At 41.2% G+C, this 72,089-nt stretch overlaps 1 protein-coding gene across 1 annotated transcript; it reads left to right on the forward strand.

The window, feature by feature from the left end:
• Positions 1-3,011: 3,011 nt before the first annotated feature.
• Positions 3,012-42,458, forward strand: TXNDC8 (thioredoxin domain containing 8). Its single transcript, XM_032636431.1, has 5 exons — positions 3,012-3,101; positions 5,892-5,996; positions 11,783-11,842; positions 14,367-14,432; positions 42,355-42,458. Exons 1-5 carry the CDS (start codon positions 3,078-3,080, stop codon positions 42,415-42,417), a joined length of 318 nt encoding a protein of 105 aa, XP_032492322.1. The 5' UTR covers positions 3,012-3,077; the 3' UTR covers positions 42,418-42,458.
• The last annotated feature ends 29,631 nt before the right edge of the window (positions 42,459-72,089 follow it).

The following is a 72,089-nucleotide window of genomic DNA, read 5'->3' on the forward strand; positions in this document are numbered from 1 at the left end:
GATGATGGATAGCTTCTGATGCAAAGGAAAAAAAGGAATGCACTGCATTCGGTTCATCCAGTACTAAGTAGCTTTCTAAGGGACCTGCAGATTCCAGCTGACCCTGTGTTCCTCCCTATCTGACAGGTGACCCAGACTTGAATTCTAAATTGATTCCGGCTAGGTTAAGTTATCTAAGCTGGCTGCACCTCGATTATCTCATCTGTAGAGTGAACACAATCACCTTAACTAACAGGGTATTTGCAAAATAACATAAATGACATTGATGCCAAGAATGGAGCCCACACTTCAAAACAATGGTTCTCAACCTAGGGCTTGGAAGATGTTCAATATGCATCAACATCTACCTTTCCTTCTTGAATGAAAAAGACAGAAAAGAAGAAGGAGAGGCAATGATAGGATCTTCAGTGGATAACCATGAATAAAATTCCTGGCTGTGATGGTAGAAGCATCAAAATGAGCAGTCTCAAACTCAAATGCCAGTAGAAGCTGGGCAAGTAATATTAATAAGCAAAGCACCCCAGGGACAAAGAAAAAAGAATACAGCAGACAGTGGCAAGACAATAGCAATGCTTCAAATAGCTGTTATCGTGGTAGAAGACAAATAGCTGCACACCCACAGGAAAAAGGGCTTCTTGCCACTCCACCTTGGGTTCTTGAAGCAATGGAAGATGATGGGGACGGGACTCAGCTGGAAAGGGCAATGCCCCCTCCAGAGGGGCAGCCACTGCTCTCCACCTGACAGTTATCATGTGACACAAAATGAAAGGCCCAGCATTGCCAGATCTTAGGACTCTTTGCAAGATAAGTAAGAGGCTCTGTTGATTCCTAAAATATTCCATTTGACCAGTGTTGGCCAACCTTATGGTATGATCAACATAGTGGGCCCTCAGAGGCTTGTGGACATTAGGTTACAACCTATGTTGCTTCTCCTTTTTAGAGCTCTGTCAGCTCAGAAGGGAGCACATTGGGTTGCGGTTTGCTTTCCGTTCGCTAAGAGGTAAGAAAACCCTTTCAGAAGTAGAAACTTGGAAAGCCAGAATGGTGCATGCCTTTACTGGCTTCAGCTAGGAGCTGTACACACTTCACTAGACTTCTTTATATCTGCTAATTATCATCATATCCCTAAGAGGTGAGCGCTATCTCCATTTCACAGATGAGGAAATAGAAGATTAGATAAGCAGTAATTTGCTCAAGAGCTCACAGTAGCAGCGCTCAGGTCTGACACCAAGTTGTTTTATCCAAGTTTAGTGCCTCTCATATACCGTAAAGTGGAATAATAACATTTGTCTGAGTCTAAAGCTCATTTTCCTTCCACCTTCTCCCTTGATAAATATTAAGCAGTTAGGGAGGCTCAGAAAGGAACTTAAATGACTGGAATGCCAGTTGGTAAATAGTTATTTCAGAGCATTAATGACTATTTTGAGTCTGGACACATTGCAGGCCAGAAATTAGATTCCTCAATCCTGAAGTTAGATTTTGCTCTACTATTGGCGTGCCTTGTTTGAGAGATTTTTAAACACCAGTGACAATGTTGAGTCATAGTTCTTGCGGTTTGACCCAAGTGGAGAAATTTCTGTAATACTGTATCTGAGTGTTTACCAGGTAAGTATTAGAAATTCCAGCTTAATTCAGTTTCAACTGTAAAGGAATTTGCTGTCTGTGGAAACAAACATCAGGCTTAGATAGCACTTCCAGCAACATTTCATCCAGTGGACCAAACCAAAAACCCAGGTTTCCTCTCTGTCACCTCACTGCTTTCTGAAACATTGGTCTTAAAAACTGGGTTCCTGTGTGTTTTATAACAGCTGCCAGCCAGCATCTTGTTTACATCCAGATGAAGAAAGAGGAAATTTCAGTAACTGTCACAAGGGCTAGGAATTGCTTTCTTGTTCTCTCGTGATTAACCCTTGGCCTAAAGATAGAATTGTTGGTTGGATTAAGATCATCAGGGTGGAACCCTGGACTTAGATGAATCCCATACAAACCACATAGCTGCTGTAAAATGGAGGAGGGATAAATTCACCCACAGAAAAATCCGTGTATTTTTGGTAGAAAGTGGAAGAAATGGGTGCTGGGAAACAACAAAAAACAACTTGGCCGAGGCTGTATGAGAAATATTCATAGCTCTTCATCTAACACACACTAAAAAGAAAGGCAGCTAATTCGTTCCTGAGAGACCTGAATGGAGGAGTGGAAAAAACCGAAAGAATGATTTTGCTGGTTTTGTTTTATTGTAGAATTCTGCAGTTTCTTACTTTGTGGTGATGGCTGGTGTTGTTGCTCTGAGGAAGGTCTGAGGAACATTGGTTCTGGCCATGTTTGGGTTTTCTTCTGACATTAAATTCTGAAAAATAACAAATCCTCATGTGCAGAGTTTGGCAAGCTGCTGCTATCTTTGTAAGGCCCAGCAGCTAAAAATGTTTACTTTTTTAAAAGATTTAAAAACAAAGAATATGAACCAAAGACTGCATGTGGTCCATAAAGCCCCCAAATATTATCTGGTTCTTGACAGAAAAAGTTGGCCAAACCCTGGTCCAGTCCATGAAAGTGAAGTTTCATTACTTCCTAAATAATTAGAGCAAAAATAACAAAGTTTAGGGAATCTGTGACTCATAAAACCAAATGTACAAGAAACATTATTATAGGATTAGGCTTTAGTATCTTTCTCAACTGCAAACTAATCCCTTCAAAATCCTAAATGAAAATAACTTTCATCTATTTAATATTACTTTGCTTATTTCTCATTTGGTGGTTGCCAGGGCTGGGGAAGGGAGGGGGTGCATGGAAATAGGTAGTAGAAGATTAACAAGAGACAGACACGTTTTTGACTCTGCCCACAAGGCCAGCAGTTGGCTGATTTTTGGCTGACCACACACTGACTAACTAGTCATAGCATCAAAATGAAATTAGCTCCATGTCTGCCAAAGTTCCAGATTCTAAGATGTCATGTTCAATGATGTCATAGAGAAGGTACCCTTATATTCCGGCTAGGATCCTGTAGTTGATAGGAGACAGCTACAGTCAGCCAACTGAACCAACAGGAGAGTTTTGTCAGCAATTCCCAGGTGTAAATCATGGTGCAGAATATTAGAGACATGGCAAGTATTTATTTGGCTTCAAGGAGTATTTCAAAAGAGACATCTTGAGAGCAGATTTGATAAACTTTAAGGAATATTTCCTCCATCCAGTACTCCTTCATTGCTCTGTAGCAAGAGGAGATTTTTATTTTTTAATGCTTGTTCTTCATGTTGTTTCTTGAGGGATGGCACTCTCTAGAGAGTAGCCAAGAGAAAAATTGATCAAAAAGAGTTTTATCCCTTCCTCCATCTCATTTCTTGCTCTGACTCTAGCTGGATCCAGGCCAGCTCCTAACATAGCCCATCCTGTACCTGATCCCACCAATTTTACCTTAGTTGTACCTGGAAAATTTTATGGAAGTAAAATAGTCCACATATTTCTCTTATCCCAGGAAAGAGAACAGAACCCCTAGACATGCCTATAGAATGGACCAGGGGCATTAACAATTGTTTAGGTGGTATTTCATAAAATCACTTTCCATCCATTGTCCAATGGTACTGCCACAACAAATCTCAATGCATATATGGGCCAGGGATAATTCTTTATGTAAAGAAAATTGCCTCTAAAAGAGTGGTTAACAGCCTACGTCATTTAGGGGTAGAGCAGGCATTTAGCATCCAGACATTCTGATGTGACCACATTACAGGAGGACCAGGAGCTGGAGGGAAGGGGGACATGTAGGGACGGGGTCTTCCCTCCACTAGCACCCTCAGAATTAGACTTTTGACACTTTTGCCAAATGTGCCTGTATGTAAGATCACAAATATGAGAGCGACCAGATTGAAAGAAGGCATTGCCATGTACCTTTGACATAAAAAAATGTTTTAAAAATAGCACACACTTGCTAATGATTTTGGTAATTATTCTTTTTTTGGTTTTTCTGGGACTCTCATAGAGTAGCTTGGAGTCTCACTCATCCTCTGAGAAGCCCTCTCCATCTCCTCCTCAGAGACCTATTCTGAGGGCCTACTGTCTCCTTTATGTCTTTATTCAAATGTCACATCGAGGTGGACCTTGGCCACCCCGACTGTGATTGTAATCCAGCACGCATCCTTCCCTCCTGTTTTTTTATTCTCCTTTTTTCTTTATTAGCACTGATCACAAATTTACCATATATTTTACTTATTAATCTTACCATTGGCTTCCCCACCAAATGTAAGCTCCATGAAGGCAGTGGGTAGAATGTTTTGGTTTTTGTCCGATGCTGTATCCTAGCAGCGTGTCCAGTAGCTGGCATAGAGTGGGCCTCAATAGGTACATGTGGGATCACTATGCATACCATGGGAGTATTACCTTCAGAGAACTTAGCCAAGTCAGATTCATTGGACCAGGTAATCCATTTTACAGCCTAACAACTACTGAGAAGTGAAGACGTGTATGCTTTTGAGGATGGCATCTACCTTATAACTTCAGAAGCAAGTGAGAAGTGGAGGCTTGGCATGGCTTTTTGAAAAGTTAGTCACCCCTCTCTTGGAGGAATATTGGTAAAGGAAGAGCATGTCTTCTTTGAGTCATCCGTTTCACTTCTTGAAAGTAAATCAAATGGCAATGTAATTGTCAAGACTCCCCTATTATAAAGTATATGCCATCTGTATGGAATAAACCCCATCCCTATTTCCAGTGCTAGGCCCTGATGGATTTAACTCAATTAGTGATCCCATCCCTCCATATTAATTAGTGGTCCAGGTATAAGCACATGATGGCATTTGGGCCAGAGAGAGGAAGAGTGAGCCCCGTTACTATAAAAAACTCAGGAGACGATTTTGTATAGTGGTTAAGGAAATGGACTCTGGGGTCAAGCTTACTAGGTTAGCAATCCCAACTACACCACTCACCAGCTGGTTGACCATGAGAAAGTTAATCAATGTTAGTTTTTCCATCTGTGAAATTGGGATAATAATAATATCCACTGCATAGGGTGGTTGTAGAGATTAAGGAAGAGAATACCAAGCACAGAGTAAATTAGATACTCTTGGTAGAATTCCAGTGAGAAAAGGAAAAATAAATCTTGAACAGAACGCTGTGTATTAGCAGATCATTCATTAATCAACTAAATGCTCTATGAGCACTTACCATGTGCCAGTTAGGGGCCATGGAGGCACAGAAGTGAGTCAGGATTGAGTTCTGTAGGGACTTGTTGGAAAGACAAGCCGTGCATGAAATAACTAGTGTAGGACATTGTTCACAAAGCAATAAAGCATAGATACCATGATCTGAGGTCCCAGGAGGGAAAATCTTACTTTACTTAGATGATACAGACAGTTGGTAGAAAAAATTCACTTAAGACATTCAGCAAGAAGCATGTCTAATCCTTAAATGTATGGTTTTAACTATATCTTTAATAATGATCAGCCCACCCCCCACAAAACCAAACCAAACAAAAACAAGAAATGATTCAAGTTATTAGATTAGCTCTCCTTTAGATTTCTCTGTTAATGCATGTTTACATCCTTGTTTAAAAAATCAAATATAGGTGTCCACCTTGAACACCCATTCATCCCCACCTTCCACCCCTCATCTCTCACTATCTAATCTCAGTCTCTCCCCAGAGGTATCCAACCATTACCAACCACCATTACCAACTCATCTGGTAAATAGAATCCTAACCTTTTTGTGTGGGTTTATCATCACTTATGTATACTTAGAAAGATAAATATATATATATATGCCCTCAGGGACATTTAGGAAAGGTTGGATCCCCTGGAGAACAATGGGGTGGGGCCCCATAACTAAGCTGTCATTTTATTCCCTGAGAGACATTATGAGATGTAGTGATTGTGCACATTTCCTCATTTATGCTCTGGTCTCAGGATGAATTAAAAGCACTTTTGAAATCTGCCGAAAACAAACTTGTAGTAATTGAATTTTCAGCAAAATGGTGTGGTCCTTGCAAAAGAATGTATCCTCTTTTTCATGTAAGTATCATCAGTGTCTATTTCACAATTTTAGAAGGAATTTAAAGTTCTCAAATAGCTTTCCCAATAAATCTTAAAAGTTTTGCCTTTACGAGCCATTATGGAATCATAGCTTCCCCCCCACTTGGTGCCTACTTCTTTTTTTATTATTATTTAAAATTTTTTTCAATTTTATTTAAGTATAGTTGATTTACAGTGTTGTGTTAGTTTCAGGCACACAGCACAATGATTTGGACAGATAGATAGATAGATAGATTGGTAGGGATAGAGATATTCTTTTTCAGATTCTTTTCCCTTACAAGTTACAAAATATTGAGTATAGATCCCTGTGCTACACAGTAGGTCCTTGTTTGTTAACTATTTTATGTATAGCAGTGTGTATGTGTTAATAGCAACCTCCTAATTTATCCCTACCCCCCTTTCCCCTTTAGTAACCATAAGTTTGTTTTAAAATGACTGTACTACCCAAGGCAATCTATAGATTCAGTGCAATCCTCATCAAATTACTAATGGCTTTTTTCACAGAACCAGAACAAAATTTTTTTTTTAATTTCTATGGAAACACAACTAGCCAATAGCAATCTTGAGAAAGAAAAACAGAGTTGGAGGAATCAGGCTCCCTGACTTCAGACTTCACTAACAAAGCCATAGTAATCAAAGCAGTATGGTACTGGCAGAAAAACAGACATATGTAGATCAATCGAATAAGATAGAAAGCCCAGAAATAAATCTACGCCCCTATGGTCAGTTAATCTATGACAAAGGAGGCAAGAATATACAACGGACAAAAGACCGTCCTGTTAGTAAATGGTGCTGGGAAAACTGGACAGCCACATGTAAAAGAATGAAATTAGAACAGTCATTAGCACCATATACAAAAATAAACTCAAAATGGATTAAAGACCTAAATGTAAGACCAGATACTATAAAACTTCTAGAGGAAAACGTAGGCAGAACACTCTTTGACATAAATCACAGCAGTATCTTTTTAGATCCGTCTCCTAAAGTGATGGAAATAAAAACAAAAAGAAACAAATGGGACCTAATTAAACTTAAAATCTTTTGCACAGAATCGTAGTTTTTTGAAGCATCCTGATTAACCTGAATATAATACAGTGAGATCTAATTAGATCATTAGTATACACACCAGAAAATTAATATTACTTGTCTATGGATAATTCTGCAAGGATCATCAAAAGGTGCGAAAGAGTACAATTGTACAAAGGAATGGATTATTCATAATAATGACATCTTACCTAAGTTCCAGAATTCAGAACTTCCAAATATTGGAATAGATTACAGATGAACATGATACTTGTTTTTAACTATAATATAAAAGAATAAACTGCTCCCAATCCTTCAACCCTATTATCAGAACAAATCCTATGTCTCACATATTCCTTTCATATCTGATCTCCTTTATAAAATATCTTAGTAAAATATTCCACTTAGTTGTAATCGTATACTTATATTCAGATCTTTTTCCATATACACATTTGTTCATGTTTTTATCAAGTTTTTAGATTATAATTTTCATGTCTATACAATGTTTCATCTAGTTAATTTTCCTATTACCCCATTTAAGAGTTTTCACCATTGAGGGATGGGGAGGGAGGTGTGTAACATGCAGCGGAAAGAAACTCAGGGCATTTTCTTTTCATTTCTCCTTATTGCACAGATGTTTCACATTTATGGTCCATCTTATGAAATCTATTCCTTCAAATATAAAATTTGGACTTCTCTACACAACTGAAAATACTCTGGTTTATTTTCAGCAAGATTTCTAACATTTCAACTTTTTTGACTTAAACTCTTCAATCTACCTGAATTCATTCTAACCACAATCACAACCTTTGATATTTAATTTAAAAGAAACATATTCAAATAGAGAAATTGGCTACATGACATCTCAACATCTATTCTCTGCCGAAAATTCTTAGGATATTTTCATATCTGGCAGGCCCCTCTATTCAGACACTTAAACTTAGAGTCTCCAAAGTTTAGCTTCAGGAGTATAACTACCTCACCTGCCACAAAGTCAAAGCTGATCAAATTTCAATGGCCAATGAGGCATTTTAATCTCGGGCTTGGTAGCCCCTTTCTCCCTTCATACTTTCGGGCCCTGAAGGTGGTAAGGGCTCTGCCACTGTTGTGTCCAGACTCTCACAGCTCCTCAACACCCATCTCTGACTTTACAGTTATTTATAGTTGGCCCTTTGGTGATAAATGTCCCCAAGTTATCCTAATTTGAATGTGCCATCTGTTTTCTGTTGGGATCCAGACTAATGCACACACAGTTTTTAAATTTGGGTGTATCCACACTGTGAAATACTATTCAGATGATAAAAACAATCAAGTAGACCCACACATAATGAAGGAATTACCTCCAAGACAACAATAGAATTAAGTAAAAAGAGAACAATATAGGAAAATTTATACAGTATGGTCCCATTTATGTAAAACAGATACATATACATATGTGTGTATGTATATATCAACATATATACATATATATTATATGTAGACAAAGGGGAGCAGAAGATGCATATCAAACAAGTTTTTTTTTTTTTTCTGTGAGAGGGAGGGAGTGAAAACTGGGGGAGGATTGAAAATGGGAAAAGTTCATGCTTTGCTTTATTTTTCTTGTAATGTTTGAACTTTTTCAAGAGAAGGTATTCATCATGTGTCATTTATTAAAAACTCATTGTACATAATGGAGTTGGAGGAAATGCTTTTCTTACTCTAGGGCACTTTATCGGAGATCAGAGTAGAAACAGAAACCAAATTAGACTGAAAAGGATTTTAATACGAGGAGTTAAATGCTCATAAAATCATTACAAGACTGGATGAATGGGCTCCAGAGTGGAACCCCATGAATGACTCAAAAGCACAACAGACCCACCTGAGGGGATCCTAACTTTACCAATATCAGATGTGAGAAGAGATGGGAAGCCACTACTGGGAGAAAACAAACAAACAAAAAACAAACAGAAAAACAGCAGTCGGGGAGTCAGAATCAGAATCTGGAAGCTGATGTCGGGGCACTGGATCCCTCAGCATAGCTGCCACCTCCAGCACGATTACCCTCCCACACCCCAGTCGTGCTTTCCAGCAGCACATCCAAAGATGAAAAGAAAGTAGCTCTGTCTCACTTCTGCCTTCCAAGTCTTGCCTTCATGCATCTCACTGGTGAAACCAATTTGCGTCCAGAACTCTAGCTGCGAGGGAATCCAAGGAAACTTTACCTTTTCCCTTTTCCAGGCTCTGCAGGAAGGTGGAATGGAAGTGAGCTGGCTATACCATTACTCTAGGTGGGGAAGAGTTCAAGACATTTTCAGGGGCTTCCCTGGTGGCACAGTGGTTAAGAATCCACCTGCCAATGCAGGGGACAGGGGTTCGAGCCCTGGTCTGGGAAGATCCCACATGCTGCAGAGCAACTAAGCCAGTGCACCACAACTACTGAGCCTGTGCTCTAGAGCCCGTGAGCCACAACTACTGAGCCTGTGCCACAACTACTGAAGCCTGTGTGCCTAGAGCCTGTGCTCTGCAACAAGAGAAGCCACCGCAATGAGAAGCCAGCGCACCGCAACGAAGACCCAACACAGCCATAAATAAATAAAATTTAGTTAATTAATTTTTTTTAAAAAGACCTTTTCAGACACACAAAAACTAAAAGTTGACAACCCAGAGTCTCTGCTAAAGGATGTATGGCAAGAAGAAAAAAAGTAAATCATAAGCAAATGTGGATTTTAAGAAGTGATTTAAAACTTTAAGTCTTGAGTAAATTCCACAGTCCCATTTGATCTGGGCCTTGATGATTAAGAGCAGGGGTCAGGAACCTTTTCTGTAAAGGTTAAAGACAGTATTTTCAGGTTTGCAGGTTATATGGTCTATGTCATATATACTCAGCTTTGATCTTGTAGCACAAAAGCAGGCAATGGCAATACACGAATGGGCAAACATGTTCCAATAAAACTTTATTTATGAGACCATGTGGAGATCTGGATTTGGTCTATAGGGCAAAGTTTGATGACTCTGGGCTAAGAGGATCACCTGGCATAGAACCCCAAAAAGGACATTTCTGGAAAAGGGGAGGTTATAAATTTGTTGAGAAATTGCATGGTGTGATCGTGGGAAGGCAAGTACTCTGTGAGGCTAACTTACAGTGTTTGCAGCGGAAGTAGCAACACACGAGCCTTGAAAAGGAAGCTGAGCCCAGATGGAGAAGGCCCTTGTGTTATAACTTAATGAGTTGCTGTAGAGTCAAAATAGAAGAACGTTTAAAAAGGTTTTGCCATGATCAGATGTGGGTTTTTGGAAAATACTTTTGGCAATGTTGTATAAGAATGGGTTGGAAAGACTGAGGCAGGTAACCCAAGGTGAACAACAATGTTAATGATGAGTTTACCAAAACTAGGGCAGTGGTTTGGGGAGAAAAAAGGAAAGGTCAAATTCAGGAGACAGTTTAGAGTTAAGAGCAAACAGAACAGGTGACCAGATGGTAACATTATATGGGAGGAAGAACAGAGCAGAAGGAAGAATTTTTGTTGAGGGCAGAGGAGGGTCCTAGGTAGGTGGAGTGGGATAGTGAGGGAAGGCAGTGTTCACAAGGGAACCCCAGTCTAGCAAGGAACCTGTACGATGTCTTCCGACTACTACTCAATACAAAACTACTATAACCCTGTCCATTTCCTGTCAGACTTGGGAGACTCTGAAAACTTCCTAAATAGAACCTGACCCTGAAATCAGATGTCCACGTAAGTCAAACCCATTGCCCCGCCTGACTGCTATTGGAGAACACCCATGTATCTTGAAACTTGAAAAGTGCAAGTCAATTTCCCCAGAATTCTTGGGCAACACCATCTTCCTGCCAGGCGTGGAGATGCTGCCAGTCAAAATCAGCATCTTTTTTTATCTGCAAAGTACTCCAAGATACCAAAGACCTTCGTGTTTATTATCCAAGAGTTTTCCCCCAATTTCATCATCTTGATGAGCCACTGAAGAAAGAACTCCCACTTGGGGCACATTTCATGGACAAACAACCGGAGAGAATCCCTACAACAGAACTCTGCACCTAATGTCCACCTAATCAGTCCATGTCATGCTGCTTCCTGCTTGTCCACGGGAGCAGCCACCAGTGACAGCTCCATCCGTTGTTGTCTCCACTTGGCCAAACTCTGGACACTTCACACCACCATTGAAGAGAGGTTTCATTTGAAACAGGTCAATGGAAATGCTTGAGATATTATGTTAATGCAAACAAATCAGTATGCTATTAAGTGCCCTTAAAGAATGAACATAGCTGTTGGGAAAAAAGAAAATCCCAGGAGCTGACATTTACAGGCTGCTTCTGCATCCACTACCCCATACCCATTACCAACACCACTGTCACCACCGCTGTCAAAGATGCTTCTGGAACATCTGGAACAGAAGCAGGAGAGTTGTTTTTCCCTCCTCCCATTTTCCATTTTCTTGCAAATGCTTCCCACTGGCAGAACCTAACAGGAAGACAGCTGGCAGAGGATTCTGCAAAATCTAGTTTTGATACATAGCAGAACACAGACTTTAGACTCTGGTTCTGCTGTTGATCTTTGCTTGACCTTGGCAGCATCCAACTTTGACTTTGGTGCTTGAGGTTCTAGGCAGTAGTGCAATGCCAGAATGATGCTTAGCTCTCTTGATCAACCTTTTTGTTCGGTTTTGTTTTTGCTAAAAGACATTGCTAGTGTGTGATTTAATATTAACATTAAGCTAATGAGGAATTTTTTTACTCTTTTACTTCGAAGGAAATGTCTGTGCAATACCGAAACGTCATGTTTGCTAGTGTGGATGTGGACAATGCTCGGGTAAGAATCTTAAATCCTTCCTTGTAGATATGTAAAATCCAACGCGATGTCATTGAGAGTGCTGTCTCAGTGATTATATAAGCAATTTAAAGTGTGATGAGTGGGCTTCCCTGGTGGCGCAGTGGTTGAGAGTCCGCCTGCCGATGCAGGGGACACGGGTTCGTGCCCGGGAACGGGAAGATCCCACATGCCACGGAGCGGCTGGGCCCGTGAGCCATGGCCGCTGAGCCTGCGCGTCCGGAGCCTGTGCTCCGCAACGGGAGAGGCCACAGCAGTGAGAGGCCCGCGTACCGCAAAAACAAACAAACAAACAAATATATATATAAGTGTGATGAACTGTAGTAAACTCCCCCATAACGTTCTTGTATATTTCGTATTTTTTTTTAAAAGACAATAAACATGTGGCTCTCCTGCTGCCCCCCGCCTTCCCATACTATGGCAGAATTCACTAATCAAGCCTAATATTCTTCACCGCTTGCTCTGGACTCTGCCCCACAATCCTGCTCAGTAGAGTTGCTCTAGACAGACAATACCAGTTGGTTGAAGTTGAGCTCAAAGTGAAAACTGATTTTCACCCCTATAATAGATTATTATTCAATTTCTAAAACCTAACTCAATGCATTGCAGACATTTTAACATAACTTGCTTTCCCCTTGCTATACCGTATGCTTTTTGTGGGTTTTTTTAAACACCACAAGGAATTCCAGGAAATCCTTCCCTTACCTCCCTAGAGCCTTTCTTCCTCACCCCCCCCCCCACAAATATAATGTCCTCAATCAAAATGTGCTTACTGATACACACAATTACAAAATTATTCTTCCTAACATTTGTTCACTTATAATGAGGAAAAGTACCAATAACAAGTGGCCTGTGCATACATTGGATTGAATTTGAGCTTTAGAATTTAAAAAATCTACTATTCACCCATCCTGCCCTTTAATAGTTTTGTGACCTCTTACCAGTTAACCTCTATAAACTTCACTTTCTCTGTATGTAAAACAAGGTAATAATTAACAGAATATGATAAGATAGAAGGCACAAAATATATGACATACTACCCAGAACATAATAAATGTTCCATTTTTCCATTTCCTTCAACTTTCATTAAAGTGTGACAGTGTGTGATTCTCCTTTAAGATGAATCATGTACTATGCATTCAGAATACACAGCTAGGGTTATTATCTCTTTGTCTTCTTCATATTCAGAGTTGTGCACTTATCACTACAGTCAATTTTAGAAAGTGTTCACAACTCCAGAAAGAAACACTGCTCCCTTTAGCAATCACCTCCCTGCCCCGATCCCTCCATCCACCACCTCAACCCTAAGCAACCATAAGTCTGCATTGTCTCTAGATTTGCTTATTCTAGCCATTTCATATAAATGGAATTATAGAATATGTGTTCTTTTGTGATGGGCTTCTTTCACTTAACATAAGCTTGCAGGATTCATCCATGATGTAGCATGTATCCGTACAATATATTACCTTTTCTTTAATCCATTCATCCTACGATAGACATTCGGGTTGTTTGCAACTTTTCGCTATTATGTCTAATACTGGCATAAACACTTATGTATACATTTTCATTTCTTTTGGCTATATATCTAGAAGTGGAATTGTTGGGTCATATGGTAACTCTTTATTTAACTTATTGAAGAACTGACAAATTGTCTTTGAAACAGCTGCACTATTTTACATTCCCACCAGCAATGTATGAGGGTTCTGATCTCTCCATACCCTCAGCAACATGTGTTATTATTTTCTTTTTTGATTACAGCTGTTTGTCTCTTAAGGTGAAACAAAATGCACAGTTTTCTTTTCTAATAGTAATGTGTTCATTGTTGTCATTGCTGTGGTCATGAAAATGATAATGTAGTGGGGGTGGCAGGGGAGAGGTTTTGATCCTGTGGGTGGCTAATTTTCTTTTGACTCAAACAAAATAAACAGAAAGTGGTATTTGAAATCAGATTGTAATGGATTAGAGCAATTGGAATGCTAACGTATTTTCTTGTCTCTTGGCTCCAAATCTTTCACAAAGATGGGCAGTGAAGAGGCATAAGGCTTAAAAGAAAGAAATATGCAAGCCTTACTTAAAATGCAAGACATTATATCACCCCATGTCTCAAGTGTGAGTTATAAAGAGACCTTTACCCGTTCTTATTTTTTACAATATGCTCTTTCCATATTGGATTCCACTGGCTCCCTTCTGCCGTCTTTCACAAGCTCTTTTAAATAGAGCTCATTTTGTCCTTCAGTCCATTCTGTTTTGGCCCCCATCTCTCACCCATCTCCTAGAGCTCTTGAATGAGAAAGCTCAGGAAGGCTGGAAACAGTCATTTTTTTCTACTGTAACATTCCTGGAAGCTTTGAGGATATATTAGAAAAGTTCTTGGCAAGAGAATCTGTAATGTATCAGCTGTCCCTGGGCTCTCAGACATGCCTCCTGAGACGTCACTAAGTACCACTGTTGGTCCAGAGAGAGGATACCAAAACTGTGACTTCATGCTACTTCTTTCATTTTCCAGGAGTTGGCCCAAATTTATCACATCAAAGCAATACCCACATTTCAGATGTTCAAGCAAGCCCAGAAGGTATGTTTCTATGGTAACTGGCAGATTGAAATAGATTATACAGCCATCAGAGTCTTAAAAAAAAAAGGCCTGGGGTGTCCTGGATGGACGAAACAACTGTATTTATTTTCAATCTTAGCAATGTAATTCTTAGTTTCTGCACTTTACATATTGGCAAGGGGTAAAAAAAAAAAAAGCATGAATCGTGATAAATCTCCCCATTCAGACCATTTGAGGTGTCCCAATACATATGAAATACCCCACTATTATCCCTCTCTGGGGCCGAACCATCAAAAAAGAACCTTATAACAAGGGGCATGATGAAATTCTCTCACAAATATATACACGTTTTTCACACTTGGGCAAACATCAATCAAAAGCTATTACAAGGTTAAATAGCCTAGTGGTTGACCAGGCAGGTTCTGGGCTCCGATTTCTTTGGTTCAAAAACCAGTTCTTCCACTTCCCAACAGTTTACTTAATAACCTCTTGGTATCTTAGTTTGCCTATCTGTAAAAACATGGATGGTAAAAAGTTTCCCCCTCCGTAGTGAAAATGAAATGAATTAACATGACTAAACTTTTTAGACCCATCCTGACACACGAGTATGTTGTGTTAATTACCTCGAAGATATTAATGGAATGGAATGCCTCAAATACTTGGTGTGTGATGAAACTAGTAATTACATACATGGCTGGGAGGACGGACACTTGTGTGTACCTTTTGAAAGGTGATTTTGCAACACACTTAAGACGAACACACTGTTCATTCCCTTTCACACATTATCCCATTCTTGGGAATTTTTGCTAATGAAATACCTCATGGAAAAATAAATGGCTAAGTGCATAGTAATTGTAGCATTATTTCTAACAAAATATGGAAGCAAGGTAAATGGTTTTTTTTAGTAGAATGGCTAAGTGATTTATGATACATCTAGTCTATGAAACAGTATGCAATTAAAAAGGGTTATGGACAGAAAAGAAGCAGATTCACAGATAAAGAAAACAAACTACTGGTGGCGGGGGAAGCAGTATAGGGGTGGGGGAGTGGGAGGTACAAACTATTGGTTGTGACAGGCTCAAGGATGTATTGTACAACATGGGGAATATAGCCAATATTGTGTAATAATTATAAATGGAAAGTAACCTTTCAAAATTGTAAAAAATGTTTTTAATTGTTTTAAATGATTGAGCTAAAAGATTACATAAATAAATAAAAAGAGTTATGAAGAATATATGTAAAGTAAAAAAAATTCATACTTAAACTTTGTAAAGATTACGTCTGCAGTACAGAGAATGAGAGCATTTGATATGCTAGCTGTAGAATTTTATCTTCGTTTTCTATTTGTGTGTATTTGCTGTAACATAATTGAAGCAATAGATTTTTTTTTTTTTGGCTGCGTTGGGTCTTTGTTGCTGCACGCGGGCTTTCTCTAGTTGCCGTGAGCAGGGGCTACTCTGTTGCGTTGTGTGGCCTCTCATCGCGGTGGTTTCTCTTGTTGCAGAGCACGGGCTCTAGGCACGCGGACTTCAGTAGTTGTGGCATGTGGGCTCAGTGGTTGTGGCTCGTGGGCTCTAGAGCGCAGTCTCAGTAGTTGTGGCGCATGGGCTTAATTGCTCCGTGGCATGTGGCATCTTCCCGGACCAGGAATCAAACCCGTGTCCCCTGCGTTGGCAGGTGGATTCTTAACCACTGTGCCACCAGGGAAGTCCCAAAGCAATAGATTTAAATAATTTTTCCCCCAAAAAATGACACTACCTATTTCCTCTCTTGAGGTTTTACTTGAAAATTGAAACCGTTTCATGTGTGCATTCCTTTTTTTTTTTTTAACAACTTTATTGCAGTATAATTGCTTTACAATGTTGTGTTATTTTCTGCTTTATAACAAAGTGAATCAGCTATACATATACATATATCCCCATATCTCCACCCTCTTACATCTCCCTCCCACCCTCCCTATCCCACCCCTCTAGGTGGTCACAAAGCACCCAGCTGATCCCCCTGTGCTATGCAGCTGCTTCCCACTAGCGATCTATTTTACATTTGGTAGTATATATAAGTCCACACCACTCTCTCACTTTGTCCCAGCATACCCTTTCTCGTCCCCGTGTCCTCAAGTCCATTCTCTCTCTTTTTTTTTTTTTTTTTAGATTCCATGTATATGTGTTAGCATACGGTATTTGTTATTCTCTTTCTGACTTACTTCACTCTGTATGACAGACTCTAGGTCCATCCACCTCACTACAAATAACTCAATTTCGTTTCTTTTTATGGCTGAGTAATATTCCATTGTATATATGTGCCACATCTTCTTTAGCCATTCATCTGTCGACGGACACTTAGGCTGTTTCCATGTGCTGGTTATTGTAAATAGAGCTGCAGAGAACATTGTGGTACATGACTCTTTTTGAATTATGGTTTTCTCAGGGTATATGCCCAGTAGTGGGATTGCTGGGTCGTATGGTAGTTCTATTTGTAGTTTTTTAAGGAACCTCCATACTGTTCTCCATAGTGGCTCTATCAGTTTGCTTTCCCACCAACAGTGCAAGAGGCTTCCCTTTTCTCCATACCCTCTCCAGCATTTATTGTTTGTAGATTTTTTGATGATGGCCATTCTGACTGGTGTGAGGTGATACCTCATTTTTGTTTTGACTTGCATTTCTCTAATGATTAGTGATGTTGAGCATTCTTTCATGTGTTTGTTGGCAATCTGTATATCTTCTTTGGAGAAATGTCTGTTTAGATCTTCTGCCCATTTTTGGATTGGGTTGTTTGTTTTTTGAATATCGAGCTGCATGAGCTGCTTATAAATTTTGGAGATTAATCCTTTGTCAGTTGCTTCATTTGCAAATATTTTCTCCCATTCTGAGATTGTCCTTTCATCTTGTGTATGGTTTCCTTTGCTGTGCACAAGCTTTTAAGTTTCATTAGGTCCCATTTGTTTATTTTTGTTTTTATTTCCATTTCTCTAGGAGGTGGATCAAAAAGGATCATGCTGTGTTTTATGTCATAGAGTGTTCTGCATATGTTTTCCTCTAAGAATTTTATAGTGTCTGGCCCTACATTTAGGTCTTTAATCTATTTTGAGTTTACTTTTGTGTATGGTGTTAGGGAGTGTTCTAATTTCATTCTTTTACATGTAGCTGTCCAGTTTTCCCAGCACCACTTATCGAAGAGGCTGTCATATTTCCGTTGTATATTCTTGCCTCCTTTATCAAAGATAAGGTGACGATATGTGCGTGGGTTATCTCTGTGCTATCTATCCTGTTCCATTGATCTATATTTCTGTTTTTGTGCCAGTACCATACTGTCTTGATTACTGTAGCTTTGTAGTACAGTCTGAAGTCAGGAGCCTGTTTCCTCCAGCTCCATTTTTCTTGCTCAAGATTACTTTGGCTGTTTGGGGTCTTTTGTGTTTCCATACAAATTGTGAAATTTTTTGTTCTTGTTCTTTGAAAAATGCCATTGGTAGTTTGATAGGGATTGCATTGAATCTGTAGATTGCTTTGGGTAGTATAGTCATTTTCACAATGTTGATTCTTCCAATCCAAGAACATGGTATATCTCTCCATCTGTTGGTATCATCTTTAATTTCTTTCATCAGTGTCTTATCGATTTTTGCATAGAGGTCTTTTGTCTCCTTAAGTAGGTTTATTCCTAGGTCTTTTATTCTTTTTGTTGCAATGGTAAATGGGAGTGTTTCCTTAATTTCTCTTTCAGATTTTTTATCATTAATGTATAGGAATGTAAGAGATTTCTGTGCATTCATTTTGTATCCTGCTACTTTACCAAATTCATTGATTAGGTCTAGTAGTTTTCTGGTAACGTCTTTAGGATTCCCTATGTATAGTATCATGTCATCTGCAAACAGTGACAGCTTTACTTCTTTTCCGATTTGGATTCCTTTTATTTCTTTTTCTTCTCTGATTGCTGTGGCTAAAACTTCCAAAACTATGTTGAATAAGAGTGGTGAGAGTGGGCAACCTTGTCTTGTTGCTGATCTTAGTGGAAGTGGTTTCAGTTTTTCACCATTGAGAATGATGTTGGCTGTGGGTTTGTCATATATGGCCTTTATTATGTTGAGGTAATTTCCCTCTATGCCTACTTTCTGGAGGGTTTTATCATAAATGGGTGTTGAATTCTGTCAAAAGCTTTTTCTGCATCTATTGAGATGATCATATGGCTTTTATCCTTCAGTTTCTTAATATGGTGTATCACATTGATTGATATGCATTTATTGAAGAATCTTTGCATTCCTGGGACAAACCCCACTTGATCATGGTGTATGATCCTTTTAATGTGCTGTTGGATTCTGTTGGCTAGTATTTTGTTGAGGATTTTTGCATCTATGTTCATCAGTGATATTGGCCTATAGTTTTCTTCCTTTGTGACATGTTTGTCTGGTTTTGGTATCAGGGTGATGGTGGCCTCATAGAACGAGTTTGGGAGTGTTCCTCCTTCTGCTATAGTTTGGAAGAGTTTGAGAAGTATAGGTGTTAGCTCCTCTCTGAATGTTTGTTAGAAATCTCCAATGAAGACATCTGGCCCTGGGCTTTTGTTTGTTGGAAGATTTTTAATCACAGTCTCAATTTCAGTGCGTGTGCTTGGTTTGTTTATATTTTCTATTTCTTCCTGGTTCAGTCTCGGAAGGTTGTGCTTTGCAGAGAATTTGTCCATTTCTTCCAGGTTGTGCATTTTATTGGCATGTAGTTGCTTCTAGTAATCACTCATGATCCTTTGTATTTCTGCAGTGTCAGTTGTTACTTCTCCTTTTCCATTTCTAATTCTGTTGATTTGAGTCTTTTCCCTTTTTTTCTTGATGAGTCTGGCTAATCGTTTATTAATTTTGTTTATCTTCTCAAAGAACCAGATTTTACTTTTATTGATCTTTGTTATCATTTCCTTCATTTCATTTTCATTTGTTTCTGATCTGATCTTTATGATTTCTTTCCTTCTGCTAACTTTGGGGTTTTTTTGTTCTTTCTCTAATTGTTAGGTGTAAGGTTAGGTTGTTTATTAGAGATGTTTCTTGTTTCTTAAGGTAGGATTGTATTGCTGTAAACTTCCCCCTTAGAACTGCTTTTGCTGCAACCCATAGGTTTTGGGTCGTTGTGTTTTCGTTGTCATTTGTTTCTAGGAACTTTTTGATTTCTTCAGTGATCTCTTGGTTATTCAGTAGCATATTGTTTAGCCTCCATGTGCTTGTAATTTTTTTCCTGTAATTTATATCTAGTCTCATAGCATTGTGGTCAGAAAAGATACTTGATATGATTTCAATTCTTGTAAACTTCCCAAGGCTTGATTTGTGACCCAAGATACGATCTATCCTGGAGAATGTACCATGAGCACTTGAGAAGAAAGTGTATTCTGTTGTTTTTAGGTGGAATGTCCTATAAATATCAATTAAGTCTATCTTATTGTCATTTAAAGCTTGTGTTTCCTTATTTATTTTCATTATGGATGATCTGTCCATTGGTGAAAGTGGGGTGTTAAAGTCCCCTACTATGATTGTGTCACTGTCGATTTCCCCCTTTATGGCTGTTAGCATTTGCCTTATGTATTGAGGTGCTCCTTTTTTGGGTGCATAAATGTTTACCATTGTTATATTTTCTTCTTGGATTGATCCCTTGATTATTATGTAGTGTCCTTTACCTCTTGTAATAGTCTTTATTTAAAATCTATTTTCTCTGGTATGAGAATTGCTACTCCAGCTTTCTTTCGATTTCCATTTGCATGGAATATCTTTTTCCATCCCCTCAGTTTCTGTCTGTATGTGTCCCTAGGTCTGAGATGGGTCTCTTATAGACAGCATATATACGGGTCTTGTTTTTGCATCCATTCAGCCAGTCTGTGTCTCTTGGTTGGAGCATTTAAGCCATTTACATTTAAGGTAGTTATCGATATGTATGTTCCTATTACCATTTTCTTAATTGTTTGGGGTTTGTTATTGTAGGTCTTTTCCTTCTCTTGTGTTTCCTGCCTAGTAAAGTTCCTTTAGCATTTGTCGTAAAGCTGGTTTGCTGGTGCTGAATTCTCTTAGCTTTTGCTTGTCTGTAAAGGTTTTAATTTCTCTGTCAAATCTGAATGAGATGCTTGCTGAGTAGAGTAATCTTGGTTGTAGGCTTTTCCCTTTCATCACTTTAAATATGTCCTGCCACTCCCTTGTGGCTTGCAGAGTTTCTGCTGAAAGATCAGCTGTTAACCTTATGGGGATTCCCTTGTGTGTTATTTGTTGTTTTTCCCTTGCTGCTTTTAATATTTTCTCTTTGTATTTAATTTTTGATAGTTTGATTAATACGTGTCTTGGAGTGCTTCTCCTTGGGTTTATCCTGTATCGGACTCTCTGCACTTCCTGGACTTGATTAACTATTTCCTTTCCCATATTAGGGAAGTTTTGAACTGAAATCTCTTCAAATATTTTCTCAGTCCCTTTTTTTTCTCTTCTTCTTCTGGGACCCCTATAATTTGCATGTTGATGCATTTAATGTTGTCCCAGAGGTCTCTGAGAGTGTCCTCAATTCTTTTCATTCTTTTTTCTTTATTCTCCTCTGCAGTAGTTATTTCCACTATTTTATCTTCCGGGTCACTTGTCTGTTCTCTGCCTCAGTTATTCCACTATCGATTCCTTCTAGAGAACTTTTAATTTCATTTATTGTGTTGTTCATCATTGTTTGTTTGCTCGTTAGTTCTTCTAGGTCCTTGTTAAACGTTTCTTGTATTTTTTCCATTCTATTTCCAAGATTATGGATCATCTTTACTGTCATTCCTCTGAATTCTTTTTCAGGTAGACTGCCTATTTCCTCTTCATTTGTTAGGTCTGGTGGGTTTTTACCTTGCTCCTTCATCTGCTGTGTGTTTCTCTGTCTTCTCATTTTGCTTACCTTACTGTGTTTGGGGTCTCCTTTTCGTAGGCTGCAGGTTCATATTTCCTTTGTTTTTGGTGTCTGCCCCCAGTGGCTAAGGTTGTTTCAGTGGGTTGTGTAGGCTTCCTGGTAGAGGGGACTAGTGCCTATGTTCTGGTGGATGAGGCTGGATCTTGTCTTTCTGGTTGGCAGGTCCATGTCTGGTGGTGTGTTTTGGGGTGCCTGTGACCTTATCATGATTTTAGGCAGTCTCTCTGCTAATGGGTGGGGTTGTGTTCCTGTCTTGCTAGTTGTTTGGCATGGGTGTCCAACACTGTAGCTTGCTGGTCGTTGAGTGGAGCTGGGTCTTAGCATTGTGATAGAGATCTCTGGGAGAGCTTTCGCCACTTGATATTACATGGAACTGGGAGGTCTCTGGTGCATCAGTGTCCTGAACTCAGCTCTCCCACCTCAGAGGCACAGGCCTGACACCCGGCTGGAGCACCAAGACCCTGTCGGCCACAGGGTTCAGAAGAAAGGGGAAAAAAAGAAAGAAAGAAAATAATAAAATAAAATAAAGTTGTTAAAATAAAAAATAATTATTAAAATAAATAGTTAAAAAGTAATAAAAAAAAGAAGAAGAAAAAAAAGGAAAGAGAGAGCAACCAAACCAAAAACAAATCCACCAATGATAACAAGCGCTAAAAACTATACTAAAGAAAAACAAAAAACTGACAGACAGAACCCTAGGACAAATGGTAAAAGCAAAGCTATACAGGCAAAATCACACAAAGAAGCATACACATACACCCTCACAAAAAGAGAAAAAGGAAAAATATATCTATATCGTTGCTCCCAAAGTCCACTGCATCAATTTGGGATGATTCGTTTTCTATTCAGATATTCCAGAGATGCAGGGTACATCACGTTGATTGTGGAGATTTAATCCGCTGCTCCTGAGGCTGCTGGGAGAGATTTCCCTTTCTCCTCTGTTTGCACAGCTCCTGGGGTCCAGCACTGGATTTGACCCCGCCTCTGCATATAGGTCCCCTGAGTGCGTCTGTTCTTTGCTCAGACAGGACGGGGTTAAAGGAGCAGCTGATTCGGGGGCTCTGGCTCACTCAGGCCGGGGTGGAGGGAGGGGTACGGAGTGTGGGGCAAGCCTGTGGCGGCAGAGGCCGGCGTGACGTTGCACCAGCCTGAGGCGCCGTGTGTTCTCCCGGGGAAGTTGTCCCTGGATCCCGGGACCCTGGCAGTGGTGGGCTGCACAGGCTCCCGGGAGCGGAGGTGTGGATAGTGACTTGTACTGCACACAGGCTTCTTGGTGGCTGCTGCAGCAGCCTTAGTGTCTCATGCCCGTCTCTGGGGTCTGTGCTGATAGCCATGGCTCACACCCGTCTCTGGAGCTCCTTTAAGCGGTGCTCTGAATCCCCTCTCCTCAGGCACACTGAAACAATGGTCTCTTGCCTCTTAGGCAGCTCCGGACTTTTTCCTGGACTCCCTCCCGGCTAGCCATTGTGCACTAGCCCTTTCAGGCAGTGTTCACACAGCCAACCCCAGTCCTCTCCCCGCGGTCTGACCTCCGAAGCCGGAGCCTCAGCTCCCAGCCCCCGCCCACCCCGGCAGGTGAGCAGACAAGCCCCTCGGGCTGGTGAGTGCTGGTCGGCACTGATCCTCTGTGCGGGAATCTCTCCACTTTGCCCTCTGTACCCCGGTTGCTGCGCTCTCCTCCGTGGCTCCGAAGCTTCCCCCCTGCCACCCCCATCTCCTCCAGTGAAGGGGCTTCCTAGTGTGTGGAAACTTTTCCTCCTTCACAGCTCCCTCCCCGAGGTGCAGGTCCCGTCCCTATTCTTTTGTCTCTGTTTTTTCTTTTTTCTTTTGCCCTACCCATGTATGTGGGGAGTTTCTTGCATTTTGGGAAGTCTGAGGTCTTCTGCCAGCCTTCAGTAGGTGTTCTGTAGGAGTTGTTCCACATGTAGATGTATTTCTGATGTATTTGTGGGGAGGAAGGTGCTCTCCACATCTTACTCTTCCGCCATCTTGAAGGTCTCCAACATATGTATTTTTAACTACCTCCACCTACATGGTCAAATGGTTTGTGTGTCATCTTTTATTATCTTCTCCTTCTCTTCCATCAGAGAAATGAAGACGCTTCCTCGTTTGAAGTCAATTCCATCCATCTCTTGATTGCATCCCTCCCTTCTGTGCCAGGCCTATATTCCTCATTGATCCTTTTTCAAACCTGGTGTTTGGACCCTTGTTGTTTTTGCCACCCAGCTACCATTCCCTATTAGTAGTTCTCTGATTTTCCTCCAGGGAACCAAGCCCTTTCTAGTTCTTAGTCCACGTACTTCCTAGGGCTCTATCTCTAGGTCTAGACAAATCAGTGAACTCCATCCCCATCAAGAATGGACCCTTCATTCCATTCAAGCCAATCCAAGCCCAACCAGAGCTAATTCCAGAGCTTTGCTTAAGCAGCTAGGTAAAAGCCTCTTCTTTTGATTGTACTAAACTTGAACTTGGAAAGATATGATGCTGAAGCTATTACATAGCTGGCTTGCCACCATAGGGAACCTAAAAATGAAAGCTCCATATAGAGGAAAGCAGAGTCAGGCCAACAGGTGCCCATGGCATTGATTGAACCCTGAATCTATCCATGCCTGAAACCTGAACTACCCCCCATAAATTCTGCAGTTATGTAAACCTTGGGTTGCTTTTTCTGTCTTTTGCAACCAAAACATTTCTTTTTTTTTTCTTAAAATCAGAAAGATGATTTTAATCTTAGTTCTCAATAAAATAATAACATACATTTGTAAAGCAAACAATTTTAAGAATATTTCTCTAAAAGCTTTCTGGAATTCCTAAAGGAAATTCATCTATTTTAGAAAGAAAATTCCAAGGAATTATGGAAAACAACATAAAATTATCAAGTAGCCTCCTCCCCCTACAACACACAGTAATCATTCTGGTACAAAGCACTTTTTTTTTTTTTTTATACAGCAGTTTCTTATTAGTCATCAATTTTATACACATCAATGTATACATGTCAACCCCAATCGCCCAATTCATCACACCACCACCACGACCCCCCCGCAGCTTCCCCCCCCTTGGTGTCCACACATTTGTTCTCTACATCTGTGTCTCAATTTCTACCCTGAAATCCAGTTCATTTGTACCATTTCTCTAGGTTCCACATATATGCATTAATATACGATATTTGTTTTTCTCTTTCTGACTTACTTCACTCTGTATGACAGTCTCTAGACCCATCTACGTCTCTACAAATGACCAACTTTCATTCCTTTTTATGGCTGAGTAATATTCCATTGTAATATGAGCCACATCTTCTTTATCCATTCATCTGTCGATGGGCATTTAGGTTGCTTCCATGACATGCCTACTGCAAATAGAGCTGCAGTGAACACTGGAGTGTATGTGTCTTTTTGAATTGTGGTTTTCTCTGGGTATATGCCCAGTAGTGGGATTGCTGGATCATATGGTAATTCTATTTTTAGTTTTTTAAGGAACCTCCATACTGTTCTCCATAGTGGCTGTATCAGTTTACATTCCCACCAACGGTGCAAGAGGGTTCCCTTTTCTCCACACCCTCTCCAGCATTTGTTGTTTGTAGATTTTCTGATGAAGCACATTCTAACCGGTGTGAGGTGATACCTTATTGTAGTTTTGATTTGCATTTCTCTAATAATTAGTGATGTTGAGCAGCTTTTCATGTGCTTCTTGGCCATCTGTATATCTTCTTTGGAGAAATGTCTACTTAGGTCTTCTGCCCGTTTTTGGATTGGGTTGTTTGTTCTTTGAATATCGAGCTGCATGAGCTGTTTATAAATTTTGGAGATTAATCCTTTGTCTGTTGATTCGTTTGCAAATTTTTCGCCCATTCTGAGGGTTGTCTTTTCGTCTTGTTTATGGTTTCCTTTGCTGTGCAAAAGCTTTTAAGTTTCATTAGGTCCCCTTTGTTGATTTTTGTTTTTATTTCCATTTCTCTAGGAGGTGGATCAAAAAAGATTTTGCTGTGATTTATGTCAAACAGTGTTCTTCCTATGTTTTCTGCTAAGAGTTTTATAGTGCCCAGTCTTACATTTACTTCTCAAATCCATTTCGATTTTATTTTAGTGTATGGTGTTAGGGAGTGTTCTAATTTCATTCTTTTATATGTAGCTGTCCAGTTTTCCCAGCACCACTTATTGAAGAGGCTGTCTTTTCTCCATTGTATATCCTTGCCTTCTTTGTCAAGATTAGTTTACCGTAGGTGCGTGAGTTTACCTCTGGGCTTTCTATCTTGTTCCATTGACCTATGTTTCTCTTTTTGTGCCAGTACCATATTATCTTGATTACTGTAGCTTTGTAGTATAGTCTGAAGTCAGGGAGTCTGATTCCTCCAGCTCCGGTTTTTTCCCTCAATACTGCTTTGGCTATCCGGGGTCTTCTGTGTCTCCATATAAATTTTTAGATTTTTTGTCCTAGTTCCATAAAAAATACCATTGGTAATTTGATAGAGATTGCATTCAATCTGTAGATTGCTTTGGGTAGTATAGTCATTTTCACAGTATTGATTCTTCCAATCCAAGAACATGGTATATCTCTCCATCTGTTGGTATCATCTTTAATTTCTTTCATCAGTGTCTTATAGTTTTCTGCATACAGGTCTTTTGTCTCCCTAGGTAGGTTTATTCCTAGGTCTTTTATTCTTTTTGTTGCAATGGTAATTGGGAGTGTTTCCTTAATTTTTCTTTCAGATATTTCATCATTAGTGTATAGGAATGCAAGAGATTTCTGCGCATTAATTTTGTATCCTGCTCCTTTACCAAATTCATTGATTAGCTCTAGTAGTTTTCTGGTAGCATCTTTAGGATTCTCTGTGTATAGTATCATGTCATCTGCAAACAGTGACAGCTTTACTTCTTCCCTTCTGATTTGGATTCCTTTTACTTCTTTTCCTTCTCTGATTGCTGTGGCTAAAACTTCCAAAACTATGTTGAATAATAGTGGTGAGAGTGGACATCCTTGTGTTGTTCCTGATCTTAGAGGAAATGTTTTCAGTTTTTCACCATTGAGAATGATGTTTGCTGTGGGTTTGTCATATATGGCCTTTATTATGTTGAGGTAGGTTCCCTCTATGCCCACTTTCTGGAGAGTTTTTATCATAAATGGGTGTTGAATTCTGTCAAAAGCTTTTTCTGCATCTATTGAGATGATCATATGGTTTTTCTTCTTGACTTTGTTAATATAGTGTATCAAATTGATTGATTTACATATATTGAAGAATCCTTGCATCCCTGGGATAAATTCCACTTGATCATGGTGTATGATCCTATTAATGTGTTGTTGGATTCTGTTTGCCAGTATTTTGTTGAAGATTTTTGCATCTACATTCATCAGTGATATTGGTCTGTAATTTTCTTTTTTTGTAGTGTCTTTGTCTGGTTTTGGTATCAGGGTGATGATGGCCTCATAGAATGAGTTTGGGAGTGTTCCTTCCTCCGCAATTTTTTGGAAGAGTTTGAGAAGGATGGGTGTTAGCTCTTCTCTAAATATTTGATAGAATTCACCTGTGAAGCCATCTGGTCCTGGACTTCTGTTTGTTGGAAGATTTTTATTCATAGTTTCAATTCCATTACTTGTGATTGGTCTGTTCATATTTTCTATTTCTTTCTGTTTCAGTCTTGGAAGATTATACCTTTCTAAGAATTTGTCCATTTCTTCCAGGTTGTCCATTTTATTGGCATAGAGTTCCTTTTGGTAGTCTCTTAGGATGCTTTGTATATCTGTGGTGTCTGTTGTAACTTCTCCTTTTTCTTTTCTAATTTTATTGATTTGAGTCTTCTCCCTCTTTTTCTTGATGAGTCTGGCTAATTGTTTATCTTCTAAGAATAAAATTCTTCTTCTAAGAATTTTGTTTATCTTCTCAAAGAACCAGCTTTTAGTTTTATTGATCTTTGCTATTGTTCTCTTTGTTTCTATTTCATTTATTTCTGCTCTGATCGTTATGTTTTCTTTCCTTCTGCTAAGTTTGGGTTCTGTTTGTTCTTCTTTCTCTAGTTCCTTTAGGTGTAAGGTTAGATTACTTATTTGAGATTTTTCTTGTTTCTTGATGTAGGCTTGTATAGCTATAAACTTTCCTCTTAGAACTGCTTTTGCTGCATCCCACAGGGTTTGGATTGTCATGTTTTCATTGTCATTTGTCTCTAGGTATTTTTTTATTTCCTCTTTGATTTCTTCAGTGGTCTGTTGGTTATTTAGTAACGTAGCATTTAGCCTCCATGTGTTTGTGTTTTTTACTTTTTTCCCCCTGTAATTCATTTCTAATCTCATAGTGTTGTGGTCAGCAAAGGTGCTTGATATGATTTCAGTTTTCTTAAATTTATTGAGGCTTGATTTGTGACCCAAGATGTGATCTGTCCTGGAGAATATTCCATGCGCACTTGAGAAGAAAGTGTAATCTGCTGGTTTTGGATGAAATGTCCTATAAATATAATTAAATCTATCTGGTCTACTGTGTCATTTAAAGCTTCTGTTTCCTTATTTATTTTCATTTGGGGTGATCAGTCCATTGGTGTATATGAGGTGTTAAAGTCCCCCACTATTATTGTGTTACTGTCAATTTCCTCTTTTACAGCTGTTAGCAGTTGCCTTATGTATTGAGGTGCTCCTATGTTGGGTGCATATATATTTGTAATTTTTATATCTTCTTCTTGGTTTGATCCCTTGATCATTATGTAGTGTCCTTGTCTCTTGTAACATTCTTTGTTTTAAAGTCTATTTTATGTGTTATGAGTATAGCTACTCCAGCTTTCTTTTGATGTCCATTTGCATGGAATATCTTTTTCTATCCCCTCACTTTCAGTCTGTATGTGTCCCTAGGTCTGAAGTGGGCTCTTGTAGACAGCATATATACGGGTCTTGTTTTCGTATCCATTCAGCAGGCCTGTGTCTTTTGGTTGGAGCATTTAATCCATTCACGTTTAAGGTAGTTCTCGATATGTATGTTTCTAAGACCATTTTCTTAATTGTTTTGGGTTGGTTTTTGTAGGTCCTTTTCTTCTCTTGTGTTTCCCACTTAGAGAAGTGCCTTTAGCATTTGTTGTAGAGCTGGTTTGGTGGTGCTGAATTCTCTTAGCTTTTGCCTGTCTGTAAAGCTTTTGATTTCTCCATAGAATGTGAATGAGATCCTTGCCAGGTTGAGTAATCTTGGTTGTAGGTTCTTCCCTTTCACTCTTTAAGTGTATCATGCCACTCCCTTCTGGCTTGTAGAGTTTCTGCTGAGAAATCAACTGTTAACCTTATGGGAGTTCCCTTGTATGTTGTTTGTCATTTTCCCCTTGCTGCTTTCAATAATTTTTCTTAGTCTTTAATCGTTGCTAATTTGATTACTATGTGTCTTGGCGTGTTTCTCCTTGGGTTTATCCTGTACGGGACTTGCTGTGCTTCCTCGACTTGGGTGGCTATTTCCTTTCCCACGTTAAGGAAGTTTTCTGCTATAATCTCTTCAAATATTTTCTCTAGTCCTCTCTCTCTCTCATCTCCTTCTGGGACCCCTATAATGTGAATGTTGTTGCATTTAATGTTGTCCCAGAGGTCTCTTAGGCTGTCTTCATTTCTTTTCATTCTTTTTTCTTTATTCTGTTCCGCAGCAGTGAATTCCACCATTCTGTCTTCCAGATCACTTATTCGTTCTTCTGCCTCAGTTATTCTGCTATTGATTCCTTCTAGTGTAGTTTTCATTTCAGTTATTGTATTGTTCATCTCTGTTTGTTCTTTAATTCGTCTAGGTCTTTGTTAAACATTTCTTGCATCTTCTCCATCTTTGCCTCCATTGTTTTTCTGAGGTCCTGGATCATCTTCACTATCATTATTCTGAATTCTTTTTCTGGAAGGTTGCCTATCTCCACTTCATTTTGTTGTTTTTCTGGGGTTTTATCTTGTTCCTTCATATGGTACATAGCCCTCTGCCTTTTCATCTTGTCTGTTTTTCTGTGAATGTGGTTTTTGTTCCACAGGCTGCAGGACTGTAGTTCTTCTTGCTTCTGCTGTCTGTCCTCTGGTGGATGAGGCTGTCTAAGAGGCTTGTTGCAACCAAAACATTTCTAATGAATATATCTGATGTTCTCTCAGACTGCTCTCTTTTATTTATTTTATTTTACTCTTTTTCGGTGCACAGGCCTCTCACTGTTGTGGCCTCTCCCATTGCGGAGCACAGGCTCTGGACGCGCAGGCTCAGCGGCCATGGCTCACGGGCCCAGCTGCTCCGTGGCATGTGGGATCTTCCCGGACCAGGGCACGAACCCGTGTCCCCTGCATCGGCAGGCAGACTCTCAACCACTGCGCCACCAGGGAAGCCCTGCTCTCTTTTATTTTGTGGTCTAATTCATGAAATTGGATATATTTACTGCTTCCAATTCTCATTTTCTACTCATTCCCTCACCCACTCTTGAAAGTCACCAAGAACCTTCCAGCACCTAGTTTAAAAAGCCATTTCTCAATCCTGCTTTTCCTTGATTACACAAGTGTCATTAACTAATCAGCTTCTATATTCTAGAAACTTCCTCCTTTTTTGGCTTCTATTGCTGATTCATCCCCAAGTTCTTCTGGCTTCTTTGTCTCCTGCCGTTCTCAAATATAAGTGTTTCCCAAGGCTCTGTCTTTTTTCCATTTTACCTCTCTCCCTTAGTAATTTCACCCCCACTTCTAGTTCTAGCTGTGGATACCTTTAACTTAAACAATAGCCCTCCTCACCCCCAAGTTCACGCCAAAGCTTTGTTCTCTTTTCCAAATAAATCCTTGCTCCATGTATGTCATTCCCTTATTTAAAAGTTGATACCTGTCCCCCTCCATTGCCTTCAGAATCAAGACTAGACCCTTGTATTCAAGTCTGACTTTAAAATTTCTCCCTAATTTTGATCCAATCTACCTTTCCAAGCCCATTTTTGTTTGACTCAGATCTTAACTTCATGTCGTTTTCTCATATTCTTCTAAGTACTTGGAGTTGTTCATGTCTGATTTGAAACCCCAGGGCCTAGGAGAATCCCCCGTCAATAGAAAATATTTATTTTGTGTTTGACTAATGAGGGAGTGAACAAATGAATGAATGAGCAAACAAGTGAAGCCTTCTGTCTTTCCCCTGCATCCCCCCGCAGCTTTGCCTCCCCTTCCGATTTTGTCCTCATATTAATCTGACTCAGAAGAAGTTTCTGTCCAGCTCAGAATAGCTTTCTGGTTTCATCCTTTCTGCAGAAGATATTGCTTAATGGCTCAAAGGTTGTTCTCTGTCTTATGAAACAAAACTTTGTGTTCTCAGTTGATTATGTGTCTAGGCTCTCGAGCAAATCCATAGCTATGCTTTTGATATAAGGCTTGGCCCTGCTTAGTCTCAGTTCTCTCTGGAGGTGTAAGAGCCCTCACTTGTAGGTGGAGAGACCTCCTATAATCAAGTATTTCTTAACTTGTGTCTACAGGGTATGGATCCTTTTGAATTAATGGAATACAATGTCTGTATTCTAGGGATCATGAAGGATCTCAAATTTGAATTTTATGCCAACTAGCTAATGGAAAATAAAATCAACTGAATTGATGACAATGGCCATTAAACTGATCTACCTCCCTGTAGTCTAATTCCAGAGTCATCCAGCAAGCCTCTTAGTATAACATGGATATCCATGTCCCAAGAAATTTTCTTGAGAATGGAATTTTTCGTTGAATAGCGTTAACTTAGCATGGCAGTTATAGAGTTATTTTTTTTTTTAAAAAGAAAACTTGAGATTATTTATGTCATAATATCAAATGAGTCTACTTCTAAATTTCATTTGTAGTTATATGTAATCATATCTCCAGAAGGATTCATACCTGGATCAATTTAGATATCATTTGAAAACCTGTGGAAAAGATTTGTAATGGTTGTTCCATTTGACAAAGAATATCAATCTTCAGTGCAAAAGACAAAGGCACAAAAAAAGGAGGTGGGAGAGGTAATAAAGACACAGTATTACAAATCTTTTACCTCTTTGGACTCCACCCCCAGAATTGGGTAACTGAAGAGCCCTGTAGGGCTTCTGCAAGGTCCCCATTTCTAACCATTACATCCAGAGCTGCAGGCAAACTATGAGACCTCTGAAATTCCCCTCAGGCTCTACTTGTTAGTGGTTTGCACTGGAAAATCATTGGAACCAGAGGAAGTTTGGGGTGGCCAAGCCAAAAGACTAGTCCCTGTGAATTTCCCTCCTCTCTCAATAGAATTGACTATGAAGGCTGCCAGTGACGTTCACTGTTTCCCTGGGAATAGAGAAAAGTTAAATACACTTCTTTGAGAGCACTTCTATAAATGTGCTCCTCTCTTTCTTCTGGGATGGCACAACTGAAAATTGGCTTATTGAAGCAGTTAAATACTATTTATCTAGTATTAAAAAAAACCCTAGAATCTAGCTTCGATGGAGTAATGTTATAAGAAATGTCTACATTTATGGTAAAACATCTGGCAACAAGCCACTGTCCATTAATGCCTTTTAAAATGTACACTGTCTAAAAAGCCTTATGATAGTTCCTTATAGAACATAGAGTTAGGAGAACGTAGAGTTAGGAGAATGTTTGCCTCCCTTGAAAATATGATCAGCTTCCTCTCATTAGATCAGAAGACTTAGGGAATCCCTTGGGTTTCTGTTTCCATCGCTGCCAAAAATCTCAGGATTACCTCCTCTACTCAAATACAATAGCCCCCTTACCTGCAGTTTCCTGGCATTTCCTAACTGCCGTCTCCACACTGGATCATCCTTTAATGGTTCTGTTATTTTATCTTGGCCTTGAGTCTAGCTCATTTCAAATATTCGCAAAATACATAGACTATAAACAAAATAAAACATTAAACACCTAAAACAAATGAAGCTACATAATCATGACCTAGGGTCATGGTGGATGATGGGCCTTCCCTGGTGCTGGAAGTTTTCATGCAGAGGTTAGATGAACATCTGGCTGGGATGCGCTATAAACAACAGCTATAATTATTTCACAGTTTTAGGGCAAAGGACAGCCAAAACAAATTCTAGGTAATAAATAAGGTGAGTTTGTTCCTTCCTGCTGTATTCCTTAGTGTTTTCATCTAGGACATCACAACATGTTCCAGTAAGATTCATTGTGGTTAAAAAAAGAAAACAAAAGAAAAAGAAAACAAAATGTGCATTCCTGTGGTGTCTGTCAGATGGGGCATCCAAAACCTTGGCTGATTTTTGTAACCAGAATAATACACTATATGCTATTTTGAGTAGTTCATAAATTTGGTTTATAGGCCCTCTTAAAATCTGTAGACCCTCTTAAAATCCAGTGGAGACTATAAACTCTCTCTCTCTCTAGAAAAATATACGTATAAACTGAAATGTGTATGTAATGCCTAGGGTATTCAATGAGCCTCTGAAGCCCATCAGTAGATCCTCTATGTGCATTACGTTACTTCTAGCTAAAGTTGGTATGTCTATGTAGAGGAAAGGAAGACTAAAAAAGATTTAGCAAGTCTTGGCCAACTGCTTAAATATGGGCCAACTCTCAAAAGTTGCCTCCCTCTTTTCATTTTTTGATATGAGCGTAAGATGGTTTCCTAAAGCAGTTAGGAAAGATGGCAGTGATGGGATATGAGTACATAGATGCTAATACATGAGTTATTCAAAAATGAATAATTCGGAAGAACTGAGCTCTCATATGGAGTGAGAAGAAGCTCTTGCCCTTTTATGTGTATAAATCGCAGGGCTCCAGCTGAGGTCATGGAAGTCATTTCCAACAAGCACCCTCCTTGAAGTTGGTACAGCGATAAAAAGAATCCAAAGTAGGTGACACCATCAAGTGCTAGAAAGAGGACAGGCTTGGAAGCAGAGGTCCCGTATGCAGTGTCTTCAAGGGCCAGGCGGGGACAATAGGTGACACAGTAGGAAGTGAGGAGGATGGTGGTCCCTGGAGAATCACCCTCCCAAGTGCTCACTGTTCAAGTGCATTAAAAAACAGTGTTTGACACACACACACACACACACACACACACACACACACACACCCGCAAAAGAGTGTCTGCGGCTGGCTTTTGCCATCTCTGGAGCCAGATGATTGTAGGTTGAATTCCAGGTCTGCTTCTTATTAGTGGGGGACCTTGGGAATGTGTCTTAACCACCTTAAGGCTCAGTTTCATTCTTTGTGAAATAGAGACAGTATCATGTGTCTTTGAACTATTGTCATAAAAATTTGTGATGATGTAAATAAAGTTTCCAGCACTAGTCTTTGTACATACTATAAAATGTAGCTATTATTAGAGCCCCAGGATCTAACTGTGCACCTATCTTCCTGAAAATGTATGGGTAAATAGAAATTTAGAAATGAAGGTTGCCAGAGACCTCTAAAGCTCTTTTGAGTAACCATAGTATGCATTTAAGCTAAGTTATCTTAGCATTCAGGAGTTACCTACCAATGGTATTCAACCTTAATGGATTGTTTTAGTTACAGAGGGCTTCTACATGAGGAGGAAAAGAAAAGACTTCTCATATAGTCTTCAGGGCTCTGAGGGGTGCAGATCCCCAAAAGGGGTTACATATCAGCCCCATAAGCAGCTGATACATTATCAGAGATTAATTGACTGGAGGAGGCAAGAACTAAGTGACATGAAGGGAAAGTCAGAGAAGTACAGCAACTATTTATCACCATTTAGCAACCTTTAGCACCATAGCTAAAGATGCAGCTCTCAGCTTTAGCAACGTACAGGCAGTAATTACTTGTGTACCTCTTTTCTCCAGGGCAGGGATTTGGGTGAGGCAAGTGAGGCAAGATATTGCAGGTGTAGGGTGGAAACCTGTCTTTATTTGAATTTTTTTTTTTTTTTTTTTTTTTTCTGTACACGGGCCTCTCACCGCTGTGGCCTCTCCCGCCGTGGAGCACAGGCTCCGGATGCACAGGCCCAGTGACCATGGCTCATGGGCCCAGCTGCTCCGCGGCATGTGGGATCTTCCCGGACCAGGGCACGAACCACGTCCCCCGCATCGGCAGGCGGACTCCCAACCACTGCGCCACCAGGGAAGCCCTATTTGAATTTTTGATGTTTCGTTTGTCATGGGTTTTTTGCATTAAATGTTAATACTTTTAAAAATATTTATTAAGATATTATTTATCGTAATTATTAAGTTTTTGGCATCCCTTAAATTTTCCACCCTAGTCCCAGCCCTGTTCTTCTCTGAATTTTAAATTGTTGAACTAAAGGAGTGTTTCATTCAGTGATTCACAGAAGGATTAACAAGACTCAGCAGCATGTTATATTCATAGCTAAGATTTATTACAGCAATAAACACAGAGTTAAAGCAGCAGGGAAGAAAGAAGGGTGTTGTTGGAGTCTAGAAAGGTCCAGCACAGAATTCTGATGTCCTTCCTTGTCCAGGGATACTTAGGAGAGTGTTCTCCCTGGCAGTGAACTTCAGGGACATGTGAGGAATGTCTCTGCCTAGGGATGCCTTTTTGATTCTCTGGGTCTGAGTTTTTTTATGGGGGGACTGGTCACATAGATACATCTTGCTGAGCAACCATAGCTACACAACCAGCCATGACAATGGAAACTCAGGACCCCAACAATAAAACTAGGTGCACATCATCATTATTGACGTTTATGCAAAACAACTTGGCAAGCCAGCAATGGCATAGTCCATTGCTCCAGATACATGTAACCAAATCATCCATCACTAACACGAGGAACACTTGGAGGACCACATTACCCACGGGTTGGTGAAGGATCAATTGTGGTTCTCTTGGAGACACGCCAGGAGTAAGCAACCACACCTGCTACATTAACTTTTTTCTCACATGAATTCATGTGGAAAATCAAAATGTCACCTTTATTAAAAGTAGCAGTAGGGCTTCCCTGGTGGCACAGTGGTTGAGAGTCCGCCTGCCGATGCAGGGGACATGGGTTCGTGCCCAGGTCCGGGAAGATCCCACATGCCACGGAGCAGCTGGGCCCGTGAGCCATGGCCGCTGAGCCTGCGCATCCAGAGCCTGTGCTCTGCAACGGGAAAGGCCACAACAGTGAGAGGCCCGCGAACTGCAAAAAAAAAAAAAAAAAAAAAAATGTAGCAGTAGTGCTAAATTGTGGTAATTGAAGAACATGGCTTGGATCCATGTCAAAAGATTTCCCACTTGTAGCCTAGACCTTGAGATGACCGCCCCCGCTACGGTAGAATCTGGGGCTGCAGAGGACAAACTTCCCCACCCAGGTGGAGGAGATACTGCTGCTTTTCATAACTATTTAGCCCCAAAAAGGGAGGACAGAGGGTCATAGCTTTCCAGAGCTATCTTTAGAAGGCAGATGTTAGACTCACTTCAAATGTGCTTTGCAGAAGGACAGACCTGTCCCTTGAGCAAACACTCCCAAAAAGGGAGAGGAGGATAGGCATGAGCTCATGCCTTTGTCTAGGCTCAGCTGATAAGCTCACCTTTGAACTTGGGGAGAAGTGAAGGGATATAGGAAACAGGTATATTTTCCCAATAATAGACAGTTAAGCAGATGATCTAATGGAGGCATGAGAACTAGAGTATATGCCATTGAAAGGAATGGCTCCAAAAGTATTTTTATCCCGAAGAACAAAATTCCATCCCACACTTCCAGTTATGGGCAGGATGACATCTAACCTGGCCAGAGTCCAAAATCACTTGTCCTATTCTCAGTGTAGCTTGAGATGAATTCCCACAACATCAGACTCATGCCTCTTATTCCCTTCAACAGAAAGCCACATGGTCCTGAGTGACTAACTCTCAGGCAGCTTCAGTTGATGGCATAGAATAAGGGTTGGCAAACTATGGCCCCGGGGCCAAATCTGACTCTCAGTTTTACTGGGACACTGCCATGCCCATTTGTTTAACTACTTACCTGCAGCTGCCTTCGAACTACAATAGCTGGTTTTGTCGCAGGAAGGGAGACCCCTTCCAGGGCCCAAGAGTGGGCTCTTGTCTAACGCTCGGAAATGAATTGTCCAAGGAGACACACGTGCTGACAAAGCCAGAGACTTTATTGGGAACGGGAACCCGGGTGGACAGCGGCAGGGTAAGGGTACCCAGGAGAACTGCTCTGCCACGTGGCTCACAGTCTCAGGCTTTATGGTAATGGGGTTAGTTTCCGGGTTGTCTCTGGCCAATCATTCTGACTCAGGGTCCTTCCTGGTGATGTGCACATCGCTCAGCCAAGATGGATTCCAGTGAGAAGGATTCTGGAAGGTTGGTGGCACATATAGACTGGCGTCTCCTCTCTCCTTTCGACCTTCCCGAATTCTTCCAGTTGGTGGTAGCTTGTTAGTTCCACGTTCCTTACCAGGACCTCCTGTTGTAAGATAACTCATGCAAGTGGTTACTGTCGTGCCTGGCCAGGACGGACGGTTTTGGTCAGTGGGTCCCCTAACAACTTGGGTAGACTTTTTTTTCTTTTTATAAAAGGAAGTTTATGGCTGCATTATCATTATAAAAAGTGGACTATATTTTTAATGTTATTATATAATTTATAGATTTATATAGAAAAAACTTAGATTTACGTAAAAGTTGCAGATAGTATAGAGAGTTGATTTGAGTAGTTTTGACAGAAACGATATGGCCTACAAAACCTAAAGTGGGTATTATCAGGCCCCTTACAAAAAAAGTTTGTCAACTCCTAACATATAAGAAAAAAGCACTTTAGTCCTTATTTATGCTACCAGTGTGCCAAGAAACAGATGCATAGGCAGTTTCTAAATCTGCTACAGGAAAATGAAAGTGAATTAGTATGTTACTGAAGTCTCACAACTGGAACAAGTTGAGAAAAAGGCCAGCATAGATTAGGGAAAAGTGAGTGAACAGATTGCTTTATATGCTCTTTTCTTGAATGCAAGTACATACAAATTCAAGCTGTTTGAAACAGACTATTTCGAAGGGACTGTGTCATCTTGGTTGGATTTTGCTCAACTCCAAAAACCTTAACTGACCCCCTTGCATTTGCAGAGTCTGCCCTGGGTGTTGTGAAAGTCAAAGAGGAGGTGTACAAATACCTGCAATGTGATGCAGGTGGTTCTAGGGACGGAACGGGTGTGGATGGAGTCAGAGAAGGAAGCCAAGATAGGAACAAACGGTGATTAACACTGTCCACCTCTCAACAGAAGGTTGAGGTACTTTTAAACGTTCTCCTGTTGGACATATCCTTTTCATCTTATTCATCAGTTTTAATGTCTTAATAAACCCTTCCTAAAGAAAAAGAACATCATACTATTTCAAATTATAAACTTGAACATACATATACTTCCACAGCCATCCTCCAAGAAGTATCTTGTGTGGGTTGGTTTTTGGGCTTTTTGGTTCGTGTTGTGATGGTTGCTATAGCTTGGAGAATTTTGTTGCTGCTGTTGTTGTTTTTAACTCACTACAGAGGTCTGAAAATTGTTGAGCTCTCATACAGCTGGTCCAAACATAACTTCAGTGTTGACTCAACTAAATTGCATGTCAACTGGCCAACGCATTTTATAGTTATTCTATGAGGACATCACTAGCCAGACTCCTTAATTTATGTTCTCAGAAGTCACTGTCTCTCCAGCCCCTTTGCATTTTCCCAGCGGCAGGAATAAACTCTTTGTAGGTGATTGAATGTCTTTGGCATACAGAACTGCCTCTGGTTGCCCCTGGGTGGTGGGTAATCAGAGGATGGGGTTCACTTTATTATTCTGTTTTTGTGTATGTTTGAAAATGTCCATGATAAAACTTCAGGGTTGTTTTTTTTTAACTGACTGTTGGCTATAGTTGGTTCTCTAATGCTGGAACAGCCACTCCATATTCCACTGGTCTTTGCAAACTGGAGCTTGTAATTTTCATTAGCAGTCATTGCTAGGGTGGCAGCCATACATGAAAAATGAAGGCATTGAGAAGAACAAGGTAAACACTGCTTCCTAATGCTTCAGAGTGGAGCATGCACTTGAGAGGTACAGCCAGACATTCAGGTTAAAATGAGAAAATATTTTGAGCAGAAATTGTATGTTAACGGCCTTGCATATATATCCTTTCAGAAGAAAGTTACTTATAAAATAAGCTCTTATCAGTAAGCTGCTCCTTATTTATTAACTACTTTTATTAAACTCCTATATGCAAAGGCCCATGCTAGACAGGGAGACACAATTTGTCTTTGGCAAATTGGACAAAGAAAGAATAAAATAGATAACACCTAATCCCCGAAACTTAACACAGAGTCTTGGACCCGGACCTCAGTGACCAGAAATCAGCATAGTTCAACTCATTTCAGGCCTAACACCATTAATAGAGCACCTACTCTGGGTAAGGTTCTGGGCTAGATACTAAAACTATGGGCGGGGAAATAAAGTACAGTCCCCATCCTTGGTCTAGTGGGGAAGACAGATAACAAAATCAACTCTTTAATCGTGGAATGCACTAGAATAGTGGATACTATGAGATGACAGAGAAGGACTTCAGGGAAGTCTTCAGGAGTTAAATCTTAAAGGATGCTTAAGATTAGCAAGTGATTTAAAGCTGGGAAGAAACAAAGAGTTAAAAAATGTCACAGGTACGGGTCAGGAATTATTTGATAATCATATACACCAGTAGTATAAAATTGTAAAATTATCACTAGAATGTGAGCTCCGTGAGGGGCTTTTGTCTTGTTTTGTTCACCTATGTCTGGCTCATGGTAGGCACTAAGTATTTATTAAATGAATAAATAAATCCAACTATAAAGTGTTGCTAGAGTCCAGAGTTTACGGTAGAGAGTGACAGCGGAGCTAGAAAGGACAAGGTCGAGGAATTCTGGTAAAAAGCTTGGATTTTGGGCTTCCCTGGTGGCGCAGTGGTTGAGAGTCTGCCTGCTGATGCAGGGCACGTGGGTTTGTGCCCCGGTCCGGGAGGATCCCACATGCCGCGGAGCGGCTGGGCCCGTGAGCCATGGCCGCTGAGCCTGCGCGTCCGGAGCCTGTGGAGCTCCGCAACGGGAGAGGCCACAACAGTGAGAGGCCTGCGTACCGCAAAAAAAAAAAAAAAAAAGCTTGGATTTTATGATGATGGAGAAACACTCAAGAATTTCACAAAGAAAGCATGATGGGATGTGTGTTTTTGAGCTTCAAGGGGGAGAAGAGACCTCAGGAGCACAGACTGGAGAAAGAGAAACCAATTTGTAAGCTGTCACTAAAACCCAGAGGGAAGTTGATGGGGTAAAAATCCATGGAATTCAGAGACAAATTTAATGTCACCTAAAGCCACCCGAATGCCTAGCATGAAAAAGACTGGCAATACCAAGTGTTGTCAAGCATGTGGAGCAACCAGAACCCTCATCCCCTGCTGGTGGAGTGTACATTGATGCAATCACTTCGAAAAACTGTTGGGTATCTCCTACCAAAGCTGAACTCAGTAATCCCCCTTTCAGGTAGACAGCAGAACCCAACAAGAATGGGTGCTCATTTGCCCCCAGAGATGTCCCCACAAAGTTGTGGAAAAGGATGTTCCTAGCAGCACTCTTGGTCATAGCCAAAATGGATAAACTCTGTTATAGTCGTGCAACAGAATACTAAAAAACGACACTGAAAAATGAATGTATGGCCATTACACAGGTAACTCTCAGAAACATCACATCGAGTGAAAGAAGCCAGACACGGAAGAATACGCACAACATACTGTAGAATTCCATTTATAAAAGTTCAGAAACAGACTAAGCTCAGTGATGGTGAAAAATCCAGAACAGCGTTTGGCTTTGGGCACAGGGTGATGACTGGGAGCGAGGGACTAAAGCTCTATCTGCATCTCGATCTGGACGTGGTTACGCAAGTGGGCTCTCTTTTGTAATAACTCCCCAAACTGTATGCTGACATGTGTGCGATGTTCTGAATATATATGAATGTTTTAAGTGACCTCAGTTTCCTGGCTCAGGTACGAGGGTGGGTGATGGTGCCCTGTACTAGGCTCAATGTATCTAAAAGGAAGAGGAGTCACATTCAACAGTAGCCAAGGCTCTTAGTGCACTTGTGGCTTCTGGCTGCCCAAGTCACAGCACAGGCATGCCACAACCCCGTGGTCATGGAAATCACCCCTCCCTGGAAATCTCCCTTCAGGCCTGTGCCTTCCTATTTCTAATACACTTATAGATTGTGCCACCCCTCTGTGCAGGGCAGTGTCCTCCAAGGAGAGATGCCCATCTTTAGGGGCCCCCAAACTCTCTTTGGCTCCACAATGCTTTTTGGCAGTGGGGGAGATCCTACGATAAGGAGTCATAATCAGATCCACTAGAGTTATTGCCATAAGAATGACAAAAATATCATCTTCTAGACCACTGGGGGTGTGGAGGACTGTCTAGAATTACATGGCGGTGGTCGTGGGGAAAGACACACCTTGGGAACTTCTCATCCCTTCTTTGCCAGTGCCTTTCTTCTGCTCACCTAGTACGTGTGCCCTTCACTGGAGTCAAGCCACTCCTGAAGCAGAGGAGTAGAGGATAGAGGCTCAGGAGGAATCTTGGACAGAGGGCACAAGGAAGGATAAACGGGAGCCACTGCAAACATAGTACCTTTCCAGCTCCCATGGAGAAAGACAGACTGAGACTGGGGTGAACCCCAAGCCTCTCCCACCCTGTATTCCACCCCAGCATTGGTTAGAGACAAGGGACAAAGTTCCTTTCCAACCAGACTGAGCTGTCTAGAAAGTCCTAATACCCCCAAGCGAAAAAAGTATGCCCAAGCTCCCAACCTCCAGCCTCATGGAGGATGATGCCAAGTCTTCCTTTGCCTCACCTTGGTCAGGAGTTTCCTGGCAATGGGTTCAGTACTTTGGTCAGTTGGCTAAGCTTAGCATCCTTTTCCTGTCCCCAGCCAAGTCTGGTCATTCAGGTGGCCAAGCCCTGCCTATGTTATTGCCAGGACTTCTTGTCTTGGTACCTGCTCTAGCCTGAGAGGAGTATGAAACTCCCTTCATGCCCTAGAGGCGCCAGCCAGCTGCCACTGACTCTTAAGAAAGAGCCTTTTGCAGATCCTTTCTGACACCCTCCTCCGCTGGTGGCCAAGGCCAAGAGAACTATTTATAGAGGAGATGGCTACAAACCAGACAACCCAGATAAATCATGAAATTCTGCGCCCACACTTAGGTAACCCTATTCTCAAGAATGAAAAGAACAATTTGCTGTTATAGAAGTGGATCCCTGAGCGAGCCGGTAAGTGAAACGGGATCAAGACAGACGCACAAGAGTGGGGTTTACTTTCAAGGAATAGAACGAACCGTGATGCCCACAGGCACCATGCAGCTATAAGGGGAAGCAGAATCATTAGATGTGGGCGTGGTTTCTTCTCTGTTGCACACTGAGCACTGAAGTTAGTTCTAGACTTTTCTAACCCCTGCCCCCAATGTCCTAACACCATTTCTGGCTGCTGAAACCTCCCTCACTGGAAACTCAAGTCTTCACCCAATCTCAGCCTCATTTTACCCACACTCTTCCTTCTCTCCACCCACCTCATACAACTGGTACTAAACTGACCGTGAATAGTTAAGGGTCTCTAATGTCCATATTTCATCAAACATAAGATGTGCATTGACAGAGGCACGCTTATTTTATCTCCTACTGAAAAGTGTTCCAAATAAAATATACCATCCCCTGTGAAATGCATCCTGATTCAGAGATGTGAGAATTTGAAAAGAAAATGTGCTTCTGTGAATCAATGAACTAAACTACTATTACCTGGGCTAAAGTCAGGGCATGGGAAATCACAAGCCATTTGATTTCGGGGGATCATGTATATGAATTAACAAGCCCTCAAGATCAGTGTATAAACGCTCTGAGAAGTTTCAGTGATGGGGTTTCCTCATTTCCAACAACGTGATATGTTTTAGATCTTAGTTTAGAGGAACATCGTGGAGAATTATATAAATCTGGCAAAAGATTAGCATAAACAATTTTGAAAAGGTGCCAAATAATGAAAACATCAGAAATTTAATGTGTTTAATGTGCGTTTAAAGTATCTTGCAGATGATGGAAATGAGTAGAGGATAAGTTTATAAACAGGAACAAAATTCCTCAAAGCTTCATCTTTGCCGTATTTGAACCAATCACTATTTCACCTTTGTGTATCTGTGAACAGATTTTTGAACTTTGTGGAACTGATGCTAAAAAACTGGAAGAAAAGATTCGAGAACTAATGTAAGCTGATCTCCAAGACAAAACATACTTGCAACGTTTTCAAAGGCCACCGTGAATGCGTTTGTGTTTTTATTTCCAGCAAACATTGTAGTGTTCTGTTGATCTCTCTCCTAATGCTTTACAGGTTGAATTCCATATTGCAATCTCACTGCAAAAATTGTTGGAACTCTTGTGCTATCAGAGATTGTGTCATTTGCATTCTCTCGCTTGGCCTTTCCACTTACTCTGAGCACATTCCTTAGGCAGCGTCCTTCACAGCAGAGGCCCTGCACAGCTAAGTAATACCAGCTCATTGAGAAAGTTTTCCAGAGATTGTGGAAGATGGGATCCACCTCGGCAATCAAGAAACAAATGAATGTCTTATTGGCCTGGTGCACTCCAAATACATAGAGGCCTCTTCCCAACTGAGTCATTGTTTGTAGTACAAAATTCTCCAGTATATCACCTTATATTAGAAATGTGTCATTGGATAAAAGCACCTATAAACAGCTATGCTTACATATATAAAAACTTATTACATGCTAGGCAATATGCCAAGCCTGTAGCCGAAATTCAGCCTCTGTACACTGATACTGAATGGAATCTTGGAGACAGTTTTGGATGAAGTAGAAAAGAATTGCTTTACTGCTTTGCTGGGCAGAGGGGGCCACAGTGGGCTAATGCCCTCAAAACTGTGTGTCCTGACCTGGAGGGGGTAGTGAGGAGTTTTATAGTAAATGGTTCAAAGAGGAGGGCGCGATCAGCTCGTGGACATTCTTCTGACTGCTTGGTGGTGAGGTGACTGGGAGCCAGTATCATCAACCTTCTGATTCCAGCTGCTCTGGGGTCTGCATGCTTGTGGGCACGCAGTAAACTTCTTCCACCTGGTGGCGGTTTCAGTACAGTTAAGTCCCTTACATACGAACCTTCAAGTTGTGAACTTTCAAAGACGCAAACGTGAGTTCGCATGTGCAATCACGTAAGTTAGTTCACGTGTCTGGCGTACGTTGTCACGTGCGTGCATCCTCTACAAGTGGTTGTGCTTTTGTGTACTTTACAGAACTGTATAGAGGACAGTAGTACGGTATCTTTATTTCAAGCCCAGGATGACCAGAAGCAAGCGTAAAAGCAGTGGTGATGTAGCTGGTACTACTTTAATTTTCAAGGTACTGTACTGTAAGATTAAACGTTTTCTTTATTTTTGTGTTTGTTATGTATTATTTGTGTGAAAAGTATTATAAACCTATTACAGTACAGTATTCTAAAGCCAGTTGTGTTAGTTGGGTACCAAGGCTAACTTTGTTGGACTTATGAACAAAAGTGGACTTAGGAACACACTTTCGGAACGGAACTCATTCGTATGTAAGGGACTTATTGTATCTGCAAAACAGCTCATAGATATTGTTATATATACCCCTTGAGCGGGAACCGGGACCTCGTCCCAAGGCCACACTACTGTTTTTTGTTTGTTTGTTTGTTTTTGTTTTTTGCGGTACGCGGGTCTCTCACTGTTGTGGCCTCTCCCGTTGCGGAGCACAGACGCGCAGGCTCAGCGGCCATGGCTCACGGGCCCAACCGCTCCGCAGCATGTGGGATCTGCACGGACGGGGGCATGAACCCGCGTCCCCCGCATCGGCAGGCGGACTCTCAACCACTGCACCACCAGGGAAGCCTCGCACTATTGTTTCTTGACTCCTCCTCCCTTGTCTCCGCATCCCCTCCCTTCCCTGATTAGCAACTATTTGAACCTGCCCCTTGGAACTCAGGGAAGGTCATGGAGGCTGAATGAAGTGTATTTCCTACAAACAAGAAAGGGGACACAGAAAGGCTTTTGTGCCCAGGAGGCTCACAGGATCCTGCTCAGTTTCAAGCCTTTTGCATCCATCACCCCCTTTAACCTTTGCTACAATCCTGTAAGTAGCCATGTACTAATAAATGTTTAATTGGCTCTCTGGGAAGAAAAAAGTTCCAGTTTGTAGTGATTGCTAATTTCATTGGTGTAAATACTTGGTAGATTTCAAGCTACCAAATGATGTCACTAAATATGGAGCTGGGAAAAGATGGGCCTAATAGGCTCCTGTGAGCTGCCTAAGATTTAGATCCAGGACACCAGTACCTACAAATGAGGTACTACTTTTATCCCTCTCTTCTTACAGAGAATAGAAGACACGATCTAGTTAAATTGAAACCATGCAACTCAGATTGGGAATTGAACCCACGGGCCGGGACTCAAACCCAGCCAAAACCCAGATTAGGACTTAAACCCATGTTCTTTTAACTGAGACCACACACCTAGCCTCAGAACTTAATGAATTTCAGGTTCTTGATGTCTCATTGGAGAAATAATTCAGTGAGAGACAAAGTGATAGGTAAGAAGTGGATTTATTTAGAGAGAAACACACTCCCCAGACAGAGTGTGGGCCATCTCAGAAGGCAAGAGGCCTTGGGAGAAACACCCTCCACAGACAGAGTGTAGGCCATCTCAGAAGGCCAGAGTGGCACCAGGGTATGGGGTTGTCAGTTTTTATAGGGGTGGATAATTTCATAGGCTAATGAGTGGGAGGAGTATTCCAACTATTTTGGAGAAGGGATTGGGATTTTCAGGAATTGGGTACCGCCCACTTTTTGACCCTTATGGTTGGCCTTGGAACTGTCATGGCGCCTGTGGGTATGTCATTTAGCTTGCTGATGTGTTACAATATGCATATACTGAGGCTGAAGGTCTAGTGGAAATCGACTCGTCTGCCATCTTGGACCCATTTGGTTCTAATCAGTTTATGTCATGTCCTCGGGCTATGTCATTCTTTTAAAGGTTGTGCCCTGCCCCCTTCCATCCTGTTTCAAAATGACTTGCCCAAATTTTCCCAGAAGAATCCAGTGCTTTGAGATTTCCTTCATCTCTTCTCGGGGATTTATGGGAATTTCTTCTCCCTTCAGGAGCGCTGCCCTGGCATGTGGTGAAATGTCTCATTTACATATATCTCAGTAACACAATGTAATACAACTTCCTTTCCTGGGTCCTGTAAAGCACTGGGTTGCTGCATTCCAAGAAAACAGGGATTTGCAGTCTTGCCTCCAACAATGACTAGTCCCTTTACCGGGTCCCAAATGTATATCCTCCTGCTGTGTGTTCAGGCCTTTCTGCATCCACAGTAACTTTTCATTTCAATACTGACAGTGTATTCTTTTAAAAGACATTTTAAACTCAACCTATAGGGCATCAACAAGGCTGCTAAATTGATTCAGGTGACCGCATATGAATAGCTTCGGCCGAGTCTGTGCACACACAGACAGTGACAACCAAGTCAAACCTGCCACCTGGTCCACTGTGATTGTGAGATGCCACTCCTTGTCAGGGGCATCTCAATTTCAAAGATGTTAAAATGTGAAATAATGTGCACCTGGAGTATTCAAGCTCCTTGATCTCACAATTAAATGTTAGCTCAAGAGCAGAAGGTTGGGGGCTTCCCTGGTGGCTAAGTGGCTGAGAGTCCGCCTGCCGATGCAGGAGGCGCGGGTTCGTGCCCCGGTCCAGGAGGATCCCACATGCCGTGGAGCGGCTGGGCCCGTGAGCCATGGCCGCTGAGCCTGCGCGTCCGGAGCCTGTACTCCGCAACGGGAGAGGCCACAACAGTGAGAGGCCCGCGTACCGAAAAAAAAAAAAGAAGAAGTGTCCATACTTTGATAATGGCCTTTCTATTTTGAGAGGAATAGAGAATGGGACATCACTTAATTTCTGCCACCTTGTCTAATGCTGCATTGTGCATTTTTACCAGTGCCATATTTATTTATCAAGCACTAACAGTGTTTTCTAGCTGAGATAGGACCCAATGATGGTTCATAAAATGCAATGTAGTAGGCATTTTCTTAAAACCAAACAAAAAATATCGGAGTATATTTACTGCATTAATGATGAGTATTATTTCGTGAAACACGTTTAGTTATATGTATGTTTATGCTAGGGTCACAATGTAAAGTATATTTCTCACCATGGGTTCTGGCGAGTCATGACTGAAAGCCATTGCTATAAGGGTTTCATCTTTGTCAGGGATGACTAGGTATAGGGGTTCTCAACGTGAGGCTCTGGGACCAGGAGCATCACCTGGGAACTTGGTAGAAATGCACATTCTCAGACACCCCCCACTCGCCTCTAGGTACCCTGAATCAAAAGCTGGGTGAGGTTAGGGGGCGATCATGGGAGGAACCCAGCTGATTCTTTTTTTTTTTTTTTTGCGGTACGCAGGCCTCTCACTGTTGTGGCCTCTCCCGTTGCAGAGCACAGGCTCCAGACGCGCAGGCTCAGCGGCCATGGCTCACGGGCCCAGCCGCTCCGCGGCATGTGAGATCTTCCCGGACCGGGTCACGAACCCGTGTACCCCGCATCGGCAGGCGGACTCTCAACCCCTGCGCCACCAGAGAAGCCCCAGACTGTTCTTTTTATTTTCTACTTTGTATTTAATTAAGTAGCTGTTGCAAGAAGGTGTACACATACTAAATACACCACATTTAGCTAACCTCATTGACCATGGAGACCAGCACTAATCTGTAGTCTTGTTCTTAGCCCAGAAGGCACATCCCCACCGTGAAGCAGCACCCTTGAAATGACACTGAGTTACTTACGTTGACTCCTCTGCATCTTGCCTAGGCCTTCCCACCTTGTTGGTAGACTGAGGAATCCAGTCTGCCGACTGGGTGTACACTCACATTTGAGCCCCACTGATAAAGTCCATCAAAGGATTGTTTTACAAACATGAGTGAGGCCCAACTCTACAGTGAGGGTAATAATCAAACTTTGTACAGCACAGTAATGGTTTTGTGCAGCCGTTCACAGCATTACTTCATTTCTTTCCAAAAATAACCTTGTGAGGCAGAGAAGGCTGATGTTTTTATCCTCATTTTTCTCTCTGAAAAACCTAGGATTGTCCCTGCTTGGATAATAATTTGGTTTTAATTGATTCTTAATATTAAGCTACGCAAAACCATGCAGTACCAAGTGGGCAACAACATCTTGTTAGCTAGAATTCTTATCACTTCACAAACATTCATGGGAAGCTTTAAAACTTCTTTTATAAATGCAAATTAAGCCTTAAAGCAAGCTTGTAAGATAACTGTGAAATTCTGTTTTAACCTGATGGACACCAAAATGACTTTGCTAAATTTAAACTGCATTTCAGTGGAAACCCATGGTCACTGTAGAACCAAAGGGTATCGAGCCTGTTGTTTGTTTGCTGTGATCGTTTTTTGGTTTGTTTTTTTTTAATATTTATTTATTTGGCTGCGTCAGATCTTAGTTGCAGTGCGCAGGCTTCTCTCTAGTCGTGGTGTGGGGGCTCTCTAGTTGTGGAGCGCGAGCACGCAGTTATCCCATGGCATGTGGGATCTTAGTTCCCCGACCAGGGATCAAACCTGCGTCCCTTGCATTGGAAGGTAGATTCTTAACCGCTGGACCACAAGGGAAGTTCCTGCTATGATGGTTGTTAAATAAAGCAAGGAAACACTAAAAACAAACAAACCATCAGGGAGGCATTAGAACCAAAGAGGAATGACAAAAACAATTTGCAACTCTTAGGATCAGTAATGAGGCTTATTAATTTCACACACTATCTCATTTAATCCTCAAGCAAACCTATGATATCAGTAACAGCCCCCTTGGTACCCATGGAGGATTAATTCCAACACCTCCCTCAGATACCAAAATCCATGGATGCTCAAGTCCCTTATATAAAATGGCATGGACTTTGTATATAACCTGCAGACATTCTACTGATACTTTAGATCATGTCTAGATTACTTACATTACCTAAAACAATGTAAATTATATAAATAGATATAAATACAATATAAGTGCTGTGTAAATTGTTGCTTTCATGCAGCAAATTCAAGTTTTGCTGTTTGGAACTTTCTGGAATTTTTAAAAAATATTTTCTACATGTATCTGGTTATATCTGTGGATGCAGGACCCATGAATATGAAGGGCAGACTGTACTGGATTTCTATAAAGCCACTGCTCCCCCAGATGAGCCTTATTCATTTTTCTAAAAACAATGGGGCTTTTCTCCAGAAAACTCCTCCCTCAATGTTGAAAAGCCTGGGTGGGAACTTGTCACCAGGTAAGAATGCAACCTCAGCCAGGATTCCTTAGCCCTAAATTTTCCAAGCTTTTGTCGTTTGCCTGCCAATTTAATTTTCATTTACTTCTCCTATTCACTAGTTGTATATGAATACATTTATTTTGCAACAAATCTTTTTATAAACACACCTTTTTCTAAAATTATTATTGAAAAATAGTTGATTTATATTAGTTTCAGGTATACAGCACAGTGATTCAGATATATATACACACACACACACACACACACACACACACACACACACACACACACATATATATTCGTTTTTAGATTCTTTTCCATTATACGTTATTTATTACAAGATATTGAGTATAGCTCCCTGTGCTATACAGTAGGTCCTTGTTGGTTATCTATTATATATCTGTATATATATATATATGTGTGTGTGTGTGTGTGTGTATATTTTAATCCCAAACTCCTAATTTATCCCTCCCCCGCCCTTTTCCCTTTGGTAACCATAAGTTTGTTTTCTATGTCTGTGAGTCTATTTCCATTTTGTAAATAACTTCGTTTGTATCATTTTTTTAGATTCCACATATAAGTGATATCATATGGTATTTGTCTTTCTCTGTCTGATTTACTTAGTATGATAATCTCTAGGTCCATCCATGTTGCTGCAAATGGCAATATTTCCTTCTTTTTTATGGCTGAGTAGTATTCCATTGTGTATTACATACCACATCTTCTTTATCCATTATCCATTTTTTATCCATCTGTCAACATACCTTAAATAGAAGACCAGTATTGTTCTCAGAAGTAAAAAAAAAAAAAACAAAAAAAAACTTAATAAGCAAATACATTGAAACAAAATCATTCAATGATGAAATTTGGTATGTGGCCAAAGACTCAAAGGCTGAGTGCTTACTCTCCCCTCCCCTCTCCTCCTCTCTTTTCTTTCTCTCTTCCAACAGGATGAACAAACTATTAGAGAGGTGTTAAAGATAGAATAGCACCAAATTAAGACTTTCTTCTTGAGTGATCAGTATTGAAAGAGAATAAAAAAGGTATCAAGAGGGGGTATATGGAAACTCCCTGTACTTTCTGCTCAATATCTCTTAAACCTAAAACTCTTAAGAAAAAAAGCCTATTAATTTTTTAAGTGTACTCATAAAAATAAAATTAAGAGTTTTAAATTGAACAACAACAAAAAGAACTAACATTCTCCCTGAATGAGTCAAGGCTATTTAATGCTGCATTCCGCATACTACCCCAAATCATCAGAAATTACTACCTGAAATGACCTCTCATGGTCACATGGGTCCATGGCTTCCATTTTGTGAAAATGTAGCCAACGTCTGATTATATGAAAAAATAAGAAGAAAAAGTAGAGACGGGATGGTTTCCTATTGATGGCAGAATGAAATTGTGAATTACTCATCTTTCTGCCAAAGCCCTTCGTGATCTGGCCCTCATGTTCATGTTTGCCCTCCTGCCATTGCCCACAGACCCCAGGCATTATCATTATGTCCAACTCTGTACTCTTCCCTGCATCTGGAATTTCCTCCCCACGTCTCTGCCTGTCAAATCTTCTTCAGGATCACCCAGCACACACACCATTCCTTCAAAATACATGGTGCCTAGTAAAATTTGACTTTCAGGTAAACAAAGGATAATTTTTAGTGTGAGTATGTCCCATGTAGTATTTAACTGGGTGTCCTATATTTTTTATTTGCTAAACCTAGCAGCCCTGTGTTTGTCTCCCGTGAGACTTAGCTTCCTAGGAAAAGGGTGGTAGCTTTCCATCCCTGTGCATGCAGTACCAAGGACATTACCAAGCACTTAGTAGAAGCTTGGTAACTATTAGATGGAGAAATGGCGACATGAATGACTTCTGCCCAAACTCACACAGGAAACCCTAAGATTGCAAATAAGGCTAGGAATACATTTCTATTCCTGCCTAGAAATGCAGGTTTGGAAGAGGGAAAGATAATGTGCTCAAATCTAATACATTCATAATCTACAAACTCGAAGGAGCGAAGCTGTCTACATTGTTCTCTAGCTTGTCTTCAACACATATAATAACAAGTCACAGACTGCTTGGTTTCTGTAGACTTTACAAGTCTATAGTCGGCTCCCACACAGATCACATTATGAGGGTGAGAGCTTGGTCTACTGAATCCAAAGCCAGGCATGATAAATAGTAGCCACATCCAAGAACAAATCTACTCCATGTTAGGGCCAGTTCTGTCCCTATTATTCAGGTAGGCAATGAATCACCATGTTTTGCTTTCAAGCCTTCCTGTGAGGGCAGTGTGTGGTGATGGAAGAAATCACAGGCTCTAAAGTCAGATAAACCTGGATTTGCAGTTATGACTCAGCCACTGCCAGGCCAGAGGCCTCTCTGGGGCTCAGTTATCTCATCTGTAAACTGGGCTATCATGGATACCTCCCAAAGGTCGAGGTGAGTACTAAGTGGAATAATGTACATGAGGCGATTGTATGGGACCTGTTCACAGCAAGGGTTCCAGTGAGGATGGGGATAACGATGATGATGTTTTTATTTCTACTGTTCCAGCCAGAATGGAATCTCTTTGAACATATTGAACTGATTTCTTTATTTTCACTTTTTTTTGTATGGTCCAACAGCCTCTAGTACCATATGCAATAAAGATTTTTCATCCTAGAGATGTCAAAAGAGACCAAAGTTTTTTAAATGTTCAGTGTTTTAGGGCCTTTCAAAAATCTGACAGTATTTAACCACAGTAGGGTAGGGAAGGGCCAAAAATTAACCTTTGTAGGTGGCTCGTGGACTGCACATCGTCTTTCATAAATCCTTGGTAGACTAAGTCTGGGCAGATAAGAAATACTAGAGAAATAAAGAAGTAGGCACGTCCTTCTTAAAATAGTAAACAACAGTTTTGGCATAAAAACTGCCATTCTCACATTTCCTGCCAAGATGTTCTATTGGATGTATGCCCTAATCACAGGTACCCACCATCCGGAACATACCTCCATGAGGTGATGGTTGCCCTTCTCACCAGCTGCTCAGGAAAATGAGTTCAGAATGATTGATAATCTACTCTCAGCAAATGAATACTTACCATTTAGAAGGACTTCTCCAATCTTTTTTGTTTTCTTTTTTTTTTAACGTCTTTATTGGAGTATAATTGCTTTACAATGTTGTGTTAGTTTCTGCTGTATAACAAAGTGAATCAGCTACACGTATACATATATCCCCATATCCCCTCCCTCTTGTGTGTCCCTCCCACCCTCCCTATCCCACCCCTCTAGGTGGTCACAAAGCACCGAGCTGATCTCCCTGTGCTATGCAGCTGCTTCCCACTAGCTATCTATTTTACATTTGGTAGTGTATATATGTCCATGCCACTCTCTCACTTCGTCCCAGCTTCCCCTTCCCCCTCCCCGTGTCCTCAAGTCCATTCTCTAGTAGGTCTGTGTCTTTATTCCCGTCTTACCCCTAGGTTCTTCATCACCTTTTTTTCCCTTAGATTCCATATATATGTGTTAGCATACGGTATTTGTCTTTCTCTTTCTGACTTATTTCACTCTGTATGACAGACTCTAGGTCCATCCACCTCAGTACAAATAACTCAATTTCGTTTCTTTTTATGGCTGAGTAATATTCTATTGTATATATGTGCCACATCTTCTTTATCCATTCATCTTTCGATGGACACTTAGGTTGCTTCCATGACCTGGCTATTGTAAATAGTGCTGCAGTGAACATTGTGGTACATGACTCTTTTATTTTTCTTCTTTCTTTTTTTGTTTCAATTTTCTTTAGTTTTATTTCCTTTGAATTTTATTTTTTTTATACAGCAGGTTCCTATTAGTTATCTATTTTATACATATTAGTGTATATATGTCAATCTTGATCTCCCAATTCATCACACCACCACCACCACCCCTGCCACTTCACCCCCCTTGGTGTCCATATGTTTGTTCTCTACATCTGTGTCTGTATTTCTGCCCTGCAAACCAGTTCATCTATACCATTTTTCTAGGTTCCACATATGTGCGTTAACATACGGTATTTGTTTTTCTCTTTCTGACTTACTTCACTCTGTATAACAGTCTCTAGATCCATCCACGTCTCTACAAATGACCCAGTTTCATTCCTTTTTATGGCTGAGTAATATTCCATTGTATATATGTGCCACGTCTTCTTTATCCATTCATCTGTCAGTGAACATTTAGGTTGCTTCCATGACCTGGCTATTGTAAATAGTGCTGCAATGAACATTGGGGTGCATGTGTCTTTTTTTTTTTTTTTAATTTTTATTTTTGGCTGTGTTGGGTCTTCGTTCCTGTGCAAGGGCTTTCTCTAGTTGTGGCAAGTGGGGGCCACTCTTCATCTCGATGTGCGGGCCTCTCACTGTCGTGACCTCTCTTGTTGCGGAGCACAGGCTCCAGACGCGCAGGCTCAGTAGTTGTGGCTCACGGGCCTAGTTGCTCTGCGGCATGTGGGATCTTCCCAGACCAGGGCTCGAACCCATGTCCCCTGCATTAGCAGGCAGATTCTCAACCACTGCACCACCAGGGAAGCCTGCATGTGTCTTTTTGAATTATGGTTTTCTCAGGGTATATGCCCAGTAGTGGGATTGCTAGATCATATGGTAGTTCTATTTTTAGTTTTTTAAGGAACCTCCATACTTTTCTCCATGCCTTCTCCAATCTTAATTCTTATTCATTCCTAGCTTCATTTAACTACAGCTATCATTAAATTTGTATTTCCATATTAAGATACCTTCACTTAAACCTAGCAAATTCCTCATTGACACCTGCCTTTATAACCATGTCTCTCTCTCTCTCTCTCTCTCTCTCACACACACACACACACACACACACACACACACACACACACACACACACAATCATCTTCTTGGAACTCTGTGGCTTTGAACAGTTTACCTGGGATGGAATTTTTTCACCTGTACAATGAGAAGGTTGGAATGGTGTGGTCTCTAAGCTCCCTTTTAGCTCTGTATCCTTAGGATCCTAGCCTTCTGTTTTGTCACTGCATCTCCCTTAGTTGATCCGGAGTCCCACCAACCCCCCGCCCCCCATGCTGAGTCTAAGTCTATGAAAGAATGCATTGGACAAATTCTTTTTTTCTCATCATTTTCACATTCATTTCTAGATCAGCTCTAATGTGTACTCAAGCTGATCCAGGTAACAAAGGATCCCAAGATTGAGGTTTACCTCTTATTAACCAGGAAGTCCACTGACAACTTCTTTCACAAGGCTTGGAGATTGAAAGGGGCCTGACACCTAGGAAACATACAGTAGTTGTTGATTGTGTCATTGCTGTTACTGTTGTTATAACTGCAATGGGCAAAATTAATGTATTGGAATTATTCCAGCCTTGTCTATGCCCTTGATTGAGCATGGCAATGCCCACCCAGCTGCTCTTTTGTGCAGAGAAAGCCAAGATACAGGAAAGGAGAGGAAGAATCAGCTAAGAGTAACAGCCTAGACTGATGAGAGCAGAATTCGATATTTCCCAACTTTTCTCTGTTTTCTTATTCAGTCACCCCATGTGTGTAGTTTGTATGAGGAGCTTGTCCATACTGAATGATTTAAAGGACTCCAGATGCCTTCAGTTACACCAATAGTTATTCATTTCCTTATGGTAAACAGTATCCTCTCCCAGTGGTCTTTAAAATGTGGGTATACCCAGGTGGTAAGACATCAAATTCCTAACACTTTTTTTAAGGTAAGTTCTTTGGGGGGAAAAAAAGAAAGAAATATCCTGAGAACAGTTTAAAGTTAGAGGTCAGCTAGAGGAAGAGTGTTGGTGAAGTGGGTAAGAGGAAAGGATGCTAAGATGGGGGGACAAGATTCTAGAAAGGTGGGGCAGGGGACAGAGAAGATATGCCCCACTTCATGGTTTCACCTCTGGGCTACTGCCCCTCGTCCACCCCAGATAGTAACAGTTTGTGGAGTCCCTTGGGAGCTGGGTCTGTCACACCTACATCAGAAGAGCTCTGTGCCTGTGGCATGTGTGGCTTCTGACAGCCTCTGGTTGCCCTGTCCTCAGGAGACCCGGCAGAAACAGCCCTAGGACCTTTGGTGAGGAGTCTACTCTGAGGAGATTATTGAGGACCTAGGAAATCACACTGTAACAGGAGAATGATTCTTCTTCTGGAGAGAAGCTGATTTTTACTCTCTGGGCCCTGTGAACCATGAATCTGAGCAGGAGTCCTATAGCAGATGCTGTAATGTCCCCCCAGACCCCCTACACCAAGTGGAGGTCCCCAAACCCCAGTTGTTGTGGTTATTGGCTGATAATGGCTACCAGCTGCCCCACTTCTCCTGAGAATTATCCTTGGCTGATGGGAGCCCTTTGCCCAGGTGGTTATGACCCCTCTAAAGGCAACCCATAGTCAATAAGTAATTTGGGAGTAAAACTATGGTGGGGCTTGCACTCCGGAGCCCACTTCCTATGGATCAGCCAGAGGCTAGCCCTGACCTAAGATTTTGTTTGGCTCCGTCCCTGTCCCTCTCATGCTTGATTCCCTCCCTTACAGGATTTTTTGAATAGAGCACCCTCAATAAATTGTATAAACCCCAATACCTGTCTAGGAACTTGTGCCCTTTACTTCACTGATTCTGAGACACTACCAATAGTAAGGTTATTATGTATCACCAAGAAAGAAAAAATGGTGACACTTAGTATGGGATATGCCTCAGTTCTAAGACATACCGTAATTTCAGTGAAAAAAATATGCATCTTTGAGTTAATTAAGGTATGTTTAATATGTATGATCTCGCTTCATCGCATACATCTCTCTATGCCACATGTTTATATAAAGGCAAATAAACTTTGTTTCAACTATCTTTCTTTACATAATAATTTACAAATCTAGAGAACCATTGCTGTGGTCTGAATGTCTGCTCCACCTCCCCCACCCCCGTCCCCCACCCCCGTCCCCAGTTCATATGTTGAAATCCTAACCCCCAAAGGTAATGCTATTAGGAGATAGGGCTTTTGGGGGGTGATTGTGTCCTGATGGTGGGGCCCTCATCAAAGGGATTAACGGTCTAATAAAAAGAGATCCCACAGAGCTTTCTTCTGCCACATGAGGACACAAAGAAGTCTGCAGCCCAGAAGAGGTCCCTCACCCGACTGTGTCTGCACCCTGATCTTGGACTTCCAGCCTCCAGAACTATGAGAAAGAAATTTCTGTTGTTTACAAGGGCCTCTCACTGTTGTGGCCTCTCCCGTTGCGGAGCACAGGCTCCGGACGCGCAGGCTCAGTGGCCATGGCTCACGGGCCCAGGTGCTCCGCGGCATGTGGGATCTTCCCGGACCGGGGCACGAACCCGTGTCCCCTGCATCGGCAGGGGGACTCTCAACCACTGCGCCACCAGGGAAGCCCTGTGGAATTCTTTTTAATTTAATTTTTATTTTATATTGGAGTATAGTTGATTTACAATGTTGTGTTAGTTTCAGGTGTACAGCTAAGTGATTCAGTTATGCATATACATATATCCATTCTTTTTCAGATTCTTTTCCATATAGGTTATTATTATTAATAACCATATAGGTTATTATAGAATATTGAGTAGAGTTCCCTGTGCTATACAGTTGGTCCTTGTTGATTACCTATTTTATATATAGTAGTGTGTATATGTTATTCCCAAACTCCTAATTTATCCCTCTTCCCCCACCATGTTTCCCCTTTGGTAAGCACAAGTTTGTTTTCAAAGTCTATGTGTCTGTTTCTGTTTTGTAAATAAGTTCATTTGTATCATTTTTCTTTAGATTCCACCTATAAGTGATATCATATTGATATTTGTCTTTCTCTGTCTGACTTACTTCACTTAGTATGATAATCTCCAGGTCCATCCATGTTGCTGCAAAGGGCATTATTTCGTTCTTTTCTACGGCTGAGTGACATTCCAGCACCCTTTAGAGCCAGTTTCTTCCTCTAGCTCCCGAAGAGCAGCTGCTTCTGGGCTCTCATTACCATCTGCGACACCTGCAGAGAATTCTAGGCATTAGCCTCCCATTGGTGGTCCGAACTGCTTCCTTCGCCAGGACGATGCACTTAAAATGAAGACTTCTTTGCGGCTCAGGGAAAACTGCCACTGTCCTTTCCTGGTTGTCCGCTTCACAGTCTCCCAAGTGCCTATTTTACCAGTAGGATCCATGTAAGTTTTTTCAAGCTTGATCTGTTGTCCTTCTGAAATTAACTCCTCTGAAATAACAGACTGTTTTGGTATTTGGGAAGAATCTGTTGGTTCTTGGTTTTCTGTTTTCAAACGAGTTAGTCTTCACAGTACTCAGGCAGGAAGTTCCCGTCCAAGATGTGGGGTGAAGGGAAGGGGGCCAAAAGAAGAGAGTGTGAGCCCAAGACAGCGGTCTAAATGCTACTGCGTTCAGATCTTAGGTTGTTGTGAGAATTGTGTTCAAAAATTCAAAGTGCATGGTTTATTCATCTAAAATCCTGGGCGCACAATAATGAAGCATCATCATCTCCTGGCAGGTATGACCACCTCTGCCAGGCAGCCTTTAGCCTCAGTGTCCTTCCTTGGACACCTCTGGAAGGACCAGGCCAGCTGGCGTTGCACAGACTAGGCACAGCCCTCAGATGAACTCATTCTTTCATTCATTATAGTAATGGAAACAATCAGGAGCTGGGAGAAATTCAAGCTTTTTCAACTGTGCAGCTGGGAAATTACAACTCCCACTAGAACACCAGTACCATGAGGGCAAGGATTTTCATCTGCTTGCTCACCACCATCATCCCAGTGCCTGGGACAGTGCTGGGCACCTAGCAGGTACTCAACACACTTAGTTGAATGATTGTGTGAATAACTCCGCAGATATTTACAAGAGTTAATAATAGTGAGGTGAGAGAATTCACACTGGGGAGGAGATGACTCACAGCTGAGTCAAATGTGAAACAGGCTTTAATCCTATAGTCTCCCCTTTTCTATAACAGCCTTTAAAATGTCCCAGTTTTAGGGCTTCCCTGGTGGCGCAGTGGTTGAGAGTCCGCCTGCCGATGCAGGGGACACGGGTTCGCGCCCCGGTCCGGGAAGATCCCACATGCCGCGGAGCAGCTGGGCCCGTGAGCCATGGCCACTGAGCCTGCGGGTCCAGAGCCTGTGCTCCGCAACGGGAGACGCCACAACAGTGAGAGGCCCAAGTACCGCAAAAAAAAAAAAAAATGTCCCAGTTTTATGGGGCATTTTAATGGAGATAAACTTAATAAGTTAAAGTTATGTAATTAGTTATACTCAGCTTCTGTTATAATTACTTATTGATCCAAGGCTGCTTATGGAGCACCTGGCAACAATGAAAGAAAAACAGTAGCAGGTGTTTGGACTTAGTTTGTGCTCGCTAACTAATTAGATGAGGAATGTTTTCCCTGGAAACCCTAAGCAGTTCTCGTTTGGCTCCAAAATTGAGAGTCGGAACCCAGGGGCTTCAGCCAACTGTGTTTCTCTCTCTCGCTTCTGGACTGGAAGACATTCTAGCATTAAGATGCTTTTGCATATTACTAATGTTATTCATTAGAGGTTGATTCTGTAGTTAAAGTCTCAGCATTCTATTGATGCCAGAGTTTGCACAGTGGAGGGACTGGAGTCAGACTGTTAGAGTTTGAATTGCAGTTCTACATTTACTAGCTGCGTGACCTTGAGCACATTACTTAAATTTTCTGTGCTCCAGTTTCAAAATCTATAAAATGGGGATAATGATGGTATTTACATTACTGGATTATAATGATGATTAAACAAATAAACAACACCTTGGACACAGTAAGTGCTATAAATATTCCTTTAATCATAAAACTACTTGAATTTCTAACACTTTAGTTCCCAGTAAAGATTTTGTTAATAATTGATTATCTGATAATTTAGGCATATGATCGAGGTTGTTATAAACAGGCTTATATTTACACATGCCTAGTAAAAATTAAAAGTGTAACTCCTAAACGAAGGCTGGGTTGTGTTCAAGGATTGATTGGGTGGAGAGGGTCAGCCTGCCAGAGAGATTCACACTGGCTACCTTAAGCAAATGGGGAGGCCTCCAGAATCAAGCCTCAAGAAGGACAGGAATCAGGCATTTCCAGGGATCTCAGGAGGAGGGACCCAAGGGGAATCCCTTTAGGGATGACTCCAGTGATTTTCCCTCTTGCCTCACTCCCCTTGAGAGCTGAGCTCTTCTAAGAGAGTTTGATTGGCCTGAAGTCAGCTGTCCACCCTTGGGCCTAGTGGTGGGGCAGGTCCTAACAGGATTACAGGGAATGGAGGAGAGAGAGTTACCCAGAGGAAGAGCAGGGTGTCATTACCCAAAGGAATGGGGAGGGTTGCTAGACAGGCCAAAGCAGCAGCTGTCTCCTCCATGAAGAAAGAAGGAGGGAGGGTAATATTTTCTAAAATACTATTTATGTTTGTCCCGGAGGCCTTTCCAGGAATTTAAATGTATCTCTCTCCCTGAGAGGCTGGCTCATCCTCTCGGGGCATTCATGCAAAAAGAGCAAGAGTCTGGTGATAATCATAAACTACTTCTTTCCCTGGCCTAATGAAGCAGATCTCTAGTTGTTTATGTTGCATTCATTTAAATCTCATCTTTGCCTCACAATTTCATAAGAGCAACAATTCCTAGTTCAATCAAAACACATTATACTAAAAAAAAAAAACACATTATACTAAACTCTCAGAATTCAGCAGATGATAAGCTTACAAAAGTGGCTCACGTATTCATGAATCTTTTCCCCAGTCAGGTTGTTTTTGGCTATAAGTGCTAGAACATCCAACTTGAAGTTGCTTAAGCCAGACAAAAATGTATTGATGCACATGGCTGAGTGTCCAGATGTAGGAGAGGTGTCGGTGGTGGGGAGGGATTTCATCCAGTAGTTCTAGCCCTCTCCTCTGCAGTTACCATGATGCCTTCTGCCCTGTTTTCTCCCCATATTCTTCATCTCAGGCTGGAAGCAAGATGGCTCAGAATTTCCAGGCCTCAAGACTACAAAAAGCAGTATCTGGAGGGAAAATGAGATCATTGCTTAACGCAGATCTCAGGAATAATGTAACTTTCCCCAGAATCTTCTAGCAAACTTTCCTCTCGTCTCCTTAGCCCAGATTGGGTCACATTCCCAATCCTGAAACGACCCTGGTGGTCAAGCAGATTCCGTCTGCTAACTGGCTTAGACCTGGGTTCTTGAACCAATCAAACTGGCAAAGGGAATTATATTATCATGCCTGGTTCCCAACTCACAGGCCACTAGATGAGAAAAAGAAGGAACGTATGTTAAAAAGAAAATAGGGTAGGCATTTATCTTTTTTTTTCCTCCCCCAATATCTGAGCCTCACTGCTGCCTCACCCCTATGTCTGAGAAATTTAAGGTTTAATGGAGGGCTCCCCTGGTGGCCCAGTGGTTGAGAGTCTGCCTGCCAATGCAGGGGACACGGGTTCGAGCCCTGGTCCAGGAAGATCCCACATGCCACAGTGCAACTGAGCCTGCATGCCACAACTACTGAGCCCACGTGCCACAACTACTGAGCCCATGAGCCACAATTACTGAAGCCCACACGCCTAAAGCCCATCCTCTGCCACAAGAGAAGCCACCGCAATGAGAAGCCTGCACACCGCAACGAAGTGTAGCCCCTGCTCGCTGCAACTAGAGGAAACCTGCACGCAGCAACGAAGACCCAACACAGCCAAAAATAAGTATAAATAAAATGACACCTTCTTCTAAAAAAAGAAAAACAAGATTTAACAGAAGACAGAGGCCACTTTGTGTTAATGTTGGAGACACCATCAGCTTTCTGACTCTCTCTCGGCAAGAGCAGGGACATGTAACTGAGGCTCCACTGATCACACAGAACTGTCTCAGGTTCTTTTCAGAACCTTGTGGCAGAGAGCCAGGCACCTCCTAGAAAATCCATTTGAATGGCAGGTGGTAGCAGGCTTCAGGGACATCAGTGGCCCCAGCAATGGTACATCCAGTGTAGGGTTGCCAGGTTTAGCAAATGAAAATACAAGAGACCCAGTTAAATTCAAATTTCAGATTTCAAAAAAACAGTTTTTAGTATAATATTTTTTTAGTGTGTGTCCCAAATATTGCATAGGACATACTTATACATAAAAAATTATGCACTGTTTGTTTAAAATTCAACTTTAGCATCCTACGTTTATCCCACAGCCCTAATCCAATGGCATCCAGTTTCTAGGGGCAACCACATGTTCAGTGGCAATGGCGGAAGGGTCCTCACCAGAGTGGTTTTGTGGCTTCTTTGGGGTTGTGGTCCAGCCTGCTTATCTCCCTCCCTGGCTCCTGCTCAGTTTCCAAGCCTAGTTCTACATCATGACCAGAAATTCTGTGCAAATAAATCATAGCGTGTAAGCTTTGGTTGCTCGCAACTCTGAACCCTGGTAATGCAAACCTCGACATCCACTACAAAAATGTGAACCTGTCCTTTGGCGTTGATGTCAATACGAAACACAAAGGGAGAATGGAACATTTTTAAATCAGAAGTAGCATGATACTGCCTTTTTTTTTTTAACATCTTTATTGGAGTATAATTGCTTTACAATGGTGTGTTAGTTTCTGCTTTATAACAAAGTGAAGCAGTTATACATATACATATGTTCCCATATCTCTTCCCTCTTGCGTCTCCCTCCCTCCCACCCTCCCTATCCCACCCCTCTAGGTGGTCACAAAGCACCGAGCTGATCTCCCTGTGCTATGCGGCTGCTTCCCACTAGCTATCTATTTTACGTTTGGTAGTGTATATATGTCCATGCCACTCTCTCACTTTGTCACAGCTTACCCTTCCCCCTCCCCATATCCTCAAGTCCATTCTGCCTTTTGAAGTCTGGGTCTTAGAACACAAGCTTGGCAAGCTTCTTCTTTGTCAGTGGCTTAAGGAATTTCCCAACAATGCCCCCTGCTTCAACTAACCTAAGGGTAAAATAGAAACAATTCTGGAATGTTCAATGACTTTAAAATTAAGGATAACAAAATTCTGGCATAAACAGACAAAAGTCCCTTACTAGAACTTTTCCAATCTTTTAGCCTATCCTGACTAATAAAACTATTTTCATATATCATAATCTCACTACTACTACGTTTAGCAATAAGAATACAATGAAAACCTGTAGCATGAAAAACGTTATTAATACTTTCTGGCTCCTAAGTTAAACTGTATTCCTATTAACCTTCTTATGTCCCCAGAATAAGACATATTCATGGTCTGGATTCTGTTTGGATTGGGGGCTGATGCTAATTTACCAGTTGTCATTGGGTAGTATAATAAAGCAATTTAATTACACTAATAGTTATAGACTGGAAACACTGCCCTCCTTCCTTCTCTAGATCATGAAAGAAGCATCTTGGTTCCAGGTGGTGACATTTGCTACCCTGCATACATGCCAGGGGACACTGGGGTGCTTGGGCTACTGGCTTATTAAGTGATGATATAGGTCGTTTGCTGAGGTTGAACATGGTGCTTATAAGCTGGGCACAGCCTCTCCAGCCTTTTTCAGCTTCACTCCCTCACAACTGGGACAGCTGGCAAGGCTCTGGAAGCCAAATATGAAGCAAACAGTCTCTTAACAATTGACAATTCCAAACATGAACAGGCTCCCAAAACATAGGGGTGGTGGATTTTTTTTCACATCCAGCAGCCATTCCTTTTTTCTGACATCCCCTGATTCCTACATAGAAAAGTATTGCTCCCACATGATGTGAAATCTAAGAGACACAGTGAAACCAAAGGCTGCCATTCTACTGAAGAAACTGAGGGGGTCCCTGAAGCCTCCTTCTATAGGATTCTACTCCCTTCTGTCCCAGCCTAGCCAAAGGCATAGAGGATGTGACCTCAGCCCGGCCCAATACGTGGCCATGTTGACTGGTCCACTCAATCAGAGCCGACCGGACACAACAAAACCTGGATTGGGACTCCTGAGAAAAAAACATTTTCGCTCTTTTTCACTGAATTTGAAGTGCTAGAAAGTTAGGTTTAGAACTGTAGCAACCAAACTGCTACCACAGTGAAGAGGCTTTTCTGAAAATAGGGCCAATCAGAGGCCAGAAGATCAAAGAGAAACTAGGTCCTGGTAACATCACTTAACCTTCAGCAAGTCATAACTGAAGCCAGACCTACCCCTGGAATTGCCGAATTCCCTTTTCTAAGGTCAGAGTGTTCCTGTCACTCGGGACAGAGCTGAAGTGGTATCATTGGTTTTCCCTCCACATGCAAGTGTGAGACTGTCCAGCATGAAGAATAGTCACAGCCAGGCCTCGGACCAAGGCCCTGGATTTCTGGATCACTGTTGGGTGGAGTCTCATCCAGGGTCTCCTGCTGTAACTTCAGGGAGATCACCTCACCTGTCTCTGTCTCCTCCCCATCAAAGGAATGTTCCTACTTGCCCTAGAGACTCATGTGGCCATTGTGGGAAGAGCATTATGGAAGCAACCAATATGGAAAGGCTACAATATTATTTTGTTCTAATATTATAATATTGTATTTGCTTTCCAAGCAATCTGGGAAGCTTTACCAAAAGAAGCAACTCTAGAACCACACTTCTTTGTGTTTTTGTTTTTCCTGAGGGGCATAATTTCTTCCAAAATCATAGAATTTACAAGACCAACTGCCTTTTAGTTTTTAATTTTCTAAATTTTTTTAGTTTTGGCTGCACTGCACAGCTTGCAGGATCTTAGTTCCCTGATCAGGGATTGAACCCGTACCCCTGCAGTGGAAGTGGGGACTCCTAACCACTGGAGTGGCAGGGAAGTCCCTCAAGTGCTTTTTTTTTTTTTTTTTTTTTTTTTTTTTATATGCGTTACGCGGGCCTCTCACTGCTGTGGCCTCTCCCGTTGCGGAGGACAGGCTCCGGACGCGCAGGCTCAGCGGCCATGGCTCACGGGCCCAGCCGCTCCGCGGCACGTGGGATCCTCCCAGACCGGGGCACGAACCCGCGTCCCCTGCATCGGCAGGCGGACTCTCAACCACTGCGCCACCAGGGAAGCCCTCAAGTGCTTTTTAATTCAGTCATCTTGCTGTTCATTTTTTGCTTCATATTTAAGTGTTTGGTGGTCAGACCACATTTCTGCTAAGAGTTCATGACTTGTTTTCAGGTGGGAATGATTAAAAGTTAAATATAATTGTTATCTGTTTGAGATCTATGAATAATTTTGAGAAAATGTTCAGAAAGTGTTATTTCACAAAACCCTGCCCTGAACTCAAGATCAAATGGTATTGAATTATGGTTTTCTCAGGGTATATGCTGAGTAGTGGGGTTGCTGGGTCATATGGTAGTTCTATTTTCATTGCAGCACTATTTACAATAGCCAGGACGTGGAAGCAACCTAAATGTCCATCAACAGATGAATGGATAAAGAAGATGTGGCACATGTATACAATGGAATGTTACTCAACCATAAAAAGGAATGAAATTGAGTTATTTGTAGTGATGTGGATGGACCTAGAGTCTGTCATACAGAGTGAAGTAAGTCAGAAAGAGAAAAACAAATACCGTATGCTAACACATATATGTGGAATTTTAAAAAGCAGTACTGATGAACCTAGTGGCAGGGCAGGAATAAAGATGCAGACGTATATAATAAAGATGCAGACGTATAGAACGGACTTGAGGGCACAGGGAGGGAAGGGGAAGCTGGGATGAAGTGGGAGAGTAGCATTGACATATATACACTACCAAATGTAAAATGGTTGGCTAGTGGGAAGCAGCCGCATAGCACAGGGAGATCAGCTTGGTGCTTTGTGACCACCTAGAGGGATGGGGTAGGGAGGGTGGGAGGGAGGCTCAAGAGGGAGGGGATATGGGGATATATGTATATATGTAGCTGATTCACTTTGTTGTATAGCAGAAGCTAACAAAACATTTATTCTCCAATAAAGGTGTGAAAAAAAAAGATTAAATGGTATTGAAACACTGGTTTGTTTGGTTTGGGGTCAGCAGATGGGGCTGTGCTAGATTATATGTTTAAGTTATCAGATTTCACTAGAAAAACGAATGATTTTCTAAATGTGTTTCCAGAAAAAATGACTAAGTGTGAGTAACACTAAAATAAACTTCCTGTAAATTGCGAGAGGGATACATTGAAGGGGAGAAAAGGCTCAGTGTTTCTACCACTGTTTCTGAATTGTGTTACCATGGAAACTGGTACCATAAAACAGGTTACTTTGTTATTCGACAAAGTATTTATTCGTTTCTGCAATCAAAATAGAAAACAAAAGGGGGTTTGAAGTAAGTACAGATAAAACCCCTATTCCTCAGTCCTTGTATTTCTACAAGGAATTTTGGCTCCTGACAAGGTCTGATCAGAGCTGCACGTCTAAGTCTGTTTTCCATTCTTGTGACCGTAGGCAGTGTTTGCGTTCTATTCAGGGAGCAATGAAAAGATCATTGAAGGGTTGGTTTCAAGCAGAGGTGTGACGTGTACATCAGATGTACATACTGATGTGTAAAGAATGGATCACAGTGGAGCAAGTATGGTAGAAGGGGGATGAGTCACGAGGGTATGGCTGTGGTCCAGGTAAGAGATGAAGTGGTCTGAACCAGGACAGTAGCAGTGAAGTAGAATTGAGGAAGTGCCAAGTGCTTTATTGGAGTAAAGATATCCTTTATGAGCAAAACAAAGGTGACCTCACGTGAATCCAGTAAAAGTTACTACAATGATTCTTTGGGGTTTTTCATAAGTTTATTTTTGGCTGCGTTGGGTCTTCATTGCTGCACGTGGCATTTTCTCTGGTCGTGGCGAGCGGGGTCTACTCTTTGCTGCAGTGCGCAAGCTTCTCATTGTGGTGGCTTCTCTTATTGTGGAGCACAGGCTCTAGGTGCGGGGGCTTCAGTAGTTGTGGCCCAGGGGCTCAGTAGTTGTGGCCCACGGGCTTAATCACGCTGCGGCACGTGGGATCTTCCCGGACCAGGGCTTGAACCCGTGTCCCCTGCATTGGCAGGTGGATTCTTAACCACTGCGTCACCAGGGAAGCCCTGATTCATTTTTAAATATTGTTGTCTCTTCAATTCCCTTTGCTGATAAAGATTCTAATTAAAGACTAACACTGTTTTTCTAAGAGGAGAATCATGAGAGAACACAGGCCTCACAAACATAGGCCAAGTGACAAAGATAAACAAAAGGTAAAGGCCAATATAACAGAAAAATCCAACCAATAATGTGTTTACATCTTTGCTTGTGACACCTTGACTGTACCCTCAAAGTTGCCAGCATCGGGAATAATCTTGAATGCACATGTTGGACCACTGAATTACTTCTTTGTAAAGTGATTTCTAAATAGTTCTAGGATTAGACATCCTAGACAATCATGTATTTCAAATGAAGTCTTACTTCTTTTACGTCTTAAGGCTCCAGCCAAGTAAAATTCTTTTATGGCATCATCCTCTTTCTCTTAAAGGTTATCTGCTGGTAAGGATACTTGTGCATAGTTAGATTGTTAATAGAGTTCCAATGAACGGTGTAGCACACCAGCAGCCATGTAGGTAAGGAGCAGATAATCGAAAATATGTACTCCTGATTGACTGGGGGTTATAGATAAGCAAGTCGTCCTCCCCACAAGAGCCAGGGTCACTTTTACCTCTAGACCAGTTGTTAATGGCACCGGGCAAAGATAATCTACCCACATTTTATCTCTCTACCTTCTGGAGAAACAAAATTTCCAAAGTACAATTAGAGGAACTGGACTCAGCCAGCTTCTGTAGGAAGGGTTTTCATTTCTTTTTCTATAATCTGAAGAGCATATTTATTTATATTAGATGATTTGGTGAAGGCACAATAGATATCTTTATCCCATTTTTGTTTTATAGTTAAATGGTTTTTAACATATTCACAAAGTTGTATAATCATCACCATTATCTAACTTCAGAACATTTTCAAGACCTCAGAAAGGAACTCCAGGACTTCCCTGGTGACACAGTGGTTGGGAGTCCTCCTGCCAGTGCGGGGGACACGGGTTAGAGCCCCGTTCCAGGAGGATCCCACATGCCGCAGAGCAACTAAGCCTGCGAGCCACAACTACTGAGCCCGCGTGCTGCAGCTGCTGAGGCCTGCACGCCTGGAGCCAGTGCTCCTCAGCGGGAGAGGCCACTGCAGTGACAGGCCTGTGCACCGTGGTGAAGAGTGGCCCCTGCTCGCCACAGCTGGGGAGGGCCCGCACGCAGCAACAAAGACCCAACGCAGCAAAAAATAAATTAATTAAATAAATTTTAAAAAAGAAATGAACTCCATATCCATTAGTAGTCACTCCCCATCTCCTACTCCCCCCACTCCCTGGAACCACTAATGGACTCTATGGATTTGCCTGTTCTGGTCATTTTAGATAAATGGAATCATATACTACATGGCCTTTTCTGCCTGGCTTCTTTCACTTAGCATGTTTTCAAGGTTCATTTTTATTGTGGCATGTATCATAACTTCATTCCATTTTATGGCCAAAAAATATTCTGTTGTGTGGCTATCCCACATTTTATTATTCATTCAAGGTTTTTTGTGTGTATGTATATATTATCAACTTTTTTGGGCGTATACCTAGGAGCAGAATTGCTAGATTATATAGTAACTCTATGTTTAATTTATTGAAGAACTGCCAAACTGTTTTTCACAGCAGCTGCACCATTTTTCATTTCTACCAGCAGTGTATCAGCATTCCAATTTCTCCACATCCTCACCAACACTTGTTTTAATCTTATTATAGCCATCTTGGTGGGTGTGAAGTAGTATCTCATTGTGGTTTTGATTTGCATATCTGTAATGATTAACAATGTTGAACATATTTTCATGTGCTTCTTGGCCATTTGTCTATCTTCTTTGGAGAAATGTCTATTCAAATCATTTGCCAATTTTTTTTTTAATAAGCTGTCTTTTTACTGTTGAGTTGTAAGAGTTCTTTATGTATTCTAGATACAAGTCTCATATCAAATACATAATTTACAAATATTTTCTCCCACTGTATGTCTTTTCACTTTCTTGATGGTGTGCTTTGGAGAAAAAAAATTTTAATTTTGAAGAAGTCCAATTTGTCTATTTTTTACTTGGTTGCTTGTTCTTTTAGTGTCATCTCTAAGAAATCATTGCCTAATCCAAGGTCACAGAAATGTATACCTATGTTTTCCTCTAAGAGTTTAATAGTTTTAGCTCTTACATTTAGGTCTTTGATCCATTTTGAGTTCATTTTTGTCAATGGTATAAGGTATGGGTCCAATCTCATTCTTTTGCATGTGGATATCCAATTGTCCCAGCACCATTTGCTGAAGATACTGTCCTTCCTCCATAATGGTCTTGCACCCTTGTTGAAAGTCAGTTGACCATAGATTTATGGGTTTATTTCTGGACTCTCAATTTTGTCCTACTGATCTATATGTCTGTCCTTATGCTAGTATGACACTGTTTTGAATACTGTAGCTTTTGTAGTAAGTTTTGAAATTAGAAAGTGTGAGTCCTCCAACTTTGCTCTTGTTTTTCAAGATTCTTTTAGCTATTCTGTGTTTCCTTTGCATTTCCGTATCAATTTTAGGATCAGCTTGTCAACTTCAGCCAAAAAGCACAGTTGGGCTTTTGATAGGGATTGTACTGAATCTATAGACCAATTGGGAAGTATTGACATCTTAATAATATTGTCTTCCAATCCATGAACATGGGATGTCTTTTCATTTGTTTAACTCTTTAATTTCTTTCAATGAGGTTTTGCAGTTTTCACTGTACAGGTGTCACACTTATTATTAAATTATGTCCAAGTAATTCATTCTTTTTGAATTTTATATACTGAGCCTATATCCTGAATCCTTGCTGAACTTACTTGTTCTAATAGTTTTTAGGATCTTTAGGATTTTCTGTATACAAGATCATGTCATTTGCAAATAGAGATAGCTTTAGTTCTTCTTTTCCAATCTGGATGCTTTTTTTTTTCTTGCCTAATTGCTCTGGCTAGAACCTGCAGTACAATGGTGACTAGATGTGGTGAGAGTGGACATCCTTGTTTTTTACCTCATTTGGGGGTGTGAGGAGTCTTACCCTACCTTTCTTCACTGTGGATGGCTCAGACTCTCCCAAGGTGGCCCTTTATAAAGAGTCCACCAGGTTTTACTTGTATTTTTCCCTCAGTGGTTCTCCATGTCTCTGGATTTAGAGTAAGTAGGGTGTGTCACACCAATTAGATTGTACATGTTTAACATCTTATATCCTATATGAAGCCTACTTCATATAAAAGGATATCTACTTTTGCATGCACGGTCTTGGTTAGCCATGCTTACAACTTACATGGTCCAAATTAGAGCACTGCCTAAATGCTTCAATTTATCCCATCTCTGTTGCTTTGTGAGTATTTTAATGTCTTAAGGATGGCTTCTGTGACCAGAAAGGATTATTCAGAGACTACAGTTTAGCTGTTTAAATCAACTTTATTGCGGATAGAGTTTGCACCCGTAATAAATAAAATGTACCCATCTTTAGTGCATGGTTCCATGAATTGTAAAAAATGTGTAGATCTATATAATCACCAAAAAGTTTCCCTATGCCTCTTGGCAATCCCCCCACCCCAGCATCATGAAACTGCTAATTTGCTTTCTGTCGCTATAGATTAGTCTTACCTGTTCTAGAACTTCATATGAATAGATTTTTTCACTGTGTAGTCTCTTCTGTCTGGTTTCTTCCAACTCAGCATAGTATTTTTGATATTTATCCATTTTATTGTATATATAGTAGTTCTCTTTGCTGCTCAGAAGTATTCTATCATCTGGATATATCACTTCCATTAGTGGTATTAGTAATAGTTTTCACCTGTTGATGAACATTTGGGTTTAGTTTGGGGCTACTGTGAATAAAGTTGCTATGAACATTCATATGCAAGTTTTTGTGTGGATTTGTGTTTTAATTTCCTTTGGGTAAATATCTAGAAGTGGAATTACTGGACCATATGTTAAATGTATGTTTAACTTTACTTTAAAAAAGGAAAACAAAACAAATTTACCAAACTGTTTTCCAGTTTTACACTCCTATCAGTAATGTATCAAAATTACTTCCAGTTAATCTACAATCTCACCACCATTTGGTGTTACCAGTCTTTTTAATTTTACCAGTCTAGTGGGTCCAAAGTGGTATCTCACTGTGGTTTTGAAATTCCCTGATGCCTAATGATGTCGAGCATTTTTCTGTTTGCATACTTATTGGTCACTCAGATACCTTCTTTTGAGAAGTGTGTGTTCCAGTTATTGCCATGTTTTTACCAGCTGTTTAACATTGTTTTTCAAAGAGTAGAGGTTTCAAATTTTAATGAAGTGAAATTTATTAGGTTTTTCTTTTATGGTTAGCGATTTCAGTGTCCTAAGAAATATTTGCCCCAAGCTTGCAAAGATTTATTTCCAACATCTTCTAGAAGTTGTATAGTAAATTTTGAGTTATTTTGTTGTATGGTGTGAGGTGAGGGTCAAGTTTCTTCCTTCTTTCCTTTTTTTTTTTTTTTTTTTTTAAATAGAGCCATCCATGGGCTTCTTGGAAAAGGAGAAGGAATCTGGAAGCAGCAAGAGGAGGGGTTTTCCTGACTTCCTGGACCCTGGTGTACATGGAGCCCACACTTGAGAAGAGCAGAAGTTTCAGATAAGGTAAAAGAAACATCTGAGAAGAGGCTAACAATATATCAGTGCTGCTGAATCCAGCTAGTTTCAGCAAGGTACACAGTGAAAGGGTTTGAGAGGGCAGGGAGCGGGGGCGATTGCACCAGATGAAGGGATGTAAAGAGCAGTGGTGTGCAGGCTACTCACAGGGGTTATTATACTGAAGTTTACATTAAAATACTTAGGATTGAAATTGTGGAATGTATTTATATGTATATTAGTTTTTAAAATCTAAACAGTTAACAGTTTAAGTACCTAATCAGGAGTCTACTCCTGGGGTGTTTAAATCAGTATCTGAAAATCCCCAAATAGGAACTGATGTTCTAGAGGGAGTTTCTGCAAACTATTCAAATATCCTTATAGTTAGAGTTCATAAATTAGTATAAGGAATGTTAGATATCTGTCACTGGTGGCATGAGGAAATTCAAGACATGTAGATGGGCTGGCTTGAAAACTGTGCTGATACTTTCTCCCCTTCATTCTGTCTGTAAAATGGGAAGAATTAGATCTATCTCCTAGGGGATGTTGAGAAGAATGATGCAATATACCCAGCTCCAGGCCTGGCACTGAATGACTGTTCGACACTTGTATTTGTTCCTTTTCCTTCTTTACCATTGTATTTTGAGCTCCATCTTCTTTACCATTGTATTTTGAGCTCCCAATTTCATATCACTTACATGTTCACTGTTGTGTCTTCATCTCAACTCTCTTGCTAGACAATTTTTAAGCTTCACTAATTGTTGGCCTCCCTTTGGAGATCCCAAGGCCAAGTTTATCAAATCTTAGTGTACCTAATCACCTGGGACGCTGCTTTAAAATGTAGAGTCCAGGGATATACCTCAAAAGATTGTGATCCTGGGTGTGGTCCAGGAGTCTGTGGTATCATCACATACCTTCAGCTATGCTGAATGAGGCGGTCAGGGTTCATAGTTAGAGAAATGGGTGATCTGAGAGAAGCTTGCTCAGAAGCCCTAGAGCTGCATCTTCTTCAAATTCGAGCCTGAACAAAGACAGCAAACCTAGTTTTCCGGTCCCTCAGGGAGCCTCAGACTGAGCTGACCCAGAAACTTGAAGCAAGCTCACCACCCAAGCTCCTCATTTCTGCTTTTCTTGACAACATAGAAATACCGTTTTAGTCTGTCCAAAATGCATTTTCCCTTTCTCTGGTAACCCCCTGGAATTTGCTCACTCCTAGTTGAAATAAATGGTTCAAGCAAGGCTGATTCCCTCCTCTACCCCCAACTCGAGTCAATGAAGGTCAGCCTCCAGGGCACTTACTAGAGCAGGGGAGAAGAGTGCCCTTTCTTCGGGGATACTAAAATGGTAGGGACCTAAGCCTGGAGGGGCTAGTCTTGCATTAGGTGGAGAACCCACTGAGAATGAAACAAGAACTATGGTGCTCCTGTGACAGCTTTAGGCCCCTGGAGTTCCTACTTGTATGAGTTACTAATTCTTTTTGGTTTAAGTCCATTTGAGCTGGAATTTCTCCTTACGACTGAGAGTTCTGACTAATACACAGAACCAACCCCCCAAAGAAAGGCCTTTATATCACCCCCTCTCTATTGCTCTTCTCACCCCTACCTTTCTGCACAAACAGATCCTCCCTCACTGGGCTGTCCCAGCGATTCCCCTGCATTTCACTCTTCCCACAGGATGTTACCTCCTTGCCCCAACTGAAATCCTAAGGACTTGAGTTTCCCATGTCCCTGTAAGCAGGGGACTGTCCTCTTTGAGTAGGGCCAAGTCTAGCCCACTTTTCTTTCACCCTCTGAGGGGGAAAAAAATCCTTTTCCTTTGAGATTCATGTAACCGAGCTCACTGTTCATTGCGAATTTCCTGATAACTTGATTCACTTTGGACTTTGACACCTGTTTTACAGTCTCCCCTTCCACCTCTGCCATCATTCCAGAGGAATGTCACCATCCTATTAATAGCCTGTAAACATAGTTTATATAGCACTTACTGTGTACCAGGCATGGTTCTAAGCACTTTACA

The sequence above is a fragment of the Phocoena sinus genome, chromosome 6 (genome assembly GCF_008692025.1).
Source record: "Phocoena sinus isolate mPhoSin1 chromosome 6, mPhoSin1.pri, whole genome shotgun sequence".
Classification (NCBI taxonomy): Eukaryota; Metazoa; Chordata; class Mammalia; order Artiodactyla; family Phocoenidae; genus Phocoena; species Phocoena sinus.

Bases quoted from the DNA above. Each gene is read 5' to 3' on its own strand.
- TXNDC8 (XM_032636431.1), top strand. From the start codon at position 3,078: ATGGTGCAGAATATTAGAGACATG. The intron at 3,102-5,891 runs GCAAGTATTTAT...CTCTGGTCTCAG, and splicing joins TGCAGAATATTAGAGACATG to GATGAATTAAAAGCACTTTT. The intron at 14,433-42,354 runs GTATGTTTCTAT...ATCTGTGAACAG, and splicing joins TGTTCAAGCAAGCCCAGAAG to ATTTTTGAACTTTGTGGAAC.